Source organism: Pleurodeles waltl, chromosome 4_2 (assembly GCF_031143425.1).
Source record: "Pleurodeles waltl isolate 20211129_DDA chromosome 4_2, aPleWal1.hap1.20221129, whole genome shotgun sequence".
NCBI classification, from domain to species: Eukaryota; Metazoa; Chordata; class Amphibia; order Caudata; family Salamandridae; genus Pleurodeles; species Pleurodeles waltl.
In genome coordinates this window covers 873,538,945-873,611,033 of record NC_090443.1, presented here as the reverse complement: position 1 = coordinate 873,611,033, position 72,089 = coordinate 873,538,945, and positions in this window count along the sequence as shown.

The following is a 72,089-nucleotide window of genomic DNA, read 5'->3' as shown; positions in this document are numbered from 1 at the left end:
ATAGTAATATTAAATCCAACTTCACCATTCAGCAGGATTTTGTATTACCATTCTGGCCATACTAAATATGACCTTCCTACTCCCTTCAGATCAGCAGCTGCCACTTCAACAATGTATGAGGGCAGCCCCAATGTTAGCCTATGAAGGGAGCAGGCCTCACAGTAGTGTAAAAACGAATTTAGGAGTTTTACACTACCAGGACCTGTAACTACGCAGGTACATGTCCTGCCTTTTACCCACACCGCACTCTGCTCTAGGGGTTACCTAGGGCACACATTAGAGGTGACTTATGTGTAGAAAAAGGGGAGCTTGAGGCTTGGCAAGTACTTTTAAATGCCAAGTCGAAGTGACAGTGAAACTGCACACACAGGCCTTGCAATGGCAGGCCTGGGACAAGGTAAAGGGGCTACTTGAGTGGGTGGCACAACTAGTGCTGCAGGCCCACTAGTAGCTTTTAATCTACAGGCCCTAGGCACATACAGTGCACATTACTAGGGACTTATAAGTAGATTAAATAGTCCAATTGGGTATGATCCAAGGTTACCATGTTTAAAGGGAGAGAGCAAATGCACTTTAGCTCTGGTTAGCAGTGGTAAAGTGCGCAGAGTCTAAGAGCCAGCACAAACAGAGTCCAAAAAGTGGGGGGAGGCAGGCAAAAAGTTAGGGGTGACCACCCTAAAGCATGTCAGGTCTAACACTTGGTGTTCCACCATGGAAATAGGCCCACAGGTCCCCTAACACCTGCCCTGACCCAGGCGTTAAATAATGGCGCTAAGCAAGCTTTAGGCCTGCCTCCCTACCGTGCACCATTTTTGCATGGGAGGATAAACAAGGCGCCTGGGCCTTAGAGTCATTTTTTGCCCGGGAACGCCTACCTTGCATCTCATTGATGCAAAGTAGTTTCCCGCTAGCAAAAAATGACTTTAACTCCAAAACTTTAGCTCTAGACAGGTCTAACGCCAAAGTATACATTTGGAGTTAGGTTTTGCGTTGCATTAACATAAAAAATTATGCTAATTCAGCGCGAAGCAAGTATAAATCTGGGCCTCTATTCTTTAAGTGTGCAGTGAAACTAGTATTGGTGATAGCCCCACCCCTTGTAAGGAGCTGAAACATGTCGACCTCCATGACACTCTGGGTCTGGATCACAGGCTCCACTGTTTTTTAAACTTGTAGATGGAAAAGGAATAGAGAATACATTTGATGCCAGATCAGCAGCTCAGCCCTACACACAATTTCAGTTTTCTGAGGTTCTCCTCTACATTCACTGACATACATACCTTTACTGCTTTCCCTACAGCATCATATTTTGGAAGTCATCTTGTTAAAAAGATGCCTCATAGCGCTTGACGGGGAGCCAATTATAAGATGTGGCAATAGGAGGGTAAGAGTGAGAGATCATTTTTTATGTGAACGACTACCTATTAGGGTAACCACCCGTCAGTAAATTTCACGGACTGTCCGTAATTTCGCCCTGCTGTCCGTTGTCCGTGATGAAAGCTTTAACGGACGGCATCTGTCCGTAATTTTAGCCTTTCACCTAAAGGGCAACAGAGGCAGGGCGAAATTATGGGCAGATCAGTTTCCCCAGCTGACTGGTAGGCAGGAGTCTCCAGGGCTCTGAGGGAGGGGCAGACAGAAAAGAATCAGAACTTCTTGCCAGAGGGTCTCCTTCCCTAAAGACATGCAAATGTGCCCAACTGGTAAATCTGCAAATACAAAAGGGCTTGAAAACCTGCATTGACTTTACTAAAAGGAGTGTGTGGTTTTAATGGAGTGTTATAATTTTTTTTAGTACTAGGTATAAACTGTATATTATTCAAATCTGTATTTCAGAAGCACTTTTTTTTTATTTAACCAAAATGTATTTGCGCATTTTGTAGCAGCCTTTATTATGATGTAATTGTATTTTTCACAGTTCTTTCAGTTACTTCGGTACCTCATAGTACTAACAAACATTGGCAAAGCAATAGGTCTCATCTACGAAAGAGTTATTGGCTTTGCTAATGTGTTTTAGCCATTAGCCATGTTATACACCAGAGTAGCTGCTGTTCAGCATGGCTTAAAGTTAGTGACATAGAGGTGTGTAGTGGAGTAGCGTAGCATAGGAGCAGTGGCGTAGAGCCCAGTGGTGCAAAGTACAGTGAAGTGGGGTACAGTGCAGTTGTTTAGAGTGCGTTAGCATAGAGTGCAGTGGTTTACAGTGCAGTGGCATGGAGTGGCGTGGGACAGAGTAGAGTGGCATAGAGTGCAGTGGAGTAGAGTGGCATACATTAGAGTGGCAGAGAGAGCAGTAGTGTAGAGTGGTACAGTGGCATAGATTGCAGAGTAGACTCACGTTGCAGGGAGTGCAGTGGCGTAGTGTAGAGTGGTGCAGAGTAGAGCAAAGTGCTGTAGAGTGGAGTGATGCAGAGTAGAGTGGCATAGAGTGCAGTGGCATAGAATGCAGTAGAACATAGTACATCGGTGTATAGTACAGTGGTGGAGAGTGCAACGCTGCAGAGTAGAGTGTCAGTGCAGTGATGTAGAGTGGAGTAGAGTGGCACAGAGAGCAGTGGCGTAGAGTAGAGGGCAGTGGCATACAGGGCAGTTGTTTAGAGAGCATTGGCGCAGAGTGCAGTGGCATAGAGTGGCATGGGGTAGAGTTACATAGAGTGCAGTGGAGTAGAGTGGCATACAATAGAGTAGCAGAGTGCAGTAATGCAAAGTGATGCAGTGTCATAGACTGCAGAGTGGACTCGTGGCATAGAGCGTAGTGGTGTAGAGTGGTGCAGAGTGGAGTGGCATAGAGTGGCATGGGGTAGAGTTACATAGAGTGCAGTGGAGTAGAGTGGCATACAATAGAGTAGCAGAGTGCAGTAATGCAGAGTGGTGCAGTGTCATAGACTGCAGAGTGGACTCATGTGGCATAGAGTGCAATGGTGTAGAGTGGTGCAGAGTGGAGTATTGTAGAGTGGTGTAGAGTAGAGTATAGTGCCTAGAGTGCAGTGGCATACAGTAGAGTGGTGTAGAGTGCAGAGTAGAGTGAGAGTGTAGTGGTGTAGAGTGGTACAGAGAACAGTGGCATAGAGTACAGTGGAGCAGAGTAAAGGGCAGTGGCATACAGTGCAGTTGTTTAGAGTGCACTGGTGTAGAGTGCAGTTGCATATAGTGGCATTGGGCAGAGTAGAGTGGCATAGAATGCAGTAGAATAGAGTATATTGGTGCAGAATGCAGTAGTACAGAGCAGAGTGGTGTAGAGTATAGTGGCGGCCAGTGCAGTGTTGCAGAGTGTCAGCTTGCAGTGGTGTAGAGTGCATTGAACTAGAGTGCAGTGGTCAGAGTGGTATAGAGTACAGTGGCGTAGAATAGATTGTTTCAGAGTAGAGTGCAGTTGCATAGAGTGGAGAAGTGCAGGGAGAGTGCAGTGGAATAGAATGCAGTGGCACAGAGTGCAGTGGCATAGAGTAGATTATTTCACAGTAGAGTGAGGTGGCTTAGAGTGGAGAGGTGAAGGTTATAGTGGAGTTGCATAAAGTGGCATAGAGTGTGATGGCATAGAGTAAAGTAGTGTAGAGTGCCGTGGCACAGAGTGCAGAGGTGCAGAGTAGATTAGAGTGATGTACAGTGTATTGATGTAGAGTGCAGTGGAATAGAGTTGAGTGTTACAGAGTAAAGTGCATTAGCATAGAGTGTATTAGCTTAGAGTGCCGTGACGTACAGTGCAGTGTTGCAGAGTGGCAGAGAGTGGAGTTGTGCGGATTAGATTGGTGTTGCCTAGACTGGAGTGGTATGGCGTGCAGACGAGCAGAGCGCAGTGGTGTAGAGAGGCATAAAGTGCAGTGGCATAGAGTAGAGTGGTACAGAGAAGAGTAGAGAGGCATAGTGTGAAGTAGCATAGAGTGCAGTGGCATATTGTGGAGTGGTTCCGAATGGAGAAGAGTGCAGTGGCATGGAGTGGAGTAAAGTAGAGTGGTACAGAGTAGGGTGCAGTGGCGTGTAGTGGTGCAGAGCAGAGTGGAGTGCAGTATGGATGATATGCTAACACACTGCCATTACAGACAACACATTTTTGATTGAAATGACCATTACATTTGCACAGATATACAGTTTTTCAAATCAAACTACACTGTGCACAGACGATGATGTGTGGAAATTGCATCACCTAATGCAATGATTTCTTTTAATCATGTAAAGGTATTTGTTTCCAGCACAGTTCAGAATTAACAAAAATGTGCTTGATTTGTACTTCTAATTCTGATATATTCTGAAGTTTATTTAAATGTTGTCATGTGATAGAAAAAACTCTTTCCTAACCCCAGTATCCAGCAAGATTGTCGCATAAATCCTCTCACTTTGAAGTCAGAGAAAGGAAAGTAAACACTATGGGGGTTATTCCAACTTTGGAGGAGGTGGTAATCCGTCCCAAATGTGACGGATTTACCACCAGCCGTATTACGAGTTCCATAGGATATAATGGACTCGTAATACGGCTGGTGGTATATCCGTCACTTTACCATCACTTTTGGGACGGATTACCACTTCCTCCAAAGTTGGAATAACCCCCTAAGTTCCCACCGAAGACAGAGCCTGACATTTGACTTAGTTCTTTGAATGCACAGCAAATATGATAAGATAAGAACAAGATTTACAGGCCTGTTTACAGAAAGGGAGCACTCAGCAGGATACTGTAAATAAGGTTTTGGCAAGGGAAGGGACGAATTCAAGCTGCATTGCCTAAAACAAATAAAGCCAGCAAATTGAAAGCAACAAATTGTGAGTTACAAAACACAAGGTCAATGGCAAGCAACGGGCAGAATGCATTCACAAGGAAGCACTATGAATCTGTTCTTCTGTCTTCTGTTCTTCTGTTCTTCTGTCTTCTGCTCTTCTGTCTTCTGTTCTCCTGTCTTCGGCTCTACCTCCTCCGTCTTCTTCCCCCGAGCCTGCCCTCCTGCTCCTTCCTCATCCCCCTCCCTCACTCGCCTCCCCCTCTCTCACCCCTAGCTAACCCGTTCGCTATCTACCTCCCTCACTCCTCCTATCTTCCTATCTCTCTAGCTCCCTATCTCACTATCGAACTCCCCCACTCTCCACCTCCTCCTACCTACCTATCTGTCTATCTATCTATTTCCCTATCTATCGACTTCTCTATCTATTTTCTCTATCTATTTCTCTATCTCTCCCCCCTCCCGCCACCCCCTCTACTACCTATCTCCCTATCCTCTCACTCTACCTCTCTCCCTCACCCACCTCTACAACCCCCCCTCCCCTATCTTCACAACCCTACTCCTATCTCTCTCCCTAATCTCCAAACCTCCTAACACTCACCCTCCTCCACCCTAAACCCCCTCCCCCAGCTCCTCTCACTCTACCTGTCCCCCCCTCCCTCGCGCTTTCCCGCCGCGACCTCCTGCACGCCCCCGCCCCCCAGCTCCCATTCGCCCCCAGCTGACCCCTCCCCCCCCCTCCTACCTCTTATGGCGGCCGCTGCGCGACTGCGCAGCGGGCGCGCGCAGCGGGCACGCCGCTGGCGTGCCGGAGGCGCGCCAGAGGCAAGCCCGTCTGCGCCCGTCCGCGCCTGGCCCGCGCCCAGCGCCACGACCCCTGGTCCCCAGCTCCCCCAAGCCCCGCTGATCCGCTACGACCCCTCCACGCCCTCAACCCAGGGCGCTCCAAAACCTGCTTCCTAGCTCACCCCAAACGCACCCATGGACCCTTCGCCTGCAACTCCTGCAAACGCATCTTCCACCACGCAACTACCACGACCACAAGCCCACGCGCATCAACCACCTCAAGTGCATCCTGATCAACGCTCGTTCCGTCCACAAGCACGCCGTTGAACTTTGGGACCTCCTGGACTCCACAGCCCCGGACGTCGCCTTCATCACGGAGACATGGATGAACGCCTCCTCTGCTCCAGACATCGCTACCGCCATCCCCGAAGGCTACAAGATCTCCAGAAAAGACCGCACCAACCAAGTAGGAGGAGGTGTCGCCATCATCTTCAAAGACTCCATCAGCGTCACCACCTCCACCGAAGACCCCCCCCTCGCCGCTGAACACCTGCATTTTCAGATTCGCACCGACCCAAGGACCACCCTCAGAGGATCCCTCGTCTACCGTCCTCCCGGACCTCGCGCCTCTTTCAGCGACGCCATCGCCGACTTCATCTCCCCGCACGCCCTCGCCTCACCGGACTACATCCTCCTAGGCGACCTCAACTTCCATCTGGAACAAAACAACGACCCCAACACCACCACCCTGCTCGACAACCTCGCCAACCTCGGCCTCAAACAACTGGTGAACACCGCCACCCACATCGCCGGACACACGCTCGACCCTATCTTCTCCGCCAGCAAACACGTCTTCTTCAGCCACACCTCTGCCCTACACTGGACCGACCACAGCTGCGTCCACTTCACATTCCGACGCGAGACCTCCCACCTCCGCACTCAACCCACCCCTCGTCGACAGTGGAACAAGATCCCTGAAGAGCAACTCTTCTCCGCTCTCGCCGCCAACCAACCCACCCTCACCACCGACCCCAACGACGCAGCTCTCAACCTCACAAACTGGATCTCCAACTGCGCTGACAACCTTGCTCCCCTCAAACGCACGCATCGACAGACCAACACCAAAAAACCTCTCTGGTTCTCTGACACCCTCAAAGAATCAAAGAAAACTTGTCGTGCCCTTGAGAAGGCCTGGCGCAAGGACCACACCGCGGACAACATGACCGCCCTCAAGAACGCTACACGCGAACACCACCACCTGATCCGCACTGCCAAAAGGAACTTTTTCACCGACAGACTAGACAAAAACAGCCACAACAGCAGAGAACTCTTCAGCATCGTCAAAGAGTTCTCCAACCCCAGCGCCAGCGCCAACGCCGTCACGCCCTCACAGGATTTGTGCGAATCCCTCGCCACTTTCTTCCATCGCAAGATCAGCGACCTCCACGACAGCTTCGGACACCAGACCCAACCATACACCACTGAACCCGCTTCCCCGGACATCACCCTCAACAACTGGACCCACATCAACACGGAAGAAACCAAATCCATCATGAACTCTATCCACTCCGGCGCCCCTTCGGACCCCTGCCCGCACTTCATCTTTAACAAAGCCGACGACATCATCGCCCCGCACCTCCAGACCGTCATCAACTCTTCTTTTTCTTCTGCTACCTTCCCCGAATGCTGGAAGCACGCTGAAGTCAACGCCCTACTAAAGAAACCTACGGCTGACCCAAGCGACCTGAAAAACTTCCGCCCCATCTCTCTTCTACCTTTCCCAGCCAAGGTAATAGAAAAGACCGTCAACAAACAGCTGTCCACCTTCCTGGAAGACAACAACCTGCTCGACCCTTCACAAACCGGATTCCGAACCAACCACAGCACGGAAACCGCCCTCATCTCAGTCACAGACGACATCAGAACCCTGATGGACAACGGTGAAACAGTCGCCCTCATTCTCCTCGACCTCTCGGCTGTCTTTGACACCGTCTGTCACCGCACCCTAATCACCCGCCTACGCTCCACCGGGATCCAAGGCCAGGCCCTGGACTGGATCGCATCCTTCCTCGCTAACCGCTCCCAAAGAGTTTACCTCCCTCCGTTTCGCTCAGAACCCACCAAGATCATCTGCGGCGTACCTCAAGGCTCATCGCTCAGCCCGACACTCTTCAATGTCTACATGAGCCCCCTCGCCGACATCGTACGCAAGCACGACATCATCATCACCTCCTACGCCGACGACACCCAACTTGTACTCTCCCTCACCAAGGACCCCGCCAGCGCCAAGACCAACCTACAAGAGGGTATGAAGGACGTCGCAGTTTGGATGAGGCTCAGCCGCCTAAAGCTGAACTCTGAAAAAACGGAAGTCCTCATCCTCGGCAACACCCCGTCCGCCTGGGACGACTCCTGGTGGCCCACGGCCCTCGGCACCGCACCGACCCCCGCAGACCACGCCCGCAACCTCGGCTTCATCTTGGACCCTCTTCTCACCATGACCAAGCAAGTCAACGCTGTGTCCTCCGCCTGCTTCCTCACTCTCCGCATGCTCTGCAAGATCTTCCGCTGGATCCCCGCCGACACCAGAAAAACCGTGACCCACGCCCTTGTCACGAGTCGCCTGGACTACGGCAACACCCTCTACGCCGGGACCACCGCCAAACTCCAAAACCGCCTGCAACGCATCCAAAACGCCTCGGCCCGCCTCATCCTCGACGTACCCCGCAACAGCCACATCTCCGCACACCTGAGACACCTGCATTGGCTCCCAGTCAGCAAAAGGATCACCTTCCGTCTTCTCACCCACGCACACAAAGCCCTCCACAACAAGGGACCGGAATACCTCAACAGACGCCTCAGCTTCTACGTCCCCACCCGCCCCCTCCGCTCCGCTGGCCTCGCACTTGCTGCCGTCCCTCGCACCCGCCGCTCCACGGCGGGTGGGAGATCTTTCTCCTTCCTGGCGGCCAAGACCTGGAACTCCCTCCCCACCAGCCTCAGGACCACCCAGGACCACTCCGCTTTCCGGAGACTCCTAAAGACTTGGCTGTTCGAGCAGCGATAACCCCCCCTTTCCCCCCTAGCGCCTTGAGACCCGCACGGGTGAGTAGCGCGCTTTATAAATGTTAATGATTTGATTTTGATTTGATTCACTTAAAGTGACAGCTGTGGGGTACATATCGTGCAGAGGTTTGGCTACATCAATCACCCAGGTAGTATGACGGGAAGACCTGGAGTGGTTTCCATGTTGCAGGATAGGTCTGTACAACCATTCTATCAGTTTGCCACCATTTCCTATGGTACAGAGCTTCTGGCACACCTCTTGTAGGGTCAGTGCTAGGCGACAGACATGAAATAGGGCATTTAATGATTATTTAAGGTGGTTGTAAGTAAGGAGTTGACCGGGATGAAGATGGTAGTCTGCCACAAGGGTTTGGAAATTTAGTAGCTCACTGTTCAGAAACAAAGTCCCCAATTTTAAGACACCTGCAACATGCCACTGATGGAGTTGCTCTGAGCACAGCCATCCTGTGCGAGTGGGAAGGCTTAGCAAAGGTAGTGCAGGAGCATAGGATTTCTTCGTGTCAGTTTACAGGTTCTGGCAAGGAAAGAGAAAGCCGTGCATGATAACCCCGGATGGTGATCCGTAGAATGGTCAGTGGGAAACAATGAGCAGTGCATTAAACCTTCCTTAAAAGTCTTTACTGGTAAACCCCATCTCATGCAGGGAGGTGGGCAGAAAGCCAGTGAGCCACCCGTTGGACCTGTGCAGCTGAATAATAGCATTCTAAGTCCAGAAGACCTAATCCACCCGCAGTCACAGTTAGCTTTAGAGTGGAAAGAGGTCCCGATGGCGCGCAGTGACCAAATCAGATGTGTGGCCTATCTGAAGAAGGGATGAAGGACAAGCAGGGGAAGGTTTGCAAAATAATACTATCATTGGGTTAGTACACCATCTTCACTAGTGCCACGTGGCCTTTACAGAAAGCAGAAGAGAAGACCAAAAAGCAAACTGGGCTTGGAGGGACCGTTCGCTCTGCCGAGATTTTCATCCTGGAAATCAGTGTAAGAATGGTAGATATTAATCACTAGGTATCAAAAGGTAACTGGTTCCCAGTCCAATCTGAGATCTAATTGTATATGAAGGCAAAAACAGTGCCATATGTTAAAGAAACACTAATTACATTTTAAAATGTCTAAATTTTGTTTGTGCAATTTACATCCCAAATATTTTGAAGATTCTATGTGTACTTGACACTTAGGGATAACCCAGATCTCTAGTTTGGCTTTTGCTCAATTTCAAAACCATATAAAGACATGGACAAAGCGGGCAATTGCCTTGCACAACCTTGCAAGGGCTCTGGCCCCTGCTCACCCTTCACAAGCACTAACAGCGGACCATTGCACCAGAAGAGTTTGCCAAGGTGGATGGGTGTTGCTTGTTCAACCACTTGACAGTGCCCCTTCTGTTTCGCTCCTGTGTGCAGAGACAACTCCCCAGGTACCCAATACCTTTGAATAGTCTTGGTGGACCCATCTTGCCTGATTTTAGGAATTGTCCCACCTTGTTCTTCTCTTCTTTATTTATCCAGTTTTTAGCAACAACCCTTTGAATTACTTGCCGTGGATCTCCCATTTGATCTCAATTTCATCCTCCTCTTTTATTATCTTTGATTTGTAGTCCGGGCTCCCATTTCTGAGATAAATGTAGAGTCCCATTCATACATTCTAGTGCAGTGAGACTACAGACAAGTTATGGGTACATCACATCCTGACATCAGGTGTGAGACCCGTCGCCCACACCATCTGCCCTGCCTCTTTAAAACAAAATTAGGTTGAAAGTCCATTGGTGGTTGGGGTGAGCCAGATGTTTTTGTTCAATTTGTTTAAACTAGCATAAGGTTAATTACCTTAATGTGTCCCAAACTGTTTGCCAGGGGTTTTAAAATGTTCAGAAACATAATCAAAATGTTGCTGTTATTTTCTCTTCAGGAAAGATCGGGTAGATTTGGGTAGGGGTGATGGCCTTGCCGCAGTACTGAAGGGCATTAATTTACTACTGAACAAGGACGTTATGTGACACCTGAATGTAGCACACCAGGAGGCAATCACAAAAAGACCACAGTGAATAAATAGTGCTATGTTAAAAAAAAAAAAGAGTATATAAATGCACTGACAACATAGTGAGGCATGGCCTCTCAAGCGTGTGTCTGTAAACCTGACGTTTGTTCTTGAATTTTTGTCCTGAATTTTGACCCTTTGTCCTGAATTTTTGGCCTGAATTTTGACCCTTTGTCCTGAATTTTTAACAGTCCTGTCCAGAATTTGCCTCAATGCCAGGTGGTCACCCTACTACCTATGACCTTACAAACACTGCTTCAGATTCTACAGCCAGGAGGGTGTCCTCCTACTGGCATTTTTAAAATGCAGACTGAAGCTTTTTAAATGCTAGTGCAGAAATGCAGATGGACTGGTGAGGTGGGAGCTTCGTGCCGCCCGCATACTTTCTTTAAAACATAAAATACTGATGACAGTGCGTTTTGAGGTATCTTACATAAAGGCACTTGAAACTGGAAGAAGCGATGTTATCACCGAAATAGGAAAATATCAGTGTTGTAAATAAGCTGTTCCTGCACCAGTCAGTGACAAATAGCAAAATGCCAGTGGTAAACTTAATCGCAGAACGAATAGTTTCTATAGGCGGTGGGACACGTTTTTTATCAAAGACTGAACAAATACATTTATTGTCCTTGGCTGTGCCTTCTGTACAAACGGGTGATGATAAAACGTTACTTGGTCATGCACCAACACTATGCAGCACAGCGCTTAATTTGAGGCGGTGATTTCACATAGGGTCCACGGACACTCATTTAGACACTTATTTTTCTTCAGTAGACTTTGATTTAGGGCAAAAGAGAGAAATCACAAAATTGGGAAAGAAATAGTAAGAGATATATGAAAACAGGGAGGACGCAGAAAAAAAATACCTGCTAGAGTGAGATAAAGGGGCAAAGAGTGTCTGACTGAGGCTTAAAGCCTTGGTATTCGGCCCCCCGACATTCAATAGTGCCGGCCACAGGCATTTGAGCCAAACTTTTGTCCCCGATGCTTATCATTTACACGTTAAGCACTGATGCAGCGTGATACATCTCAGGAAAACAGGCTCTCTCTGCTATGCCGATAACTCAAAAAACTGAGGAAAAAATCAACACTCACTAAATTAGTGAGTGTCGATCACAGATGAGAATATCAATGGTAAGAAGTGTATTATGTAGCTCACATATTGTAGATACTCTTTGAGGGTGTTAGGTGAAAAGAATATTGAGTTGTCTCAAATTATTCAAGTAGGTCCCACCCAGTGAAGTAGCAAGGTTGCCATGCAAGCAAGAAAATGCCCTCTTTTGCTGCTGTTAGGGCAGTAAAATACAGCAGTTAGCAGGGTTCAGCGGGTCCCTCGGGGCTCCAGGCCCTGGTGAACTGCACCTGCTACATCAATGATGGCTTCACTCCTGGTCCCACCCCTTTTTAATCTGCTCCTATGTATGTATGTGAGTAGGCATATACATGCATGGTTCGTATAAATACCCACAAGAACAAACTTAGCTAGCGAGCGATGCAGCACTGAACAGTGAGTTTGCATCAGAGGCTAAGATTCATGATAATTTATTTAAAGCAGGTCGACCTAAGTTCTCATTTGTAATCAGGCAGTGCTGAGTTGGTGCTTCAAGTTGTTACGGAATTGCAGGAGGGTAAGAACCAACAGCTTGCGTTTTATTGTTCATGTGCATTCACTGTATTTTTTTTTACCACAATGGTGTATTTCACAGTAAATTGTTATGGCGTTGGGTATGTAATTATATGAAGTGGTGTAATGGCATAATTTCAGAACAAGTGTAATGCGAAATTCTTGACCTTACGCAAATTAAGCCATTGTAACTAACTACTAACAGCTCTTTGTTCAGAGGTCCTGAACACACCTGGCCTTAATGCAGTGGTTAATTTGAGCAGGTGGTTGACAGTGGGGGGCACAGCACTTATTTTTGGGGACAGGCACTTAGGGCCAGATGTAGCAACCCTTTTGCGAGTCGCAAACGGCGAAAATCGCCGTTTGCGACTCGCAAACGTGGGTTTGCAATGCACAAATGCATATTGCGAGTCGTTACCGACTCGCAATATGCATTTGCGACTCGCAAATAGGAAGGGGTGTTCCCTTCCTATTTGCGAGTCGGAGTGGTATGCAACTCCATTTGCGACCGCGTACGCGGTCGCAAATGGAGTCACAGTTACCATCCACTTGAAGTGGATGGTAACCCACTCGCAAACGGGAAGGGGTCCCCATGGGACCCTTTCCCCTTTGTGACTGGACCCCATATTCATTTTTCAGGGCAGGGAGTGGTCCAAGGGACCACTCCCTGCCCTGAAAAATCCGAAACTAAAGGTTTCGGATTTTTTTGAAATGCAGCTCGTTTTCCTGTGAGGAAAACGGGCTGCACTTCAACAACAAAAAAAATGCTTTATTTAAAAGGCAGGTCGCTAACATGGAGGCCTGCTGACGTCAGCAGGCCTCCATGTTAGCGAGTGCCTATACTCGCAATTGGACCGCAATTTGCGACCCACCTCATGAATATTCATGAGGTGGGTCATTGCGACCCCATTGCGAGTTGCAGTCGGTGTCTCAGACACCGTACTGCATAGCAATTTGCGACTTGCAAATTGCGAGTCGCATGGACTCGCAATTTGCAAGTCGCAAATTGCTTTTTTTGTACATCTGGCCCTTAGTTCTGCACATTAGACATTTCCCTTGACCAACAAAGGGAACAATAAAACAAAACAAAAAGACGCAGGAAAAGAAATATAGAAAATCTGTCACCAACGGGGAAAGCAGAAACCTGTAAGAGTGAGACAACAGGACAGGGAGTGCATGGCAGTGCTTTGGGCACCAGCACATATCATTTTACAAATAAAGCTCAGGGCCTTAGTGGTAGCCAGTTAGAACAGAGTCACAGACTTACAAGATTTTAGGAAACACTGGTCCTTTCTACGAGCTGATGACACCCTGAAAGGTGGGATTGCATCCAAACCAACCCTTTCACACTATAGGGGTCGCTCACTAAGGGACATTTTGTGCCACAGTTATTTCCCACCAGCCACGAATAAAACTTGGCTACCCAAACCAACGAGATTTGGCGTATTATCTTCAGCCGAATCTTAAGTCTGTAACATGTTTTTCATTAGGGCCTATTAGATACATAAATGCAAGAACCGATAATCCTCTAGTGAGTTTAAATTCAGTCTACACTTAAACCTCGGTGCCTGAATATATTCTCCTAACCATTGAGATGGTGATTTGTCAAACTCGGGATAAAACTGACAGTCCCCCCTTATGGCTCATATTACTTGTTTCTAAGACCAGTCCTATCTCTAAGGTTATGACTCTGTGAAACCTTATCTACATGTCATTCATGCACTGCTCTATTGACATGTAACAAGTCTACGTACATATTATTAATACGGCACATGGCCATTTTACTTATACCTTTTGTTGTATAGGGCATGTACTTATGCTGTCTCTTACAGAAGAGAGGATTGTCCTCACTATAATATACACATGACAAAATAGTGCCTTTTTTCCTCCGTGGGTCGTACCTTTTATCTAAGACTTAGGCCCTCATTACAACCCTGGTAGTCGGAGTAAAAGTAGCGGTAATACCGCCAACAGGCCGGTGGAAAAAAAAGGAATTACGACCATTACGGTTACCGCCATGCCAAACCGCCACTTCTACACTCCGACCACCAGGGTGGTAACGACCGCTGGGCTGGAGACTTCGGTCTCCAGCCCGGCGGCCGTCACTAGAGTGCTGGCGGTATCAGAACCCTGCATACCGCCATGGATTTCGTGGGGTTTTGTACAGCCACGCAATCCATGGTGGTAGGTACTATCAGTGCCAGGGAATACGTTCCCTGGCACTGATTGGGGTCTCCCCCTCCCCTGAGTCCTCCCCCAACACCCACGACCCCCCTAGCATCCCCCTAGCGGTGGTAGGACCCCTCCCCACACCCGCCCCCACCTGATACACACACACACACCCCCCACACCCCGCTACACGCACGCTCACACCACTCATACACATACACACACACATACATGCACACATGCACACAGACATATTCGTCACATTTCACATACACACAATACACCCACCGCATGCATACACGCACTCACACAACCCCTCTACACACTCACACGCACGCCCCCATGCATGCACACAACACACAACACTCCCCCAACCCCTTCCCCTAACGGACGATCACCTGATCCGGTGATCCTCTAGGAGGGAACGGGATCCATGGGGGCTGCTCCGCCGCCAGCACCCCGTCACCAGAACATCACCACGCCAAATCCTGAGTTGTGATTCGGTGGGCAGTGTTCTGATGACGTGGCGGTGGAGGTGGAGCAGCCTCCACTTCACCGCCGACTGCCAGTATGGCTGCTGGCAGCTCTCTGTCCGAAAAAGGGCAGAGGGCTGCTAGCAGTCATAAGACGCTTGGCGGGAGACCGTCTGCACTGGCGGTCTTCGGCCCGGAGTAACCTCGGTGGTCTTGCAAAAAGACCGCTGAGGTCCAAATGTGGGCCTTAGTCCTATTTCGATTTCGATGGGGAAGCTCTATAAACCGATACTCACAAACCAGTTCACACTGCATGACTCCCACTCTCTTTACTTTCCACCAGCACAGTTGAGCTGTTTGGTAAAATGAGTAATTGAATCGAGATGTCGGTATTTGGGAGCCTCAGTGGAGGATGAGTTTCACACACTTTGTCATTTAACGGCAATTTGTCATACTCGTTATTGAAAGGGGCTTGTATTGCTATCAGCGTTTGGTTTTTGGCCGTGCAAACTAACTCTAATTTCCATCTAGTCATCCATAGCCGAATCAGAACATACAGCACTATAATAATCTACGTATACTTTCAGAGGCTGAGTGATAGCATTTGTACGGTAAAATCTACAATCATTATGCCATAACGTTACCATCGGATAGTACTCAGTGTTTTAAATTAGCAACGGTATTTCTTGGATTGCAGTCGTATGAGGAATATGTTGGGTATATTGGGAGCTCTTCACTCATTTTCATTCTAACCTTCCCGTATCTACACATTATTACAGACATACAATGTAATTAGGAATAAATGTTGTCTACTATATTTCCTGTGACTAAACCGCTGTGCGTTGGTCCTGGACGTAGTCCAATGTGCCATAGTTGAATATTTCACAATTCAAGAAGCAAAAGGTTCTTTTGGGTAGCATAGATTTCTCATATCGTTATTTCTCTAATGGCTACTTTATTCTGTGTCCTCTACAGGCTTATCATCGCCAGATAGTTTTGAACCATTATTATATATGGAAGGTATACTACAATCCATCATAGGTATGTTGTTGTCTTTCTTTAAACTCACTTGTGTCTGCACGGTATACACCTCGGAGCACTAATGGTCTTAAACGACGGAAAATGATGTCTGTTTCTTTGTCTCTTTTAATTTTTTACAATAAATATATAGAGTTATTATTCGATTTGGCTTATGTATTGTGAAGCCATTACCATAGAATTAATCTACTTCAAATTTTAGATCAGTATATATAGATAGAACATGAGATGCTATTTTAGGTAATGTGAATTATTACCCCTCTTTGTTCAACACCCCGCAGTTTAACTAACTTAACTATATACCCTGACAATGTGACATTAATTCTGGATGATAACTATCGTAATCGTTATTGGTTGATGTAGTGGATCTCTTTCATTTTACCAAACTCATTCAGGAGAAATACTCTTAACAGATTTGATCCTTTTCTTCTGATCAGGGTACGTCTCCTTGTTGTCTTTTTAGGTCACAACACACGGATGCATAACACCTTAGTGATTACGTACTCACCACTTGGGAGTGCGGTTCTCTTCAGTTTGTGTCTTTTTCTTTCTATTTCTTTATGGGAAGCATGCTTTTTGATTAGGGAATTTTGGACACATCAGTTACATCTTGCATGCAATCCTTATTTTTTCAATTACTCACCACTTCACCATCCAGCACTGTGGACACAAATAGGGATCTTTTTATTTTAGGATTATCCACATGGATTGGGGAGTGATGGTAATAATTTTTGAAGTTTGGCATCTTAGTATATACACATTTCCCTTTTTTCGTCAGTTTATACAACTGATTTTGTATATATTATTAATTTCTGCAGCCTTGCGAAAGTTTCTACAGCGAAACACGTGTCAGCGGTAAATGATATATTAGATTCATTGTGTCTTGAGAGGAATAAAATCGAACCAACACCAATACGTGATCAGAACTTCATGTACTCGTTATGTATAGTTGTGGACTGCTGCAATGTTCCCTGGTGATTTCTGAAAACTCGCCTAGTCCCGGGTGCAATTTCTCCAGTTGGGCAAATTACACCCCTGGTGGTTGGGTGTGAGCACCAGGACGGCACCTAATGGACATTGTGCAAGTTCAGACATTATAGCTTTTCCCAACATACTGTTCTTCTGTTTGGGATGTGCAAAGCAGAGAGCATAACAACCATTATTTTGTAAATGAGTCACTATTACCGGCAGGTCATGAGATAGCTGATGGTACCTAAATGTAAATTGGAATATAAGTTTATCTTCCTAGGCAATTTACTCTGCTCTACGAACTATAAGACACTTCTTACTTCATTTACCAAGCTGCTATTGCACTATTTTTTGATTGCCACATTGGTTCTCTTTGTTCAGCCAGTGTTTAATGTTTGTGATCATCTGCTAACCAATAACAAAAAAAAACACTTTAACATGGTGATTGCCATGCAGTGCTAGCAAATGGGTAGAAATTGGAAACATTATGGCCCAGACTTAAAAGGAAATGATGGAGCACGATGCTGCACCACATTTGGCAGAGCAGTGCTCTGTCATTTTCACAATGCAGGGATGCACCGCAGTTAATAGAATACGGCGCACCCCTGTGTTGCCCCATGCACTGGCGCTAAATTTGCTGTTGAGCCCCAACGCAGCTACCCCTGCACCATGGTGCAAGATGGCTGTCCTGCGGGGGATATTGTTTTTGTGCAGGAAGGAGCACCTTCCTGCACAAAAACAACCTTCAATGAGGATTTGCTCTTTCTATGTATGCTGCAGAATGCAGCACACAGAACAAAAAACGAGGGGAAATTAAAGCATTTCTCCTCATTGCACCATGCTAATGCCACCCCTGAGGTGATGTTAGATTTTAGCGCTGCCTCAGGTTTACGAAAACTCGTAAATCTGGGCAGCGCCAAAATGCAATGAGTGTTGCTGTGGCAGGCCCATAGCAACATCCATTGCACTCTCCTTCCACGCAAAGTGCTGTGTGTGAAGGGGCCGTATTTACAAGGTGGTGGTGGTGTTAACCACAAAAAGTGGCTTAACGCTGTCTTGTAAATATGGCATAGTGCACCGCGGCACCGTAGCATCACTAAAAGTGACGTTCCGGTGGCGATAGGGCCATTTAAATCTTGCCCTATATGTTTGCGAACATTATACAAACCATCCATTTAATGAATGTTTTGTGTTTTTACTTTTAGATGTTTACAATTGCCTAGTCATCCAAGACAATATGCAGTGTTCCTATCCAGTGGTCCTGGTTTTAATCAACCTATTGTCATTGTACTATTCTGTATTGTAAATTGTGTGGTTCACTATTTGACATTATATTTTACCATACATATATTTATTAATTTTGAGATATTATGAAAGTGGTGTGTCTTCGCACAAATTAACCATCTTGTTCCGGTAGTTACAACCCACTGCACCTTATTAACCGTAAAGAGCCATTAAACAACGAAGCCTTGATTGCTTTGTACATATAATTGTATTTTGTACGTTTGCGCCGATTTTGCGTCAAAATACGACGTAAATGCGGCGCAAACAAAAGTATAAATATGGGCCTTAGTGCGTTAAAGGGCTTTGAAGGTCAACTTTCTATTTTATAGCAAGCGCCTATTGTTTTGACTAGCAAGGAGCACCAGTTCACCGACCTTTGATAGAGATTGGTTGCCCCTATTACAGCAAAAACGAAGGAAAAAGCCTGATTGACGAAATATAGAAGTTGAATTTGATTATGCCAGAAGTGTTTTCTATTTATACCAGGTGTATTCCTATACTTCAATTTCTTTCCCAAATGCCTCAGTGTAGGAACTTACATTTTAATTGAACAGGATTTAAATATGATCATCCATATCGTGTCATCTTTAACTTTGTGGGCTGTGTGGTGTCAGCCCATCCTCCATCTGTCACCACCTCCTGTTCAGTTCAAACCAGAGCACCAACGTGGAATTGCCACAGACACAAGATTGACAGCAGAATTTAGCAAATCTGTAGCCTGCTAAGTTGTGATCTGTTTAACCATCTATCTCTCTGCGTATGTGCAGGATATTGTGCTATTCCATAACATAAAAAGAACCCCATGTTCCACACATCACATTCAAAGGCATAAAATGTGTGCATATACATCTAGGGGGTCATTAAGAGTTTGACGGACGGAATAGGCCGCCCCCCAAACTCCCACTGTCAGTTTGCTGCCAGTGCGCCCGCTTTCACAAGGGCCCCACAACATTGCCGCTGACTCATAATTGAGCTAGCGGCAATGTTGCGGTGCGTAGGGTGCAACAGCACCTGTCACGCTTTTCACTGTTTGCAATGCAGACAGTGAAAAGTGCAATAGGGCTGTCCATGGGGCCCCTGCACTGCCCAAGCTAAGTGCATGGGCAGTGAAGGGCCCCCATGGTGCCCCTGCACCCCGTCTCCACCAGTTTTTACTTGGCAGTGCAACTGCCATGTAAAAGCTGGCGGAGAGGGGGGGTCGTAATCCTGAGGGTGGGGCTGCATCACCAGTCCTTCCAGTGGAGGGAAACTGGTGGTGCTGGCGGTCCGAAAGTGGCCCAACCGCCATGGTCATAATGTGACAGTCTGACAGCCGCTTTGGCAGCAGTCAGACCACCACCACGGCCTTGGAGGTCTGGAGACCGCCAGGGTTGTAATGAGGGGCTTAGTGTTTATCTACTATTTTACAATTACACATTACCATAAACTCATACTATTTGTGTAGGGATGTTTCCATACTCCGTAGATGTCGCCTGGGGTCAACACTACACCCAACCCATCACACAATAGCAGTGGGCATTCTGCAAGCAGGAATTAGGCTCTGTCACATACATTAGTGTCTCTACCATCCATTGTTTTTAGTGCCCAGAACTAAGATAAAGATCGCAGCCTACCTGTGTTCATGTATCTTTGGAAGTGGAAGAAGTCTCCTACATGCTGCTGTTCATCACAAAGCATCTCATATGGATAGCAGATGGAATGAAGTGCAGGAGAATGTTGGTGGCCTTCAAAAATATGTATGCCTGCTGAATGTCTGACTTGCACTTTTTCTTTTTGTAATCATGGACGTGGTGAATCCCCAGTAAAGGTTAAGTTTCTTTAAGTTTGTGTTTATTGTGAAACAGAAAAAGTAACATTTGAATACATAGGATAAACTGCAAATACCGATAGAGCAAGAATAATAAACACTGGATATAATAAAAATGTGCTGAAAACAGATAAATATATGAATAGAAATGTTAATGTACTTATCCGGGAGAATAGCAAAATTAGATAATGATTAATGGGAAAGGGGACAGGTACGGAAAGTGGAGTCTATCTGGTCATGTTGGTAAAGAGGTAAAATGATAATCACAAAAACTGTAAATATTAGAATGAATTAAGTACAATCTCCACAAAGGTGCAATTATAACATTTGAAGATGCCATTATAAAGGGTACTTACAGAATAAAAGGTAAGGGTGTATTCAGGGTGGTTGTTTTTCTTCACCTGGTACAGTAATAGTTTTAATAATAGGAGTGGAGATTAGAGAAAGATAGCTAGTTAGTGGAAGCCATAATACATCTTTCTTTATAGCTAGAGAAACAGGGCACACATAGTTAGTACCTAATCTATGATGAAAACAAACAGCATTCCACCAGCATTGAAAAGTGATACAATGGGTTTGTTTCCAATTTGATGTTATTAAGTGTAATGCAACAGCTAACAATAGATCTATCAATTTAGATCTCAGGGTTAAAGTAAGGCAGTGTAGAGCCAAACTACCAAGAAAAATATTTGTGAGGGAAAAGGGAATAATAACTGAATATCTTGTTAATTTAATCTGGGAAACGCCCTGAAGGCTGACTCCGGAAGAATGAAGCCGTGGGCAACGAAAGCGGAACTACGCTTTCGTTAACCACTACTTCGTTGTTTTGTGCCTTAACCACGCATGTGCTGAACAACGCACATGCGTGGTTAAGGCACAAACAAGGGAGTCAGCTGAGGAGGACAATGCGACGAGTCAGGTAAGTGGGGCTCGGTTGGGGGTTGGGTTTTAGTTTTAGGGGTGGGGGTTGGGGTATTTTTAGTTTGAGGGGCGGGGCGGGGCTGGGCGGTTGGGGTTTTAGTTTTAGGGGCGGGGTGGTGGGTCGGGGTATTTTTAGTTTTAGGGGCAGGGGTGGGGGGTCGGGGTATTTTTTGTTTTAGGGCCGGGGTGGGAGGTTGGGGTTTTAGGTTTAGGGGTGGGGGTGAGGGGTCGGTGTATTTTTAGTTTTAGTGGCAGGGTGCGGGGTGGGGGTTCGGGTTTTAGTTTTAGGGGCATGGGTGGGGGGTTGGGTCAGGTAAGTGGGGCGGGTTGGGGGGATTGGGGTTTTAGTTTTAGGGGCGGGGTGGGGGTCAGGGTATATTTAGTTTTAGGGGTGGGGGTCTTAGTTTTAGTGGGGGGCGGGGGTAGGGAGTCGGGGTATTTTTAGTTTTAGGGGTGGGGTGGGGGTGGAGGGGTTAGGGTTTTAGTTTTAGGGGCAGCGTGGGGGGGTCGGGTATTATTAGTTTTAGGGGCGGGAGGGAGGTTGGGGTTTTAGTTTTAGGGGCAGGGGTGAGGGATCGGGGTATTTTTAGTTTTGGGGGGGGGTTGGGGTTTTAGTTTTAGGGTTGGGGCGTCAGGCGGTTTAGGGGCGGGGTGGGGTATTTTGAGTTTTAGGGGCGGGGTGGGGGGTTGGGGTTGGAGTTTTAGTTTTAGGGGCGGGGTTGGGTATTTTTAGTTTTAGGGGCGGGGTGGGGGTCGGGGGTTTTAGTTTTGGGGACGGGGTGGGGGGTCGGAGTATTTTTAGTTTTACAGGCGGGGTGTTGGGGTGGTTTTAGGGGTGGGGGTTGGGGTAGGTTAGGTTTTAGGGATGGGGTGGGGGTTGGGGTTGTTTTAGTGGTGGGGGTTGGGGTGGTTTTAGGTTTTAGGGGTGGGTTGGGGGGGTCGGGCAATTTTATGGGTGGGGTGGAGGGGTTGGGGTTTAGGTTTAGGGGCAGGGTGGGGGCTGGGAGTAGTTTTAGGTTTTAGGGGTGGGGGTACTTTAGGTTTCAGGGATGGGGTGGGGGTTGGGGTTGTTTTAGGTTTTTGGGGTAGGGTGGGGGTTGTGGTAATTTTAGGGATGAGGTGGGGGGTTGGGGTAATTTTAGGGGCAAGGGTTGGGGGTTGGTTTGGTTTTAGGGGAGGGGATGGGGGGGTTGCGGTAGTTTTTAGAGGTGGGGGTGGCGGGCCAGGGGGGACGCATGCTGGAACAATGCATGCCTATCACTAATGCCTTTACCAGGAATGCCTTTACAATGAAAAATCGTTGTTAAGTTATTTGTTTTAAAGGCATTAGTGGTAACAACGCCTTTGTTGTTCCGACCTCGTTGTTCAGGCATGCGTTGTTCTGGCATGCGTTGTTCCGACATACATTCATTTAATCTCCATAATAGGGAAATGGGAGGACAATCAATTAAGATATGTTTTAGATCTTCATTTGGCTATGAACAGGACCAACATGATGGCCTGAGATCTGTAGAGAAGGAGTTAAGTAATGTGGGGGTAAATAACAGAAGGTGATAGACAAAATAAAGTTTTTGTTTAGTATTAGCAGCTTATGTGGTTTTATGGAGTTTAAGCCATAATTTAACCCCTAAAGCAGTAGGCCAGCATTCTGCTAAATCCTTTTCCCACGCCAAGTCAGTCTTTGATTTGTGTCTAACCAAATCAAAATGTGAGGATTTGTATATAGCAGATGCTGAAGGATTGCTGTGCAATAAGGAAAAAAGGGTAGTAGAGATGGAAGGAGGAGAAGATATAGAAGGTAAGGTGGAAGTGTATTGAGCAATGGAGATGTGTAAAAGTTTGTATTGTGATTTACATGTTGAGGGTAAGGAGTATGCCTTTTGAAGATCCGAAAAAGACATAGGTCCAAAGACTGCCAGGAAGGCTGTGGCTGTGGCCGTCGACGGGCCGTAGGTGAATACTGCCAAATTATGAGTTTGGTGGTTTGGCTGCAGCCAAACTGCCGCACTTCTATCTGTCCCGCTACAATACTGCACTCCACCGGGCTGGAGGTGAGCACCTTAAGCACGGCGGATGGCGTGATACCGCTAGTGGTATCACAAGGCGGGAGACCACCAGCATTTTTCTGGCGGTTGCACCGCCAGAAAAAGCTGGCGGTCTTGCACCCTAGCGACAGAAATAAGCATTCCTGTACCCAGGATACACTCGCACACATGTCCACATAACCGCACACCTGCACTCACACACCTCAACACACAAACAAACACACTCCCACTCACCCAACCAAACGCGACATACACACTCATTCACACTGACAAACACCACATACGTGCAACCATTCACTCCCCCTGAGCCCTCCTCATGCTCATACATACATTAAAACACCCCCCACACTACATACACACACACATTCACTTCCCCTCCCCCATGCGCATACCTACATTCACACCCCCCGCACCGCATTCACCCCCTTCCCCCATCCACTCACACAATCACCACCATCCACACACAATCACTCACACACGCACCCACTAACACCCCCTCTCCCCTGCATTCAAGACGTTCACACACGGACTCAAACACACACACACACACACACACCCTCCCCTATCGGACGGTCCACTTACATCGTTTGTTGAGGCGGTCGCCCGGGAGGGGACGGGTCCTGGTGCTTCCACTGCTGGGAGCGCCTCACCAATAATGGCTGCAATACGGTGTGCGGTCTCTTTTTGGTGTGGCGGTACCGCCTCTTCAACGCCGACCTCCAGCACGACTGGTCTCGGAATCCCACCCGATTTTGGGCAGAAGTCAGAGATCAGTCGTATTAGGGCAGTCTTAAGACCACTAGCACTGGCGAAATTTTGGTGCCTGTGGCTTCGGCGGTCTTTGAAAAATACCACCGAAGTCGTGTTGAGGGCCATAGTTGGATTATGAGCAAAAGGGTGCGACAACCAGCATAATCCTCTGCAATGCCATGTTTTTCAATATACAGATCGATTGCTTATTCATATTATTTGAAAAAGAAACAGGGACCAGGGCACTCAAAGTCTCTATAATAAATATACAGTCCAAAGTGAGTAGAGTTGCAAAAAGTATTTTAATCCAAGATCAGAAAACAGCCAACACGTGTTTCGTCCTTGCGGACTTTTTCAAGGCTGAAACATAAACAAATGGCAATTCTTATACATGAGGTTGCTAGCATACAAATGAAATAGGATAAACAAGGATGGTAGGTGATACAATGTGTGAAGGTCTAACATATGGATGCACATTTTAGCACGAGGGATATAACCCTTTAATGTACATGGATACTCAGACAAAACGCAATACCCCATTATTGGACCAATAGAGAAATTAAAGCATGCTATTTTGTATAAGATACAGTGCACCGTGAGAGAAAATTAAAAAATCTACTATGTACTCCTTTTAGGTGTTGGTGGAAAAGGTTTCCATTATAAAGTAGAAAAGCATGCAAAGTAACCCTTTTACTTTTAACTGATGGCAAAGACAGAGTTAGTGCATGCATGATAGACGGCGTGTATGAAAAAATCGTGTTCTCGAGAAAGGATTGAAAAAAGGTAACACTTATGAAGGTAGCTGTTACCTCATAGATTCAAGTCTGGATGAAGCCTAGCTCCAATAGGGCTGCTATAGCCCCTAAAGTATATCTTTGAATCTGGGGGAGAAAACCATAGGAAACGTGTTTATGGTATTGGAACATTATGAGCTGAGGGGAGCAGAGCTAGATAGTGAGGTAGGGGAAAGAAAAAAACATGGTAACCTACCCACTAGTTATGATCAGTCTTGCCGTAAATTAAGGCTATCACTCCTGTCGTTACACTATGTGGCTTGCCATATTCATGGAAATAAGTCATATGGTGTATCCGTAGTGTCAGATAATGCTAACATGGGGTCCTGATGGGCCCAATCTGAAAAGAATAAAAAAATGAGTGCACCAAAGAAAAATTAAAAATAACAACTAAAAAGTATAAACCAGAGATAGGAACATCAAATAAGTAAACTGCAGCACACGCTATTGTTATTAATGGAATAACTAGATAGTTACATGACTTCGTAACAGAGAATGTACCCGTAGCCAAACTAGGCAATTGGTCACACTCCTTAAGCTTGTTTATTTATTTAATAAACGAAAAAAGGGAAAAGAAATTGTAACATAATAACCAGCCATCGCATGGGAGGCTCCCCCCCGGACGCGGTGCCACTATGTGGTGTAGAGGCTAGCCTGAATGAAAAGCGCGTTAAGGACAAAGTGGGCGATTAACTAGATCAGAAAGACAAAGTGTCCGTCTTTCTATTGTGGCTCATGCAAACGCTTACATGAAATACCCGGCTATATTCAGAATAGCGGAGAGTCCAAAGTTGTTCTAAGTAGGAATCCCTGTTTGGGAAAGATACAACAAACTACGCGAAGTGAGTCTGCCCCCATCGGGGTTACCGTTATTAAACTCAAAAGAGAAATAAATAAATGCCTGTGTAATCTGGCGGCTCCTAGGATTATATTTCACATACCTTGATTCCTCAAATCGCCGTACGTCTAGTAGGACGAAAACGGTGTGGAGAGTAAACGGACAGCGCGTGATAACGCTGCCGTGCGGTCCATGGATTCAACGTCTTCCAGAGTGTCGGCGTCTATAAGCGCGCACTCTAGGCATAAAAAGAGGACTACGGCCTGACAAAATGGAACACTTTAGGAGCCCTGATACAAACGGGCGTTAGCGGGCGCCATGTTTATGGTATTCTTAACAAACTCAAAACTATCCGTGGATCAAGAGAAATACCTTTTTTTATCAAGATTTAAAGGAAAATGCCACAGGGTAAAGGCTGAAACAGTGTTTTAGAAGTTTTAGAAAATACAGAGAGATGGGAAAAAAATATGATGAATACGTGACTTATAGGTGTTTTAAAGGGTGGGCAAAAAGTAGAGAGAGGGAAACCACTCCCAGAGGCAACCATGTTTACATAGTGGTACCGTTGTCATGCTGGTGTCAAGACGCTAAGCCCCATAGGAGTGGGTGATTAATCTTATACTAAAAAATAAACCATAGGTCTCAATGTGGTGTAGAAAAGATTTCATGTTTGTCAAAACGAGGATGAGTGGAAGACCTCGAACATGATCTTATTAACATAGCAGTTGTGATGCATGAAATAAACCATAGAAACAAAATATTCTTTCTTTTAACATTATAGGAATAAGCCTATGGATAGGGTGATAACAATCGGCATGTTTACAATACCAATATACAGTACATATACAATGAAATCAAGAAATGTCGTTATGTACATACAGAAAGAAAGATTGTGGTTAAATATATGTCGTGTTATGACTAAAATCGATATAAACCATATATACAAAAGAAGACAATACGTAAAAAAATCATCAAAGCCATTGAAATAGATTACAGATGTTGTCAAGAATAGGCTTGATCCAGTATTCAAAGGTACTGGTGTATTATTTATTGTGAACAAGGTAGGGACATACTGTATTATTCAAAGTAAATCACAGAGGACATCCATGATTCAAAAGAACATGCAGATCGGTCTTAAATGCAGAGGCAATGTAGAGAAAAAGAACATATATAGAATGGAGAAAATCTAAGCACTAAGAGTTGAACCTGCAGTGGTTTATAAAAATATATGAAGGTCCTTGTGAATATTAAGGCCCTGTTCAACAGCCCGTAATTTTATAATCCATCTGCTCTCTAAGCGTCTCAAAGCCAGGGTGCGGTTGCCTCCACGGGGCAGTTTGCTTAGAGAGTCTATCCCATGTATGGTGATGTCCAAGACTTCTCTCTGTCCGTGTTGCTCATTGTAATGAGACGCAAATGGATAGTTGGTATTATGTGTTTGGATGGCTCTCAAATGTTCTTGGATTCTCTCCTTTAGAGGGCGGATGGTACTGCCTACATAAATGAGTCCACATACGCACACAATGCAGTACACAACGTAGCTCGTGTTGCAATTTATGAAGTGTTTGCTTTTATGTTCGACCTGGGTATTATACCGAAATTTCTGTGTTTTGTCTTTAATGTAGCCACATATACTACAATGGCCACATTTATAGGTGCCTGATGGCAGTTTGGGTAGCCAAGTACCTTTGTTGACAGGGGGCAAAAAGCTGTGACATAGCTGGTCCCGTAGGGTAGTGCCCCTCTTGTAGATTATGCTAGGTTTTGCGGTGAGGCCTTTTTTAAGCACATCATCCGTTAAGAGCAGTGACCAGTGTCTACGTACAGTTTTGAAAATTTGGGAGCTAAGTGCACTGTGTCTGATGACAAGGGAAATACGTTCATGTGGGTCATTCTTTTTTGAGTTCGTAAGTAAGTCAGGACGTTTGATTTTCAAGATCTTATTGCATGCCTTTTTAATGATCTGTGGGTGGTAACCTCTGTCTCTGAACCGTGCTTCCATGTTATGTAATTCTTCTTTGAACACTTGGTCCTCACTGCAATTACGGCGTATTCTAGTACTTTCTCCATATGGAATGGCATCTATTTGGGGTTTAGGATGAGAGCTCGTAGCATGAAGTACTGCATTGCAAGCTGTCGGTTTTCTAAAAAGTTTGGTACATATTTTACCCTGTTTGATATAGATGGTGAGATCCAGGAAGTTTATTGAAGAAAGGCTAACTTCATGGGTATATTTAATTTTGTAACTGTTGTTGTTTAGATGTTCTGTAAAGTGTGCAAACGCGGCTACATCACCTGACCAAAAGACTAGAATGTCGTCGATGTACCTGCCCCAATACAAAATGTGTTGCGTCAAAGATGGGGGACAGGCACGCCATACATGTGTTTTCTCTAGGTACCCCATGTAGAGATTTGCGTATGATGGAGCAAACTTGGCCCCCATCGCCACTCCTTGTATATGGCGATACCACATGCCATTGTGCATAAAGATATTGTTGTCAAGGACCGTTTGAATCAGGTCCATCAGCATATTAGAGTGGTCTAGTAGGGAGGCATCCCTTGTATCTAGAAAATTTTGTATGGCAATGAGGCCTTCTGTTCTAGGGATGCTTGTGTACAGAGAAGTAACATCCAGTGTGGCTAAATAGTGTCCTTCCGTCCAATCATAATCCGCAATTTTGCAGAGTAGATCCTTGGTGTCTCTGATGTAAGAGGGTAGGTTTTGGACGAAAGGCTGTAGTAATGTTTATTCATATTAGTTTCTTATGCCAAATAGGTTGTTGTAAAGAATTAGCAGTGGAGGGACAAGTTGAGGGTAAAAGAAGCAACAAGAGTTTGTGACTATGGGAAATAACTGGTGTACAGCATTGAGAAATATTTGCAGTAAAGGTAAGAGATTGTATAAATTCAAGAGGGGAAATGTGAGATTTCTCTAACTGTAGCCATAACGGAGGGTGTTAAGGTAAGTCAGAGGAGAACCATCTAGCACAGTGGTTCCCAACCTTTTGACTTCTGTGGACCCCCACTTTATCATTACTGGAGCCGGGGACCCCCACTGAAACTTTATTGGAATCCAGGGGACCCCCCACTGAGTGTTTACTGATAGCAGGGGACCTATTCTCTTAATATTATTTAACTTTCTAAGAAGTCACGGACCCCCTGAGGAGGCTTTGCGGACCCCTTGGGGTCCCCGGACCACAGGTTGGGAACTACTGATCTAGCAGCTTGTTTTAAAGAAAAGGCATAATTATATTTTTTTAAGTCTGGAAATGTAATGCCTCCATTAGATGTATCAGTTTTTGAAAGTGACTAAGCAATTCGGGGGGATATGCCTTTACAAAGAAATTGGGAAAGTAAAGAGTCTATTTTTTTAAAGAAGTGGAAAGGGCTGTGAACAGGAATCATTGCAATTAAATGTAAAACCATGGGAAATAGCATCATTTTGATAGAGTCAAGTCTACCCCACCAAGAAAGAAAAAGTTGATGCCAACAAGTGATATTATCATTTAACGTTTTGATGATGTTTTCAAAATTTCATTTTAGAGTATCTTTAATAGGCTGCAAGAACCATAGTCCTAAGTATTTTATTTTAGAGATTGCCAATTAAAAACCTTTGGAAGCAAAAAGTTGTTTATTACACAGGACATTTAAATGTAATAGTTCACATTTGTCACTATTTAGCCAGTAACCGGAAATATGGGAAAAATTATTGACTTGATGGAAAAATGGAGGTAGAAAGGCAATGGGATTAGAACAATTTAAAAGGATATTGTCAGCATAAACCAACATTTTAATTTGCTGAGATCCAATTTTAAAACCTTCAAAGTGTGTATCCTCTCAAATTTTAGTGAGAAAAGGTTCAAGTGCAATGATAAACAATAGAGGTGATAATGTACAGCCTTGATGTACCACTCTGAATAAGGGAAAAAAGTCTGAGAGCAACCATTAACAAAAACTGTAGCTTTAGGGCCTGTAAATAGTAAAGATATTAATTCAATTAGCTTGGGTGGAAAACCAATCCATTTTAATGCCTGGAACATGAAATTCCATTCCATCCTATCAAATGCTTTCTCCGTGTCTAAGGCGATAGCAGCAATAGGATGATTTAGAGTTAAATAACTGTAAAAGTTTAGGTAGGAGAGACTTCGCAAAATGGCTATAAAATTCAATAGTAAAACCATCAGGTCCAGGGGCTTTTCTTCTGCGAAGTAAAGAAACTGCGTGAGATATTTCTGATAGTGTGATATCTACTCCAAGTGAGTTTAAATCAATATGATGTGAGGGGGAGAAGCAGTGGATTGAAAAAATGCAGATACATCTGATTGTAGTGGATGAGTGTCTGGAGAATATACATTTTTGTAAAAATGAACACTTTTCTGCAGTATATCTTTACCCTTATTCAGGTAACTTTTGAAGTGTTCATCTATTCTGCACCATGTCGTTATAAAAATTATTTAAGTGCGGCTGGATGAAGTAGTCCAAATCTAGCATTCATGGCTCTCTAATGGGGACGCATGTCCAAAAATTGTTTCCAGCAATCGGTTGTAGCTTTAGCAACATCTTGAGAAAAATATAGGCCCGTATTTATACTTTTTTAGCGCCGCTTTTTGACGCAAAAGTGGCGCAATCTTACAAAATACAATTGTATTTTGTAAGTTTGCACCACTTTTGCGCCCAAAAATTATGCAAATGCGGCACCGGAGACAAGACTTGAAGTAAGTCTGTATATTGCAGAAAAAATAGCATGACTCCTCATGTTTTAGTAGAGAGCTTGGGACCCAATCTGTGTGCTCTCTTTATATTGAGGGAGGTGGTTGATGACAAATCCAGTAGTTTTGGGAAAAAAGATTGGAAATAGGAGCCAGATTAGAGTCTTCTGTTTTCAGGGAGACCGTATAAGCGTAGATTATTCCTATGGTTTCTACTTTCAAGATCTTTAGTATGTTTTTTGAGGAGAGATATTTCAGATTCCAGGTAGTGAAATACGTGAAGCTGCAAGCTGAAGATTATCTGTTTTTTGTTCCATCAGTAAAACCCATGATTCCAGGTAAGAACATTTATCATCCAAATGTTGCAATGTTTTTGTGGTCTCTTCCATAAAAGGCTTTAATGCACGGATTTCCTCTAAAGTCAAGTCCACGGAGGTTGATGCAGATTTCACTGGTGATGGGGGATCTTTTTTAGGCATTTTGTGTATCCTGTTTGCAGTTTGTTTAATGAAGCAGCTTTTGGAATGGTTCCTGAGTAGGACTCAGATTTCATAACTACAGCATCTCCCATGTTGTTGCAATTAGAATCTGAATCTGACTGAGTAGATTGAGGAGTATTAAAAAGCTTAAGATTTCTTATTTTTCCCACAAGCACAAAAAGAGAAAATTGTTAGGGATTGTTGAATATCATTGGGTGTGCAAGGATATACAAAAGAAAAGGAGCACACTTGGAGTCAATGTTGCGTCAAAGTGGCTTTAAAGTAGTCATTGAAGTAGAAAATCCTAGGTGGCCATGTTATAAGAAATAATAATTAAAAGTGACTTTGAAAGATAAAACAGAGCAATAAAAATACAAATATTTGGTAGAATCCAGTATTGAGAGCTGGCAGGTAAAAAGAGATGAGGTGAGATGTTGGTGGCATTAAGAATAAATGTTGCAAGGTAAAGGTAATGTGCAAAAGAAAACTAGTAAGGTAAAACCAGTTATAACATCACAGGTACTGAGGAAACATTAGTAAACATTACTTCCAAAAGAAAGAAAAAGATGTTCCCCTTTTATTTTCACATTATATAAGTGAAAACAGTTAACCAAGTAAATGGGGCATAGTTAGAGAGCACGACCGCTCCAAATATAACATTTGCTGAGGAGAAAACATGCCCGTCGCCTTTCTAAAATGGCAAGTGTGTCTCCAATCATAAAGAAAAATCCCCCGGAGCCAGCTGCACAAGCATTCATAAATAGTGAAAGTCACTCCTGAGACTCACTGAGACATCCGGAGGAGATGCATGCTTGTCTCTGTCAAAAAGCAAGTCTGGAGCTGCTCCCAAGCCTTCCGAGGTCTCCTACGTCCACAGAGCTTTAACGTGGCACTGCCATCTCTAATGCTGCTGTGACCACGTCCTGCAAAGGCTAAGTTTAACCATATAACTGTCCAATCCATCATCGTGGTCTCTCTATTGACATTTATTCGAAAGCCCCAATCCAAGATGTGGCAGAGTCTATTCCCATTAGGTGAGTTCCTGTTTAGGTATCTAAAAGGCAGCATTTGAAAAGGCAAAATGCATTGCACTACGTAAATTCCTTGATTTCCTATCGTGCTCCAGCCCCCCAACGCTGTACATTTTTGTTCCTGATTTTTCTCAGCAAATTCAATTTTTACTTTGGAGTTATCCTCTTGCATATATTGCCGTCCTTTGATATTGTTAACTTTTTTCTTCAAGCAGTTTGACTAAATTTCCTTGTGGATCTTCTGACTATGGACATGCGTCTTGTTTGACTCTTTTCTCCATCCTGGTATCAGAGGACTTTGGGGGTCATTCTAACCCTGGCGGTCCAAGACCGCCAGGGCTAAAATGACGGAAGCACCGCCAACAGGCTGGCGGTGCTTCCCTGCCCATTCTGACCACGGCGGTAAAGCCGCGGTCAGAAAAACGGGTCTGGCGGTTTCCCGCCGGATTTCCCCCGGCTGGGCAAATCCGCCAGGGCAGCGCTGCAAGCAGCGCTGCCCAGGGGATTCTGACCCCCTTCCCGCCAGCCTGTTTCTGGCGGTTTACACTGCCAGGAAGAGGCTGGCGGGAACGGGTGTCCTGGGGCCCCTGGGGGCCCATGCACTGCCCATGTCACTGGCATGGGCAGTGCAGGGGCCCCCCTAACAGGGCCCCAGCCTGCTTTTCACTGTCTGCCTAGCAGACACTGAAAAGCGCGACGGGTGCAACTGCACCTGTCGCACACCTGCAACACCGCCGGCTCCATTCGGAGCCGGCTTCAATGTTGCAGGCCCCCTTCCCGCTGGCCCAGCGGGAAGGTCGGAATGCCGCCAGCGGTCTTTTGACCGCATGGCGGCAGATTGGAGGTTCCCGCATGGCGGGCGGCAACCGCCGCCCGCCAATGTAGGAATGAGGGCCTTTGTGCTTTGCTCATTTTAACAACTCCAGTCAAGAACTACATACACTACCAAATTAGGTGTTTCCCTTTGTGGGATTTTTCTTCTAACTGTGACCCTCTACAGGGGCTGGTGCAGGGTGATTCCATGGCTACTGGAAGGACTCTCAAAGGGTACTTGACAGATTTAATTTGTGTGCACTCCTTAACATTAGGGCAGTAACAGAATGACCAGATTATTTGTAGTAGTATCTAGAGCCATCTCCAATTTATTTTCCCCTTTGTCATTTATGTAAAATATTGGTCCATTGAGCCATATCTGTACGTTAAAGCAATATTGCATTTTTCAGCACAGGTGCCACATGTGTCACCTATTATAGTTCTTGTCAAATGGACTGTCACAAATCTGAGGTTTATCTCTACTCTTTTCTATAGCTGCTAGATCAAGTGGCACATGTCCATTACCTTCTTCAAGAAAAGAGGTTCAGCAGCTAACATCTATGGGTTCACTGAAAAAAGGAAGCATCCATGACAATAGCAACTAAAACATCTTTAATGGGCATCTATTAACCAACAACTTCTAATGTTCAGTAATCTAATGTATCATCTATGTATGCTCTAGGAAGGACAATGATGCCACGCCATCCATGAGCAGAAGATGGCATGCAATCCTGGAAGAAAACCCTATCCTCTGTCATTTCTGCAACTTTAATAGGTAAAGATTAAGAGGATGTTGTTGGTCAATCCCAGGGGGATATCTGAAAAAAAACACACCTCACAGCCAACCACAGTCTCACATACATATTGCAAGTCCCTATAAAAAAAGACAACTTATGCTCGCCCTTAAAAATGTGGAAAAAATAAATATATCGTCCAAATCAAAGATTAAAGTCCCAAATTAAAGTTCTAATCCAAACTGAAGTCGAACAGAAATTTAAAGCCTTTTCCTCAATTGATATGTTGTTTCTGACAGGCTTTTCTGGGTTGAGAATGAAAGTTTGTGGCCATCATCAAGGACAGATATCAGGGTCAGCTGGTGCACCTTTTCCAGCACAGGTATTCGTAGTTGGGACACGGAACTGGATACCTCCTTACTCCTAAATTTCATGTCAGACAAGGGTAGGATTAGGGATGGAGGGTGAAGACATACTACGAGGCACAGCACTAGGAAGCAGGGAGAGATGGTTTCTCTGGTGAAGAAATAGTTGCAGTCAGGAGAACAGGAGGGACCGGAGGCAGAAGAGCCCTTAATCTGGTCAAGCTGCCACTGGGAAGCTGACTCACCCAGGACACACAACGTGAAGCCATGCGTCCTAAAACCAGAAAGATGCCACATGGCAGTTCACTGCCAAAAACAAAGCAATTGCACCTTCAATAGCAGTAGAAGCATGACACTCTGACACCAGGTAACCAAAAGCTAAGATTTACTTGAAATTAGCAATAGCAAGTTACTCATTTTCATAAATAAGGGCATCTAAGAATAGTGACCTACCTTAACATTTTAGAAAAACACAAAAACAAGTTTCTGTGTTGCAACATTTTGTGCAACAGCAATGCATAATGATAATGTAGTATAAATGAATACATATTTATATAACTAAGATTTATTCTACTATGTATTTTAGAGTTCTCCACACATAAGGCAAATAACATGCACTGGAGGAGATCTCCACCAATATGTTTGTAAACAGCATTTGTAAGTATGTATAGCAGTTCCACTGCAATACTACTATACATACTCCAAATGCTTTGGTGAATAGACTCCCATAGAGTATAATAATATGGGAACAAGCATCATCTTAACAGATTTGAGACGTTCCCACCTGAAAATGTGTAAATGAGACAGATTCTTAATTTGGGATTCAATCCTCCTCTTAAAATTTGGTATATAGAATCTAATGGTCTCTGTGTCCATTAATGATACTATTGGAAGCTATACTCACAACTACTGCCCCATTACCTCATCTATAAACACATTTCCATGAGAATCAGAAACTAAGGGGCATATTTATGAAAAGTGGTGCCGAACCTAGTGCAGCGCCAATTTTCTTGCGCCCCCTAGCGCCCCCCTAATGCCACCATGTGTGCGCCGTATTAAATACGCTGTGCACCATGGAGGTAGCTAGGGAACTAGCATCAGAATTTTTTACACTAATCCTGCAAAGCACCCAGTGGCCCATTGTAACCAATGAGAGTCACCTTTTAATGCCTGCTCTGAGCTTGCGTTAAAAGTACAGAAAAAGAATTACGCAAACAAAGGGCCTGATTCTAACTTTGGAGGACGGTGTTAAACCGTCCCAAAAGTGGCGGATATACCACCTACCGTATTACGAGTTCCATAGGATATAATGGACTCGTAATACGGTAGGTGGTATATCCGCCACTTTTGGGACGGTTTAACACCGTCCTCCAAAGTTAGAATCAGGCCCAAAATCTCTTAGATTTCTTTGTGCCATATTTTGGCCCCCCTAACAGGGGAACGCCCCCTTTGTATACATTATGCCTGGAACAGGCATAATGTAGCTCAAAGGGTCACAAAGTGGTGCAATGCTTGCATTGCGCCACTTTGTAAATATGGCGTGGCATTTTTGGCCATCTTACACCACATTAATGTAAAAAAAATTACGCTAAGGTGTTGTTAGAATGGCGCTAGGCCTTCATAAACCTGGGCCTAAGTTTAACTGATTTTCTTGTGTAGTTGGACTGGCTGGTTCACTCAATTGAACTTGGAGCAGTTCAAGTCCTCTCTCTAGACAGCATGAAAAATTTCCATTTCTGCTCTTTTTAATGAAAGCCATAAAATCATTAGATGCAAATCAACCCTATGTTCTCCAGTGGAAATCTTGTTCATGGGAACCCAGATGTTGTTAAACTTCTGAAGTCAATTTGATTAGCTAATTTACCAATTCCAGTGTATATGTTGTTAGAAGCGCATTTCAAATGAAAGGCTTCACATGACTTACAGCTGAGATTTTTCTCAGAGAAAATAGCTCTTCCATTGGCATTATTAGATTTAAGAAGAGCATTTAAATTACAAGCCTTGGTGGTCTCAGGAGCAGGGTACATTTCCAAGTGGTTGGGAGGAACAAGACATTGCTATCCTTAATATTGTTGTCTCCACTTGTGCCAGTCTTTTGTGTGAGTAACACACTTCGGACCTATGTGGAAAATGTCTACAGATATCAGGAACGTATCTTTGTTTCAATAAATTTCATACTTGCCAAAGTCAAAGTACTGAACCCTGCAATGCAAAATCTAAACTGAAGAATTTTAGATGCTTTTCCAGTTACACTTGAAGTACTTCTCCTTCACTGTTCTTCATCCTTGACGGAATATTTACTTATGCACCTGTGACCGGGTGCCCGAGACCACGGCACACGATCGAGCAGCCGGTGACGTATCTGGGAGCCCCGACACGTTACTTCTGCGTTCAGCCATTCCTATGGGAACGGCCGCGGCATCATGGGGGTGTTTCCCTGTCACCCGGGAAACGCACAACACCTTCCGGGCCGAGCCGGGCAGAAAAGGGGAGCGAACACGGGAGAAGGACGACGGCGTACCGGAGCGGAGAGAAGAGACACCAGGACTCCAGGCAAGGAAGGCGAGTGACGGCGGCCAGGAGAAAACCCCTCAGAGTCCAGAGAGCGGATCAGAGGGACACAGAGTGGAGAAAGAGGATTTCCCTTGCGCAGCTGCAGAGACGAGGAGCCCACAGTCCAGCCACGGCCCCGGAGGGTCGTGGCTTGCCAAGGTACGGTTCCTTTTTGGAGGAACAGAGGGGAAAAGGGAAAACATACAGGGGAAGGGAGCTGGGAGGAACGAGAGGGAGGAGGAGGGAGAGGGAGGAGAAGGGAAGGTCTCTATTTAAGAAGGGAGCCTGACTGTCCCCTCAAAGCCTGGGAGCACTGTTTATTTCAACTACAACACCTCGTTTTGGGTTTTTGTTTTGTTGCATGGTGCACGGGTGTCATACACTCTCTTCCTCTACATCCCACTTACCTTCCCCTTTCCTACTTAACGATAAACCCCAGGAAACAACCTAAATACTTACCGTAGGGTATTTCTTCTGTTTTCTTGCCGGTATTCTTTCGGGAGCCACTCACATTTTCAGAAGACGACCTGAGGAAGGAACAGAAGAAGAACGACAAGATTATAAAAGAAAGAAGGATTCCAAACAATAGACTTTGTAGATACTTACCATATGTGAATACCTGAAGAAAGGAACATTTGAGTGAAGAAAAGACCTAATTATAATAAAACCCTATTTACTTATTATAACACGCCGTTTCCGGTCTGGTTTATACCGTCTAGCCTGTCACAGTGGTGTCAGAAGTGGGATTTATTTCCCCTAAACAGGCTAAAAACGGTATAGACAATGAGCGAATCTCCCTCTTTGGAAGACATGATCAAACAGTTGGCCGAAGGCCAACGCCACTTACAGTTGGTGTGGGAAGCCCATCAACGTGAAGCCAAAGAGGATAGGGAAGCCCTGCAGTCCGCTTTGAAAAGCCAAGCCACCATCCTGGCAAACAATCAACTTGTACATGAGACCGCAATGAAAAAGTTAACCGAGACAATAGCTTCCAGTAAGGTACACCCGAATGTCCCCAGTTCGGTTCTCCAAAAATATCAGGAGGGTGATGACCCGGACTCATTCTTCACTAATTTTGAAAGGGTAGCGTCCTCTGCTCAATGGCCGGAAGATAGATGGGGCCAATATATTGCTCCTCTCCTCACAGGATTTATGCAGGCGGCCTATCAAGCGGCTAATCCCAGTGGTACCACCACCTACCAGGACATTAAAAGGAGCATTTTAGAACGGGTGGGCCACGATACGGAATACTACAGAGTAAAATTTAGGAAAGTAAAATGGGGACACAATGAGGACCCCCGCACCTTTTATTTTAGGGTCCAAGATCTGGCATTAAAGTGGCTGGGACCGATAGGGACTAGCAGAGAGGACGTAATAAAAACCGTCATCCTCGAACAATACTTGGAGTCACTCCCTTCCAGTACGAAAAACTGGATAAGGCAGCATCCTAAGGTAGACACCGATCTAGCCATTGACTTAGGGTGCGCATATCACAGGTCCACGGATGGGAGAACATTACAGCCACGACTGAACGTGAAGTCACTTCCTCCACCTGGTAAACCCATTCCACGGTTTCCTTTAGAGGAATCTTTTCCACGCAGACAGGGAGAGGCACCTCCTATGCAAGGACCTCAATGTTTCAACTGCGGAGAATGGGGACATATAGCCCGGGCTTGCCCGAGGAAAACCGAGGGAGTTGAGCCGATGGAGATAGGAGTGACCCGACGCCGAGTCTTGTGTACAGGAGGGGGAGACACCAAATTTAAATACTATATCAACATCAATGGGCGTCCTCTCTCTGCCCTTATAGACTCAGGGTGTAGTCAGTCCGTCATACGACAAGACCTAGTGGAGCCGATTGACACGAATACCAACAGATGGGTAACCATCTGCTGTATGCACGGTGACAAGGAACAATACCCTCTTAGCACCGTAGAGATAGAGTGGGATAAACACCGAGACTTACTTCCTATGGGTATAATGGGACAACTGATCGAAGACTGTATTATAGGTACTGACTACATACATTTCCAACAACTTCTACAGGAGGTCCAGACCAAGAAGGGAAAACCCGAATGGCTGAACGAGGCTCCCTTCTGTGATAGTAGTATTGAGTGTCCCCCATACCGCAGGAAACTGTCCCGTCGCGAAAAAAGAGATGAGAAAGTCAAGTTTTGGTCAGGAAACGTTACTAATCCACCCATAAGGGTTATAGCAGAAACTTGTAGCGCTCCTATCAGTTTCCGTCAACGTCAGAGAGAAGATCCCACTTTAATTCATGCCTGGAGAGATGCTAAGAATGAAGAAACCAATGAGGTGGGTCCCTATTTTTTGGTACAAAGAAACCTTCTCTATAGAGTAAGCACTACAAGAGCAGGAGAACGCAAGCGTCAATTAGTAGTCCCTGAGTTCTATAGGGACCAAGTACTTTTCCTAGCCCACAATCAGCCAGGGGGGGACATTTTGGCAGGGAGAAAACAGAGGAATACCTCCTCAGGAAATTCTATTGGCCCGGTGTTTTTGCCCACATTAGAAAATATTGCCTGCAATGCTCCAGATGTCAGCTTACCGACCCAGGTCGACCCCGGAAGGCTCCTCTCATGCCCCTTCCCATCATTGATGTTCCATTTAGCAGGGTGGGGATGGACTTAATTGGGCCCCTACTTCCCTCCTCCAAAGGCCATACCTACATCTTGGTTATCGTAGACTATGCTACCCGCTACCCCGAGGCTCTCCCTCTATCCAGTATAACTACTAAAACAGTAGCACAAGCTATGGTAACGGTATTCACACGAACCGGGTTTCCCCGTGAGATACTTACTGACCAGGGTACGCCCTTTATGTCCAACTTAATGAAACAAATTTGTACAGTTTTAGGAATCACACAAATCAAAACAGCAGTCTATCATCCCCAGACAGACGGACTAGTAGAGCGCTATAACAGAACCATTAAATCACTCTTAAAAAAAATTGTTGATGAAACAGGGAGGGATTGGGATCTAAAGCTGCCCCTAGCTCTTTACGCCATTAGAACCCACGAACAGGCTTCAACGGGACACAGCCCATTCGAACTGGTGTTTGGTAGACAACCTCGGTCTCTATTAGATATGGCCGTTGAGACATGGGAAGAAGATGCGGAAGAAGAAGGACGACCCCTGTTAGAATATGTACAAAAACTGAAAGCGCACTTGCAAGATCTTTGGGAGGATGTACGACAACATCTGGAAAAAGCTCAGGAGACTCAAAAGCATTATTATGATCAGGGGAGTAAGTTGCGTACCTTTCTCCCAAACGATCAGGTTTTGATTATGAGGCCTACATCTGAACAAAAACTATTGGCCAGATGGCAGGGGCCCTATAAGGTGATTAAAGCCGTCTCCCCGGTCACATACCTCATAGAACTTAGTACCAACCCAAGGAAAACCCAAATCTATCATGTAAATCTCCTAAAAAAATGGGAACCCGGAGATGAGGGTACTGAAACCGTTGAGATGGGTCGTTTTATATCTCCCTGCAAAGAATTAGATATCGAATTATTCCCCGGCGAAGGATCACAACAGGAATCCAGACCCTGTATCAATCCTTCCTTGTCTCAAACAGAGAAGCAGCACTTGGATAGCCTGGTATGTCAATATACCCAAGTCTTCTCCGACATACCGGGAAGAACATCCTTAATATATCACCAAATTAGATCACCGCCAGGACAAACGGTCCGCCTACGGCTCTACCGGGTCCCAGAGGCAAGGAAGCACCTCATAGAGGAGGAAATAAGCAAAATGTTAAACCTAGGGGTAATCGAACCCTCCGTTAGCCCCTGGTGCTCTCCTGTGGTACTGGTTCCCAAACCCGACGGTTCAGTCCGATTTTGTATAGACTTTCGAAAACTCAACTCGATATCCTTGTTTAACACTTACCCTATTCCCCGGGTGGATGAGGTCTTAGAGAAGATAGGGAGAGCTAGGTATATGTCCACGTTAGACCTCACAAAGGGGTATTGGCAGATTCCCCTGTTCCCCGAAGACAAAGAGAAAACAGCCTTTTCTACGCAATCTGGCCTGTATCAATTTAAAGTATTGCCTTTTGGTCTCCATGGAGCCCCGGCCACGTTTCAAAGATTAATGGATCAGATACTGAAACCCTTCCATAAATTCTCAGCTGCCTATCTGGACGATGTCGTTGTTTTTAGCGACACCTGGCTAGAGCATCTAGAACATCTACGCCAAATCTTGGAAACTCTGACGGCGGCAGGACTGACCGCTAATCCTAAGAAGTGTGTCTTAGGGAAAACGGATATTTCCTACTTGGGATATACAATCGGCAACGGCACCCTACAACCTCAAATTTCAAAAGTTGAAGCCATTAGTAATGCTCCCACCCCAAAAACAAAAAAAGATTTACGTTCTTTTTTGGGTTTAGTAGGTTACTACCGCAGGTTCATACCGGCCTACTCCACTATCGCGGCCCCTCTTACAGATCTGTTGTCTAAACACCATCCTAATAAGTTGGCACCTTTTTCTGGGGTTCAGAGGGCTAGTTTTGATCATTTGCGATCCATTCTTACAACGGAACCTGTTTTGCAATGCCCTGATTTTTCTCAACCCTTTCATCTGTATACTGATGCCTCCGATGTGGGACTTGGGGGGGTGCTTGCCCAACCGGATCCGGACGGGAGGGATCACCCGATCATTTTTATTAGTAGAAAACTGCTTCCCCGGGAAAGCCATTACCCCATCATCGAGAGGGAGTGTTTGGCCATTAAGTGGGCAATAGAGAATCTGCAATATTACCTTTTAGGCAGGCCTTTTGTGCTCTATACGGATCATGCTCCTCTTACTTGGCTAGCCTCGCACAAAGATTCCAATTCTAGGATCCTACGCTGGTTCCTTGAACTCCAGCCTTTTTCCTTCCAGGTCCGCCATATTCCGGGTTCCAACCAAGGTCCTGCAGATTACTTATCACGATTTCCCACATCTTCCCCAATCCTCGAACAGGATCGTTCTTGGGAAGGGGTGTGTGACCGGGTGCCCGAGACCACGGCACACAATCGAGCAGCCGGTGACGTATCGGGGAGCCCCGACACGTCACTTCCGCGTTCAGCCATTCCTATGGGAACGGCCGCGCCATCATGGGGGCGTTTCCCTGTCACCCGGGAAACGCACAACACCTTCCGGGCCGAGCCGGGCAGAAAAGGGGAGCGAACACGGGAGAAGGACGACGGCGTACCGGAGCGGAGAGAAGAGACACCAGGACTCCAGGCAAGGAAGGCGAGTGACGGCGGCCAGGAGAAAACCCCTCAGAGTCCAGAGAGCGGATCCGAGGGACACAGAGTGGAGAAAGAGGATTTCCCTTGCGCAGCTGCAGAGACGAGGAGCCCACAGTCCAGCCACGGCCCCGGAGGGTCGTGGCTTGCCAAGGTACGGTTCCTTTTTGGAGGAACAGAGGGGAAAAGGGAAAACATACAGGGGAAGGGAGCTGGGAGGAACGAGAGGGAGGAGGAGGGAGAGGGAGGAGAAGGGAAGGTCTATATTTAAGAAGGGAGCCTGACTGTCCCCTCAAAGCCTGGGAGCACTGTTTATTTCAACTACAACACCTCGTTTTGGGTTTTTGTTTTGTTGCATGGTGCACGGGTGTCGTACACTCTCTTCCTCTACATCCCACTTACCTTCCCCTTTCCTACTTAACGATAAACCCCAGGAAACAACCTAAATACTTACCGTAGGGTATTTCTTCTGTTTTCTTGCCAGTATTCTTTCGGGAGCCACTCGCATTTTCAGAAGACGACCTGAGGAAGGAACAGAAGAAGAACGACAAGATTATAAAAGAAAGAAGGATTCCAAACAATAGACTTTGTAGATACTTACCATATGTGAATACCTGAAGAAAGGAACATATGAGTGAAGAAAAGACCTAATTATAATAAAACCCTATTTACTTATTATAACACGCCGTTTCCGGTCTGGTTTATACCGTCTAGCCTGTCACAGCACCCTTAGGTAGAGGGGGAATTCTCCATATCCTCCCAATTTCTCCCACAACTCTGTACTAAGATGTCCTCTCTATTAATGCTGCTTTTCTTCTCATTCATCCTCTTCGGTAGGGTGTATTAAACTTATGTTTGTGATTAGAGTCAATGAACAGGCAAAAATGGGAATGACCTCAGAGAATGAAGTCTGTTTTCGTGTGACTTTGTCGGACATTGACAATCTAGAAATTCATGGAAAATGCAGACTTGGATCTGTAAGCTTTGAATTTCAAATTGTTTTTTTACTATGTAGAGCTTTCAGAATGAAAGTGAATATAGTTCATTGATGTGAGAATTGGGGTTATTTGTTGAAGTGGGTGAGAACCCACTTAAATTAATAATCATAGCTCTTTTCAGGATGAACCAGGGTGAACCACATAAAATCACTCGATAAACCTGTGCTTAGCCCTCTGGCAGCTTAGCACAAAAGCAGTCAGGCTTAACGTAGAGGTTATGAATATAAGTTTTTGTTCAGTACTTAAACTATAATAAAGTGAAAACACAAGAAAAATCCCAAACCAATTTTGAAAAATAGAGATTCTAATAAAAAAAATATGACACCAAAAAAACAGAAAATCCTATCAGTAGAACCGGACTTATGAATCTTTACAGTCTGAATAGCATCAAAAGGCACAAAGCAACAAAGGTGGTTACCTGGTCACACTGAACCAGGTCAAAGTAAAAAAGTTAAGGTCAACTACAATGGAGTGTGACTCAGATACAGGGACCAGGTTCATCCCGGTCAAAAGTTTACCTTCAGATGTAGACATTTTATAGAGAAAAGTGGTTGTGAAGTTCAACCTGACCTGTGATTCTACGTTGATGGCTTCAGCTTGATGGTGGTCTCGGTCTCCCACTGGTTCTGTGGAGGAAAAGTTGCAAACATTTTCTAAGTTCCAGCTTTTGCAGTTTAGACAGGAAGAGTACACTCTAACACTAGTGGTACCAATTGAGGATTAGGACTCACTCCAACAGAGGCCAACAGCAGGGTCCACAGCAGGTCCAGTTGGAACTGGTCAGCTGGACAGTTGCAAGAAAAGCCACTGAAATCTTGTTGTATGCCTGTAGCTCAAACAACAGGTCAGTCAACTGACCCTTAGATCACTTCTGGGGTCATGGGCTCCAGGCAAGCAGGTCCAGTCTTCCTTCAGGATTCAGACAGCAGGGAAGTCCTTCTTCTGATCTTCACAAGCCCAGGAGTGTTCTGAGAGGGGTGTTTGGGGTGCCACTTTTAGGTCCAGTGTCAGGCGTGGATGGGGGAACTCCTGGTCACTCCCTAACCAATGTGGTAAAAGTTCCATGGGTGACCCTATCCACTTTAGCAGCACTTCCTGTGTGTTTTACTGTAAAGAACCCTTCCTCCTCTGGTCAGAGCTTCCTGCGCACACCCAGAGGTGTGGTTATGATAGTGGGCAAACCTGCTCTTGTTATCACTAAAACCAGTTTTGGGGCTGCTTCCTCTTTACTAGATTTGGAGCCAAGCTGGCTAGGAAGACAAAGGAAGGCAGGATTAGGAATGAGTTACCTCTGTCAGTGATAGGATAGGCTCCTTTTGAAGCTCAAAAAGGGGATGGGCATGACCCCCATGCCATTCTGCTTTAGGAAGGAAAACACGTCTCCACACACATACCTTTTGTTCACTGTCTGGGAACAATCCACATCTCACCACGGCAGAGCCATTCACCTGTCAAGTGACACTAGGCACTAGAAGAAAGGCACATATGGCTTGGCGTGAAAATGACAACTTTTTAAAAATGACATTTCCTAAATAGTAACATAAAATCTGACTTTACCATTAAGTTGAACTTGAAATTGCCATTAAAATGAGTCCTTCCTATAGGACAGCAAGTCCTGTTATAGCTAAAAATTACGTTAGAGGTTTTTCAGTGCCAGGGCATGTAACACCCCAAAATATATGCCCTACTTTTTGAATTCATTAGAGCCTGCCCTATGGACATTTAGGGCCTACGTTAGGGGTGACTTATCAGTATTAAAAAGGAAGTTTTGGGAAATACTTTTTTTGCCAGGTTGAAATGGCAGTTTAAAACTGCTCACCCAGGCTGCAATGACAGCTCTGTAGACATGTTTTCAGTGCTAAGTTAGTGAGGGTCACAGTGAGGTCTACAGTCCACTAATAACATTTCGTTTACAGACCATGGGTATATATTTTACCATGTACTGGGGACTTCTAAGAAAATTAAATGTGCCAGTTTGGAATGTGCCAATTTTATCATGTTTAAAAAGAAGAGTACAAGTTCTATGCCACTAGTTAGCAGGATCAAGGTGTCCATAGTACTGTGGCCAACAAAAATCCATTTAGATACAGAAAGCAAAAATCTGAGTGAATACTACGCAAAAGATGGTAATTTCCAATAATTATGTATCTGAGGTTGTGTAAAAAAGGAAAAATAACTTTCCTTAATGCATGTCTCAAAAATCTTATTTGTACAACAAAGCTTGATGTTGAACTACAATTGACAGCAGTATTTCTCATATCAACAGTTCCTGTTCATAGGACACATTTAAATTGCCTTTGCGACCATAATGCTCAGTGTTGACATTGTCTGTCCAGATAATAAATTAAAGGCCAGTGGTGCAGCACATAGTAATGAGATTGAAGTGCCTCCCTCAAATGGTATTAGGGTTAAATGGAGAAGCATTATCTCTGAAGATTTTATTTTAGACCTCTTGAGGGAGAGGTGCGCTCTACTGAATACCTGCCTTGATGACAGTGCTGAACATGAGGACATTAAGAATGTTGTTTTAGGGATTGCCAAGCATGTCAAGGCCAGCCTGACTCATACTCATTTCCAGACTACCACGAATCATAAAGGTTGGTTTGACTCTAGATCTACGAAGATCTTAAAATTATTGAAGATGGCTTTAACTATATCACTTAGAATATATACAGAAGTGACAGAATGTAGGTGGGCATACAAAACTGCACTGGGAAGCAGGAAGCAGGAAATTACATCAGAGGCATGGGCAGCATTAATTAATTCTATTAGGTGCAAGGATACTTGTGCATTCTGGTAAATTGTTAATAAACCCTATTTTAGAAAACTTTCTGCTCCATGAGTTGAAGTCCCTAAATCATTAGATGACTGGGTAACACATTTCACTAACATTACTTCACCCCGGGACACCATCGCTATTCAGAAGCAGAATTGCTGGAACTATCGGGCAGAGGAAGTCCTTAATATCATTACTGGGACCTGATGTGGCGGTCATTATTAACTAATGTTATGAGAGTGGTTTGTAGAATTGTTCCTTTTGAATCCTGGTCCACTTCCTAGATTGTCCCAATTTTCAAGAAGGGAGATAGGAAAGATCGAACCTGCTACCAGCCAATCTCCCTGCTGGACACACATTTGGAGGTGGTAGGAAGAATAATACTCTCAAGATTGGAGAATTGGGTAGAGGAAAACACAGTTATGGCAATGACTTAATATGGTTTTAGAAAAGGGGTGGGAACTTAGAACAGTTTCGTAACTCAGGTTCACTCATTTGCAATTACACTGTAGAAAGGAAAGGCACTGTTTATCTGGCATTCATGGACCACTCCAGTGCTTTTTATTGTGTGAATCATGATAATTTATGGAATCTAATGATTTATATGAGTATTGATTTCACATTAGTGAATTTTATTAAGAATATTTATTCGGATGCCAAGACCAGAGTTCAGTTTGGAATAAATGGGAATGTACAGAGTAATTTCATATTAGACAGGGGGTGGTACGGTAGGATTGTGTTTAGGCCTCTATTTTATTTACTCTTTATATTGATCACCTTCGTAGGTTTCCAGAAGGGAAAAGTTATGATGTTCCCCAGGATAGACACAGAGCTTTGCCGATATTACGGTAGGCAGATGATGCAGTACTAATGGCCTGTACCCCAAAAGGCCTATAATCCATGATTATTCACTTTGTGGACTATATGACGGAGTTAGATTTAAGAGTTAATTTGTCCAAAACATTTATTATGAAATGTGGATTAACATAGATTAAGTTTATCAATTTAGGATAAGTGATATTAAGCTTTCAACATCTTTCATCTTCTTCTACCTCAGACTGTTGTTTGATGCTCATGATTCATGGAAGCAGTTGGTTACAACCAGAACCCTAGTGATGAATGAATCGATTGCTGGACTTATTCGATTTGTGGCCATACTGCAGAGAAGGCCACTAAGAGTGCTCAGCACTATTTACAAAGCAAAAAGTCTCTTGCTGACCCAATATAGGACTGGTGTATGGGGGTACGCTATATTAGAGAAATTACAGCTTGCAGAAAATACGCGTCTAAGACATAGGTGGATACACAGTGTATCCACCTTTGTCTGCCATAAAGAGTAGGGCCGTCCTTTTTTAGACAATCTTATCAAGATATGGCCTTTCATATTGTGGCATAGAACTTGGTCACAACCTGAGGCAGTCTTTAACAGGCTAATAATTACAGGTTTCCTGTCCCAGGACTTTGCTTTTAGAATTCAATGATTAAAATATGTCAAGGGCTTTTTTGATAGACTGGGAAGATCAGATTGTTTTAAACGGTCCTGCCTCCTCACTGGGCGTTTCTAAGGCTGAAATAGAGGATAGAATTATTTCATAATGTAGAAAGCCTATTGTTGCAAATTTTAACTTGCTTCTTACAAATAACGATATACTGTTTTATCTGTAGCATGCGCACAACCCTCAGCATAGATTTCTGTTAGCACGCTTTAGATGCAATATTATGAACAGTGTAGTTTCTTTTCCCTGAGTAAATGATTGCATTGCGAAACTAGTCAGCTGCCCCTGTGATGGATTTGGGAACAATGCACATTTACAGTGTTTTCTAAATTCCTAGATTGCAAATTTTAAAGCTGCTATTGCAATACTCAGTTTTAGACACTAAACCTGCGCCGCTTTTTCTGCAACAACTGTATTCTAAAGATGGTTTTTGCTGTATCCAAGTTTTTTGTGGAGACATGACAGCTGTTACACCTGTTTACAGTTTCTGTGTTTCCAAGTCTGTACTTTAAAGGTGGCAAGTCAGGGACTACCTGGAGCTGAAATACAAATGAAGACTCTATAACGCACGAAAGGAAATATCTGAGCTACAGCACATTTGAATAATGCTTACTACTTCCTGTGCATTGTAAATTACATCTGTGCTTGGAGTGATTCTTAACAAGTCAATCAGTTGTAACATAATGAATACACATTAGTATTGTTCCATATACCTTGGCAACAACCAATCACTTCCTCACCACCGTTGATACCTTAAAACCATACTTGAGTCGAAATAGGATATAAACAGCTTTGTGCAGACTGAGAAATCTTCGCTTCTCGTAGAACAGCAGGTGTAATGAGAATTGATAATCCTTGAAAGGATGACTCTGTCAACTTCAAAAACCTAAAACCTTAATCTAAAGTACTATCCAGAGTACATCTGTGTATCCAGCAAGCCTTTGACTTCTCCAGTTGTAGCACTCTGAATTATCAATACAGGGATCCAGCTGCAGTAATGATGTATCTGTATTGCCTGTCAAGGAACTATCTGAAACTTGAAGAACTGATATTCGTAAATCTCAGATGACTGCCGTCATTGCATGACTAGCGAGAGTCCCGTGGCACCCTGGGCTGTCTGTCTTGACTCCTTCTGTACGTCACACATCGTAAACACAAAGCCTCACACCAAGCTTTGCCCACTCTCTGAGCATGCGGCTGACCTCTTATGCTATGAAAGACCTGTGCACCCGAGAAGTTCGGAGGTCCCCATGTCCCTGCATGACTAGTGTATGCAGGTGAGCTTTCGCCGTGGATCATTACATCACTACAGTCATTGAAGTTACAGTGAGAAAGTGAATAGTTTCTATTCTACTCAAAGAGCATGACAGAGTGTTCTTAATCACTTTTTGTTACAGAGACATATTCAACACGTATGTCCAGTCAAACAGATCCCGAGCGCTTCACCTCTCCTGTTCTGGGCCGTGTGTTTAGAGTCCTTTGATAGAGAAACTGGTAGGCAGAGCAAACTAAGGTGAGAATGAGGTGTAATCATATGTTTAAGTGTCTGTGCCCTTTGAAATGCTCTTCAACTGAGCTCAGGTAGAACTGGTTTCAGGTCCTGGAACTGGTCTATGGATAGCAGGGAATGAAAATATAACTTCACGACTGGTCTGTCCAGATCACTACTGTGCTGTGTGTTTGATTTTGATGGCGCCTTCCTACTATAAGGTACAACTTTATCATTAGAATAGCTTTTGTAATAGGCGTATGTCCTGTATCACAAGGTGATAGCACAAATCAAGTAACCTAAAATGCTATGCTTTAGGAGTAGGTGTCCTAAATCTATCACTCCTTCCTACTCCTCATATCAGTAATATGTCTAACTGCTGTTGTACTGAGCAGAAACAGTTGGTTTATTAGAGTGACATTTAAGGCAATTTGGAAGATTCTATCCTTTTAAACAGAGTCCATACGGCTTAGCCTGTTTTGTAGGCAACAGCCACTTCAGAGATCCGTATAGCGGTACCCAGATTTACAAATAAATCTTGTGAACCAGTAGGGCAGATGAAGGTGCTGCTCTGCATTGTGGGAAGGTAAAGAGCCGAACAGACCATAACTACTAAGATGTGATGCTGTTCTGCTCTCTCCCTACATCAGTGCACCTTATGCAGCCATGCGCTAACACAACCACCCTTTACCATAGTGCAAGGGTTTCTGAGTTTTGGTCAGCATGCAAAGAAGAAAGAACGAGGAGAAATTAACATATTTCTGCTCCTCTATTAGCCCCAGGGAGACATAGGATTTTGGCACCAATCACAAGTCTTTCTAGACATGGATTTGTGTCAAAATTTATGGATGGATGTATGGAAATGCCATGCATCACCTATAGAATGCCTCCTTAACTCTAATTAACCAGAGGCAGCGCAGTGCACTGCGTTCCATTACTTTGGGTCACATTCTAACGCAAATTGTGATTTGGATTGGATTGGTAATGACACTGTGTTGGGTCTGCCTAGGAAAAAGTAATGTAAACCCAATGTAATTGTTTGTAAATCTAGGCCTAGGTGTCCGCAGGAGAAGATGTGAGCATAACAAGATGAATTTCATAATAGTAAGCATGGTATGTTCTGGCTAGTGGTGGTAACTTTTCTTATAGAAGGGGGTGTGACAGCGAATCCCAATTTACAATATTTAGGAGCAGTAAGGTTCTAGCAATGAGGTATGAAAAACTGAGAAAACGTGATTACCCTGCACCATAAAATGACGTGAGTGCATATATATATATATATATATATATATATATATATATATATATATATATATATATATATATATATAATAATGTCTACTCCACATCCTCACATTTTTTAAAAAGAATCATTTTTGTGTGCTTACACCATGCTGAATAGGTTGTGGATTGCTGGCTTGTCTCTAAGAGCACGATTGGCAATCCTACGTTGTTTAGTCAATCTAGTTTTTATATCAAACCAAATATCAGTATTCAGCCTTATACTAAGCTTTTACAATGTTTGGAGCCAACTGAGGCACAAGAATATGTAATTTGATTAGGATCACATAATGAAATTAAGTGGGGAAATCCACAATGAATAACTCAAGCCCAGATTTTACAAAGACTTCGTGTAGGGTTGCTGTTACATTTTTAACGCAGACCATAAGCAAAGTGTTTGATTGGTATTTACAATCAAAGGCAAATCACAATTTCCATTGTATTATAATGTAAAATAGTACAATGCATAACGATGCATTGCCTTGCAAACCTCAATGCAGATGCTCTTGGCACATGGCAGCCAAATGTGTAGCAACGTAGGGAGGGAGCAAAACAGTGCCACATCTTAGTGGATATAGCACTATTCTGCTCTCTCCCATTCACACAACACAGTGCAGCAACTTGCTGCATTTTTTTTACTTCTTTGCAAATCTGGCCTTCAGTGTCTTGTTGCCTCATATGAAAACACAGTCTATCAGAGCACACCTCTACATAGTAAGATGTAATAGTTTGAAATGCCTGCATTATCTGATAGAGCCTCTGGCCCTTGGTATATCCTCTTTCTAACTTCATACAAATGAGAAGTTTTTAGTAGTTATGAGCACTAAGACACAAGAATATGCCATTGCATAAAAGAACCCTAGGAGCTCAAGTAGGGGAACTACAATGAATTTCCTGGTTACTCAGCTGATAACTCAGGCGAATCTCCAGTAATAAAGATGTAATCTTGGAAATCTCTTTTTGTTTACAGAGTACTAGTCCACTGTTTTGCCATATCCTCTTCTTAATCTCATCCTGTCATTAGGTATGGCAGAAGGGGTACACTAAACCTCAAACTCACTTGCCCCAAGTTGATTAAGAGGAGGAAAGGCTAGCGATGTTCACAGAGTCTTGAGGTCTCCTAGTGAGTCTGAAAAACGTACTATGGGATAGTCACCAGACAACTATATTTCATAGCAAACGTTGAACTCTCACTGTGTTTGGAGACTCAACTTTTAGTACATAGAATGGATCCACTGTGACTGTCTTTCCTTTCACTGTACACAGATGACAGGTGCGCCAGTGGTCATCTTTAATGTGACGGATGGTAGTCCATCAAGACGGCAGACAAGGCCCTCATTACAACCCTGACGGTCGGGGATAAAGCGGCGGTAATACCACCAACAGGCTGGCGGTAAAAAAAAGGAATTATGACCACGGCGGAAACCGCTCAGACAGACAGCCACTTTAACACACCGACTGCCACAGCAGTAGCAACAAGCACCATGGCGGTAACCGCCAACAGCCAGGCGGAAGAAAATGTACCACCCACTGTACTATGAAAGGCGTATTTTCCGGGGCGGTACCAACGACATCAAAAGCACGGCGGAAACAGAACACAGAAGTCAAAGGACTCACCTCTGGAGACTCAGGGTACAACCACAACGCCATGGAGCCTGAGTTGCACATTTTCCCGATGCTCGTCTATCTTTTCCTGCATTATCAGCAGCAACGCCGGCGAAGATGACCACGGTGAGTACTGCCGCCTAGGACACAAGGGAAGGGGGAGGATAAAGGGAGTGGCACACACACGAAACACGCAACACCCCCACCCCAACACCATACACACAAACAGAAGAACAAACATTACATATTCACCCCATACCCCTCAGAAATAATGCAAGGACAAAATGATTTGAAGAAAGTGAGTGTAATACGATAAAAAACCATGAATAAGTGCATCAAAATACAAACGGATATACATATTTACAAATGGAAGGACACTGCCCAGTCCTCAATACACGTGGGCCACAGGGCCACATCACATAGGCCAAGGCCCCACCTCACTCCTGCAACAACACTGGGAGAACACTGCAGGGGCATCAGGTCGAAAATACACAGGCACCTCAGTGGGACAGGGAATGGGGGGACACCTCAGCTGGAAGATGGTACAGGGCCACTGGTCCTGGAGGGGGCTACATGCCCTGTGCGATGTCCTGGGGAGTGCAAGGCCACAGTCTCTCAAGACGGTGATTTGGCCACTGCTTGGTCCTGGGGAGTGCAAGGCCACAGTCTCTCTAGTGGGTGGTTTGCCCACTGCTTGGTCCTGGGGAGTGCAAGGCCACAGTCTCTCAAGTAGGTGGTTTGCCCACATGCTATGGAGGGGGCAACATGCCCTGTGCTCGGTCCTGGGGAGTGCAAGTCAACAATCTCTCAAGTGGGTGGTTTGCCCACTGCTTGGTCCTGGGGAGTGCAAGGCCACAGTCTTTCAAGTGGGTGGTTTGCCCACTGCTTGGTCCTGGGGAGTGCAAGGCCACAGTCTCTCAAGTTCGTGGTTTGCCCACTGCTTGGTCCTGGGGAGTGCAAGGCCACAGTCTCTCAAGTAGGTGGTTTGCCCACATGCTATGGAGGGGGCAACATGCCCTGTGCTTGGTCCTGGGGAGTGCAAGGCCACAGTCTCTTAAGTGGGTGGTTTGCCCACTGCCTGGTCCTGGGGAGTGCAAGGCCACAGTCTCTCAAGTCGGTGGTCTGCCCACATGCTATGGAGGGGGCAACATGCCCTGTGCTTGGTCCTGGGGAGTGCAAGGCCACAGTCTCTCAAGTGGGTGGTTTGCCCACTGCTTGGTCCTGGGGAGTGCAAGGCCACAGTCTATCTAGTGGATGGCTTCTTCCACTGGTTCTGGAGGGGGTATTGTGCCCAGTGTGCTTCATCCTGGGAAGGATGCGGTGAGTGGATGGCTTCTTCCACTGGTTCTGGAGGGGGCCTTGTGCCAAGTGTGCTTCATCCTGGGAAGGATGTGGTGAGTGGATGGCTTTTCCACTGATTCTGGAGGGGGCCTTGTGCCCAGTGTGTTTCATCCTGGGAAGGATGCAGTGAGTGGATGGCTTCTTCCACTGGTTCTGGAAGGGCATTGTGTCCTGTGATGCAGATCTTGGGGAGTGCAAGGTCACAGTCTCTCACCTGGGTTTCACACCTACAGGATCTGCAGGGTCCAGGACGCACTACAGCCCATGGAGACAGAACTACACACTGCCCGCCGGTGGTGACGGCTGCTCAGTGGTGGCAGCGGTGGGGCTGGTTTCGGGGCTGGCAGTGGTGGTGGTAGGCTACAGCCGTTTCCCCCTGCAGCCTCGGACAGCTGCCCCCTGGGGCTGCTGTTGCTGGCAGTGGTGCTGGTGGCAGTGCTGGCAGTGGTGAGGGTAGGCACCAGCCCTTCCCCTGCAGCCTTGGATGGCTGCCCACTGGGGCTGCTGCTGCTGGCAGTGGTGCTTGTGGCGGTGCTGGCAGTAGTGGGGGTAGGCTCCAGCCCTTCCCTGGCAGCCTCGGACGGCTGCCCACTGGGGCTGCTGCTGCTGGCAGTGGTTCTGGTGGCGGTGCTGGCACTGGTGGGGGTAGGCTCCAGCCCTTCCCTTGCAGTCTCAGACGGCTGCCCACTGGGGCTGCTTCTGCTGGCAGTGGTGCTGGTGGCGGTGCTGGTGGCAGTGCTGGCAGTGGTGGGGGTAGGCTCCAGCCCTTCACCTGCAGCCTCGGACGCCTGCCCACTGGGGCTGCTGCTGCTGGCAAAGGTGCTGGTGGCGGTGGCCGTGCTGGTGGCCGTGCTGGCAGTGGTGCCCACTGGGGCTGCTGCTCCAGCCCTTCCCCTGCAGCCTCGGACGGCTAAACGCCATGGTCGGTGGTGGGGGCTCTGAATAAGTCCCAGCACCAGGCCTCCTATCCTTCCTGCCTGCAGGTGCAGGCCCCTTGCCCTTCCCTTTCGCAGCTGGTGGTGCCTCCTTGCCTTTCCCTTTCGCAGCTGGTGGTGCCTCCTTGCCCTTCCCTTTCGCAGCCTGTGGTGCATCCATGCCCTTCCCTTTCGTAGCTGGTGGTGCCTCCTTGCCCTTCCCTTTCGTAGCTGGTGGTGCCTCCTTGCCCTTCCTTGATGCACCTGGTGCAGGCACAATTTCAGTGCTACTGGCTGGTTTCCGGGATCCTCTCCCACCTGCAGTATTTGTCGACACTACTGTGGCCATGGACTGCGTGGCTGAGGTGCTCGTCTGGGTTCTGACCACCCTGGCCCGACAAGAAGGACAGGGGTTCAGGGGGAGGGGTAGGGAAGATGTCAATGGTGGAGAGGAAAAGCTTCTTATGGACATTGGGGTGGGAAGAGGATGAAGGTTTGGGAGTGAAGGAAGAGGAAGTGGTTGTAGGAGGTGTCTGCTGTGTTTGGATGCAGATGCATAGGCTGGATGCTGTTGTGAGGTGGATGGCTGTTAGGTGTCTGAGTGCTTGCATTTGTGTACTTTGGGAGGAAGAAGCACAGACACAGTCGGACAGGACACAGGGGATGTGTGCATGGATGTGGGGGTGGTGACTGCCAGTGATGGGTGTGCAGTGATAGGCGTGCTGGTGATGGAGGTAGTGGATGAGGATGTAGTGCATGCAGGTGTGAGTGTAGACGCGACTGGGAGGGAGGTGGACGAGGAGGAGGAGGGGGACACAGTGGAGGCAGTGGATGTTGGTATGTCTGCATCTGGATGGTGTTTGTGTGAGTGCCTTTGGGATGATGTGTGGTGATTGTGTTTGCTTAAACCACTCCTGTGTGTTCTCCTGTGTGCATGCTGGTCTGCCTGTGTGGTTGACATAGGTTGGGATTGAGGGGAATGGGATTAGGTAGAGGAAGTTGGAGGGGGGAGGCTAGAACACGGACAATGGCTGCCATCAGAGAGGAGGCCAGAGCCTGGATTGATCTCTGTTGGGCCGCCATGTCGGAATGAATGCCCTCCAGGAATGCATTTGTTTGTTGCAAATGGCCTGCCAGCCCCTGGATGGCATTCACAATGGTTGACTGCCCAACAGAGATGGATCGCAGGAGGTCAATACCCTCCTCACTCAGGGCAGCAGAGCTAACTGGGGCAGGGCCTGAGGTGCCTGGGGCGAAGGTGATGCCCACCTTCCTGGGTGAGCAGGCACGGGAAACACACTGAGGGGCTGCTAGGAGGGTGGTGCTGGTGCGGGGTGGAGGCTGTACCTCTAGTTGGGGTGGCCACAGAAGTGTCCGCCACCACCAGGGAGCTTCCATCGGAGGAGGTATTGTCACGTGGGCTCTCATTATCCTAAATGAGACTACTGGATTTCTAGATAGCAGGATCGTTCACGGTGTGGGGGACTGAGTCGGACCCACTTGGAAGGACCTCTGTCACTCTAAATCAGGTTTTGCTCCAGCTAACTAGCAGTGCCTCATTTCTCCAAACGGGAAGAGATGATTAGGCAGCCGAGCGCATGACATCTTTGGAACTTCTCAGGGAAGTCATGGTCACTCAGATCCAACCCAACTCTCTCATTTACAGTATGATCTCATATATAAATGACAAAGGCAGTGTAAGTTTTATATAATGTTTTAATAAAACGACTGCATTTTAGATATTAAGGCGTGAGCCGCAATAACCAGAACCATACAACACAGTAGGATTGAAATAGTCACGAGGAGAGTGAAACAGAAGAACAATGCTATCATGGTGTTTAACAATTTCTACTCTCCCTTAGCTAGTTCTATTTCGAGCACAGCATGTTAAGCTTATAACTTGCCTTTCTGAATCCCTGGGGAGACATCAGCCCTCATACCTGAGCAAAGGCCTGTGATCTGTTTCAGCATCTGCAACGAGGCAGTCAGCGTCTAGTTGTGGTTCCCTGGTCGGAATCTCCCTCTTGCGTGTATTGGGACAAGGAAGTGTTTTTATAACTAACATGTCAGCGTGATCACAAAATGTCCCTACGCAGAAATGCCAAAGACTAAACTCCTACCACGTCTATCGGCAATGTACCAGACTGTATCCTTGACTGAAGCACAGAGTGAACAGGAATGTGTTATGGAGGACTTCAGTGCTGAAGTAGGCTAAACAGTGTGATATGAAATATAAAACAAGACCATAGAACTGGCTATTTGAAAAATAACAGTACAAAGCCGAATAAAAAGTATTTAGAGCAAAGTGCACAGAGGCTCTAAGCTGCGAGCAAAGGAATAAAATACATCCAGGGCAAAATGCACAAAGGCCTAAAGCCTGAAGCTAATGCGCAAAGGATACGTAAAACTGACCACACTACACCCTCCCCTTGTCGATAGCAAGTGGTTTCAACAATATAAAAGTATGCCCCAGATATAAACAAGACATAAAATATACATTTCGACAAGGTCAGAGGACAACAAAGTCATAAATTTGGGAAGCATGTGACGATAAAGCCAAATTCAATATAATGTCAATTTTTCTTAATTTGTTAAAAAAAAAAATCCAATTGTCAGACAGAAGCAACAGAAAGCAGGAGTTCCTCCACTTCAATATATGTCAATACCGGAAGATCCACGCCAAAAAGTACCATGGAGCAGGTGTGTTCCAAAGCCCCAAAAACATTCAGGGCGGCGCCCCGTGTAGGGCCTATGAATGGGACAATACCATCTTCCTCCAGGAAGGGAATCTCATAAACTGCCTCACGAAGCAAACGCAACCGCAGTGCACAAGTCTGGGAATGAGCCCTAATCGGGAACATCAACAGATCAGCATCGACCACTGGGGGGCGCTGCAGTGAGAGACAAAGAGCCAGTGCATGTTCAAACGAGCACCAGAGGCACCGAAACACGGGTTACACACAATCCAAAACCGGCCGGAATGTCAGAGACCAGTCACACTCCAATTGTCCCAGGAGTGTCGCTCCAAAATGCTGCATCATGCGTTCACGACACAGCTGCGCTGACGGGAGCGCCAATATATGATCTTGTCGACAGCCATTGCGGAAGAACAGCAGCAACAGCAAAACCCCAGCCAATAAAGCCAAAGTAATCGGGAAACCCCCAAAAATGCTTCCGAAAATAGAGTGAATAGCCAAAGGTATTAAACCGAATATGGAAGAGAAGGTGTGAGCAAAACCAACACCAACGGCTTTGAAAAAAATGTGCAATTCCAGCAGTGCTGGACGCATTAAATATACGTCCCACGAGTTCACCAAAGTGACTCGGAAAGTTAGTATTCAAAAGGGACTGTATTTCCGCCGATGACCTTGCCACTTGAAGGGCGTAGGTCTCGCTAGCAGATGTAAGGGCAACATGCTTTTGAAACAATAGAGCCTTTAGTCGACTCAACTTGTCGAAATTTACCTTGGAAGTAGCAATATGAGGCCAGATGTCTGCTACCTCCCTAATTTGAGTGGGGGGAAACAACATATTCCCGCAGCACGTAACGGCCTTGGTGACAACGACCACGTAAACTATTCCGGCACGCAGGCCACAACAGGGTTCACTGTTAAGAAGGATGTAACTGCCGTTTGAAAGCACCTGGAAAGTGTTTTTAATTACTGGGACCGGAACTCCCTTCACATAACAAGCTAAGTTAGCAATCGAGGCATTACATGCCCCGTGCAAGGACAGCTGTTTACAAACCATGGAATGGCTGACAGAAGTTTTGCATTCGCTACCGCTAAGAAAAACCTCCCTCAAACCATTAATACATCTGTATATAAAGGGAAGTTCCCACACCTCGTGTATGTAACTGTCTCCTAACCGTTCATATCTACCCACCGGAATGTGCTTTAAACAAGAAGTAAATTGCAGAGTGGAGATGGGCAGATTAATAACCCCATGAATCAACCACTCAGCTGACGGAACCTCAGCAACCGTAAAAGGCAGTTTCTCCAATTTTTCAATATTTAACATCACATATGTCGCTTCCTTTTTAGCCATCAGTTGTTGTTGACGAGTCAAATTAAAGGAAATAAAAATCTCCCTGGCACGAATGTGCTGCCACGGAACGCGACCTGCCTTCAAGGTCTGTAGAGTCCAACCCAGCTGCATGATGGACCGCGTCTGACTCTGCCCATGATATAAAGAAGACATATCCGATTTAATAATGTCTATAGCAGAGGAAACGATGTTGTCAATTGTGTAAACACGGTCTGAAAGGGTATGCATCCCATTATCCACAACAGACCAAGCCTGTATCAAATTTTCCTGATCAATTTGTCTCAACCTGGCCGCTGCCTCTTGTTGTGAAAGTTTCCAAATGTCATTATATACTTCATATAGAAAACGCTTCTTCTGCGGCATTCGTGGTCCTGACAAAAAATCTTGTAAGTCAGTATCATTAGACAGTAACGTGAGATGTGACTTCAACTGCATCCAGCGTGGATGATTTCAACCATTGCTGACAAAGCTTCCCCACGCTGTATGTAGTAATGATATCAGCATGTTCTGGTGATATGTAGCCAGGGTCTGCCCTACTAGTCCTGAACCCCCCTGAAGAGGTCACAAAACGCTGATGACACCCATTAGTGTCTATGGCCCATAATAACCACCCGTCCGGATGTATCAATGAAGTGTTAAGCGTACCATTCTGGATCCAGTGTGTAAGCTCACTAAATGTGGCATTAACATATCGCTGCCAATTGTTCAATTTGGAAGGGACAGGAATACCAGGCAAATTCAAATCTCCAATCGTTGCTAAGCCCAAACAACTAGTCTGTTGCACAGTGTCATTGAGGAAAATCATTTGGACAGGAATAATACATGCCCTAAATAAAGTGTCCCTGCCTCGCATTTGCCAATTTTTCATTCCCCAGACACTTTTCAAGTCAACAGTCTTGGACCAATATTCATACCCCTCAACCGAAAGTTTAGATACAAACAAATTTGAATACAGTAATTTAGTATCCGTCAATAACATTTGCTTATTAGCATACGGAGTAACTTTAAAATAGTAAGACTTAGCATTCTGTTGATTATGCCCAGAAAAATATGCAAATTTATCATAATACGTTTTAGAACTCCCCTGTGGAGGAGTCGGGCAATGTTCCTATTGCACATATTCAAATATCGACTTAGGGCTACTCGCTTTATGAATAAAGTGGTGTCCATAATAATTGTAGCAAAACATGTCACCATGATTATCTCTAAATAGGTAAGCATCTTCATCGTTGTAGACAGTATAATATCGCAATTCTGTCAGCATAGAATCTACTGTCTTCACATCCCAATCATCAGAAACAATGCCTGGTATAACGATATCATTCACTGATAACTTGAGAACATACGGTATTTGAATCAATTCAGTGGGACCATATATATCAAGCATCACTTTATCCCACACAATCCCATCCGGAATCGGTACTGCAGAAATGTTCACATTGGACAAGTCTCTTCGAACCATATGAGATGAAAAATGTGGTTTTAACACCGTCTCCACGTGCTCAATGTCAGATCGTTCAGGAAGAAAATGACCATGTATTACCAAAAAAAAAGTAACCACAAATCCCAACCACAAAAAAACAGTCATTACAGCCATAAAAAGCCACAAATAGTTCCAAGGAAAAACAAAATATGTGTTTTTAAGCCAACACAGCAGCTTACGTGGACCTCAGATTGAAGATAGTGAGGACGGGGAGTCTGACACGGCATCCTCAGTGTCGTTGAAGCAGCCAGAGGCAGTTCTTGCAAAAGGTGCAACCGTGAACAAAGAAGCAGATGGTGGTTCTCGCCTTGGCACGCTATAAACCACATGTTCAGAAATATCAGTTGAACGTACAGCAACTTGATCAAAAGATTCCAAATTAATCGTCGTCTGTGGAACAATCGCAAGATCAGCTTCCACCCTCCCCAAGCTCGGAGAGGAAACAGCATCGGTGCAAATCACCTGCACCGGGACTTCTTCCCCAGTAGTGAGAGGGATTCCGGAACTACTGGGTGTCCCTCTTGGTCTGCTGTGCAGAATCGGCCACATGTTGTAACTTGACATTATCAATGGAAACAAAGCGATTCCCTTTGGCCCCGTGCAGCGGCGGTAAAATTACAGTTCTCGTGCTGCTAACCCCTAATACAGGGACTGGTGCTCCATAAGAAGGACCAAATTCTTTCTTAACTGCGACCTTTTCACGCACAAGATCCCCAATCTTGGGTATCCAACCAATAGGCGTTACTGGCTCATCCTTAATTCCTGTGGAGGCAGCACTCGCAGAAGAGTTATATTCACGGAATTGTTGTAAATCCTGCAAAACAGTGACACGATCATTTATGTCAAAGGGCGTATCTGCCGTCTCCACACCAGGACCATCCAGATCAGGAACATACATTTGTGTACCAAACAGGCACTCATATGAAGTACGACCCCCCCAAGGACCTTCTAGGCAAGTTATTAAGTGCTCTCTGTACTCCATACAGGTGGGCTAGCCAACTACGACCCATACCTATAACTCTGGCCGTCAAGGATTGCTTTAAATCACGATTTAAACGCTCCACAACAGAATTTCCCTCGGGATGAAATGGAGACGAGAATTGTAGTTGGACCCCCAACGAAGCCATGGTGTCTCTGAATGCATTAGAGGCAAAAGCAGGGCCCTGGTCCGAATGAAAAGCCACAACTGCAAATGTATCGACAAAGATGCGCAAATCTTTAATAACAGTCTGAGCGTCAGCCGAGCGCTGTGGCCAGACCCACACAAATCTGGAGCACGAATCTACAGCAACCAATATATATTTGTATGCACTATCTGGCGTCAGTGGACCACAGTGATCCAAGTACACACACTGTAAAGGTTTATATGAAATCAGAAGGGGCGTCTGCTGCGGGCATCTAGCCGTTGAAACTTTAATTTGTTGACAGACGTCACAACAAAGGACATACTGCTTTGTCTCTTTATAGAGACCAGGCCACCAGTAACGAGCCTGTAAGAGCAAAATCGTGGCAGCCACACCAGCATGTGCAGATGCCGCCCCCTCATGTGCTGCAGATATTAATCAAGATCTCTCAACTTTATTGGGCACTTCACGTACACCAACGCCTGGGATTTTAACTACAGCGTTTAGCATATCACCCATGCAGTAACTATATTTAGAAGGGAATCCTTTAGGAAATGGCGTGCCATCAACCGTAGCCTTTATGGCAGCCGAAATCTCTGTGTCTGGTTTGGAACTCGAACGAGTCACTACGGCCACAGTGGCAACCACCACTGCCGATTTCGCGGCTTCATCAGCCAAAGTATTTCCAGCAACGTGTATTCCACCGCGCTGGTGTCCAAGTGTATGTACAACATGGACTTTAGGAAGCGTTTCTTTCAGATTCGCAACCTTCCTCCACAGCAATTTGTGTTTAATGGTGTTGCCTTTAGAATCTCTGAACCCATTCAACCTCCAGTAGTGTAAATATTCATTGAAAGACTGAACATAGTAGTAGGAGTCACAGACCAGCAAGGTTAGCATCGCCGGATCCGCGTGTTCCAAGGCTAACAATAGAGCTTTGAGCTCAGCCAACTGCGCTGTACAATCACCCAAGGTCTGCGTATAAGTATGTCGGGAGCAGAACACTTCCCCCTCCATAGTGCCGCTCACCACCGCACATGCAGCAGAATACCGTTGTTTAGTCCCAACCGCTGGTTGCGCAGAGCCATCGGTGTACATGACCACCTGATATTGATCAATAGGCAATGTGCCAGCGGGAACTGGGTACTCCATTTCATATTGAAGAAATTCTTGAGTCTGCAGTTTAGGGTCAAAGATGTAATCTACATCAGTGGCTGTCAAAGACGTAGCCCATTGTATCCATCGCGGGTGTAAAGCTTTCGAATTAGGAACACTCGCTTTAGTAACAGCCTCTAAGGCCGGAATCGGGGAGACGACAATGATGCGTTGGCCCTGGGCCAGAGGTCTTTCTTTAATCACAGCCATCTGTACAGCAGTTAGTATTTTCTCAGTTTGTGCAAATCGTTGTTCTGCAGCAGAATACAAGTGGGACTTATATGCTATCGGGACTGTCTCACCCTCATTAAAGGTGACATATGTAAACCCAACGGCACCAGGTATCACCCTGATGACCAGATGCGTTTTATTGTCCCTAGTGTGTAAATGTTTAACAGCTAAGAGATCAGCTTGTAGATCTCGAAGAATATGTGTATGCTCAATCGTCCAAAACCTACTAGAAAAATTTGGGCGAATCAACTCGTATAAGGGTTTTATACGCGTAGCATAATCAGGAATGTAAGTTCTGCCAAAATTCAGAAACCCCAACAATGACTGGAGCTTCCGAACCGTATTAGGAGGCTGCAATTGAGCACATTTCTCCAAAAAATGTGGTTCTAAGCTCTTGCCCTCATTCGACAACTCATATCCCAGGAAAAGGACGCTGAGGAAGGCAATCTTCGATTTCTTAAAATTAAACTTATAGCCAATTTCAGCAAACCCCACAACAATGCGTGCTACCCGCCTTAGATGTTGCATCGTCTGTCAAATATATGTCATCAACATATGATAACGCTTCAGGGTCCAACTCGTGCAGAATTTCAGTTACACGAGCCGAAAATAGTCCTGGGCTATTCTTATACCCCTGAGGCAAACGACAAAACTTTTTCTGAGAGCCAAACGCACTGAAACTGGTATAGTCCCTACTTTCGGGTGCTATATTTTGGCAGAAAAATCCATTCGATATATCTAATGTTGTTTTCTATTTTTTACGCACAATATTATTCATAAGCGCTGCGCTGTGTGAATTCTGTATTGCATATGTGCATGTATGTCCATTTAAGTGTCTGTAATCCACCACTATCCTATATGAATGGTCCGGTTTAGCAACTGGAAATAAGGGATTATTCATCGGCAAGACACACGGTTCAATTATACCCTGGTACTCCAATTGTGTAAGAATTTTCCTAACCGATGCCCTTGCCTCAAATTTGATAGGATACTGCGGCTGCGGCTGAGGTTTGCCCTTTATCGGAATTACATGATAAGGTGATTGTCTATCCCACCCCACATTATTTCTATATAGGGCGGGGGCCTGTGCTAGAGCCCATGATTTACTATAGGACTCCGCGAGTTCTCTCGGAACAAGTGGTGAGAACGAAGGTGTAATAACCTCCTCCCCAACCGGGCAGTCGCGAACAAAGTCAGGTGGCCAATCTTGTTCGGCCAGCAGAACGTCATACAATTGTACCATATGGTCCCAAAAGATGGCCTGTACAATGCGGTCAATGTCCCCTTCTAATTGCAAAGTTACTTTATATACTCTATCGGGATCAGAGACACGCATATCTGCCGTTTCGACTTGTATGAAGTCATCAGTTGCTTTCACCTCCAGATGCTCTAGAAGACTCCGGCGAACTATTGTGACCTCTGCCGCGCTGTCTAACAGTGCTAACGCCCATGTCTTGTTCGTCAAGAGAACTCTCTTCTTGAGCGGCATGTCTAACTGAGACTGCTGCCACTTTCTTCTTTTTAAATTGTTGCTTTTGTTGGAGCGGTTTCTCTTCCTGTTTAACAGAAACCTCAGTTGAGCGTTGTGACTCCTGTCTCGGTTTCACATACTCAGTTCTCCGCTCTGACCGCCCACCTCTCCCACCTCTTTTGTCCGAGGAGTCCTGAAAGGAACGAGATTGGCGTATATCAGTATTTTGATATCTATCAGGCGTTTTCAAATTATCCCTATTCCTGAGATTATACCTATTCTGCGGGGTCTCCGGCTGCGGAGACTGCCCCCCATCTTTCTTAGGTGTCTGTTGCTTTTTCTCCCAGCGCTTCTTAGTACCCTCAGGCTGCTGATTTTTAGCATTATCTTTAATATTTTTACCCTGTAATTGGGGTTTTTGTGGTCTAGCCCCTAGGCTATCACGACCAATACTGGAATATGTTTCTGCTATTATTCTCTGGAGTTCCCGCTCTTGATTAAGTTGCGGAACGTCTTGAAGACGCATACGCACGGCTAACGCCACTACTTCTCCCTTGAGATTACTCAAAATAATAGAAGAAACTGCAGCAAAATTGCCCATCAGCTGCATGCCTAAATCTAAGGCTGGGGCAGCCCCATATTCATCTTGAATTTGTTTAAGCACTTCCGGTAGATTAGCCAATGTTGGGGTACCGTGTGCTGTAGTGTAGAGCGCGGCAAATACCGTGCCCCAGGTATTACAATGGTCCACTGTGGGAACCATGCCATACGGCAAACACATCGTCAATATTCTATGTTTATCCTGAGGTCCCGTATGGGGAAACACTGCTTCCAGCGTATTAATTTTTTGCGCCAGCCAAAATGGAGTTTCCTCACGCTTAGCCGGTACCTTACCCATAACTGAGTGTACAGTGGCCGGATTGATACCCGGAACCACTGCCTGTGGGTGTGCCGGAGCAGCACGCACTGCATTAGTATTTAAAGTCTGCATTACAAACTGAACCAGTCTTCTGTATGTAGTTGCTAAGTCTATATATAAACGACAAACGTCAGCCACTGCCAAGTTAGCAACCGCAGGATATGGTGTATATGTAGCCAATAAAGGCCAGGTAGGACCATCATTACTCAGTGGACCTAACCTAACTTGTGCTACTGTGTGTGGGAGGGTGCCATCAAGCCAATTATGGTGTTCTTGATAAGATAAAGGTATCTCTAAGTATGCATAAGCCCTGTACTGTCCAGGGACATTCGCAATTGTGTAATCGTGAAAAGTGTTAGTACCCCCATCAACTGCTGGAAATACGACCCAAGAATAAAAAAGTTCTGTCCTATAGGCTGCATGGGCGTCCACCACAAATGTGGCTGGACCCCCCCTGGACCATGTGCTATCAGATGTCCCGTGAGCGTTTGGCGCATATTAAGCGCTATGTTTACTACTTGAGGATTCGCCATTACAAAATAGCACTAGGGCAGAGAAGGCACACCAGTAACGGGGTTTTCCTTTCAAAGTTCAAGCTTGAACAACCAACCGCTATTAATAGAATCTACCTATATCGCGGTGGCGGAAGTCCTCAGTGCCACGGACGTCTCCATATACGGAACCGAGGAGTTAATATATATATGAGACCGAGAGAGTCAGCCAGACCCGAAAATTAGAGCCTGACCAAACGTTGGCGGCACAGGTCACAGTAGCAATTGCAGTGTAGGTCCTCTCCTGTTGAAGGTCAGGTAGCAAGTGGGTGAACAGATCGAAAATCACGGTCACTTCCGCGGCAGTGCGTACCGTCACCCCCGGCGTACATCACCATTGGCCACTGTAACCCATAGGGCCCAATGGGATCCAATGAGGAGTTGTCAGTATTGGGGCGATTGATGGTACACATATTGCATTTTCCCTCCCTCCCCCGGAGAAATGAACAGGTGTTCAGAAATCGAAAGAGCTTTCACTCCATGAATGTGCAGATAGTGTGGCTGGCGGACCAGTACATCTCCCATGTCAATGCAAAGTATCCTGGGTCTGTGCATGATGCCTTTATCCTGAGGAATAGCAGCATCCCATATGTGATGGCTCAACTCCAGAGGCACCGGGTGTGGCTAATAGGTGAGCCCTGGTTCCCACACAGTAGGTGTTGGTGTATGGCTATGGTGTGGGCCCTAAGGGTTAGTGTGTGTCTAACAGTTGTCCCTCGATATATGCAGGTGGCTGTGGTTACCCCAACCTCTCTAGCTACTAACCCCTGTGAGGAATCCCAGGACAAGGGCAGAGGAATGTTACAATGAGGCACATGGGCGAACATGAAGAATGATAGAAAGGACCTTCAGCATCCTGAAGGCCATTCTTTGTTGCCTCCTTCTAACAGGTGGATCCCTGTACTGCTCACCCAAGAAGGTGTGCCAGATCATCATGGCATGCTGTATGTTGCACAACCTTGCCTTATGTTGCCAGGTGCCTTTTCTGAAGGAGGATGAGGCTGGAGATGGGCGTGTGGCAGCAGTGGACCCTGTGGACAGTGAAGATGAGGAGGCAGAGGATGAGGATGAGGAAAACAGAAGTGCTATTATAAGACACTCTACATTGACAGTTTTGTATTTGACATTGTATTTGACATTGTCACTGGCAGGCTGATTTTCCAAGTTCTATGGCTGCTTACTGTTTCCTTTGGCATCTCTATTTTCAGATATTTGTGTCCCACTATCACTCCTGGTGTGTTGACTGCAGCCAACTACAGGTCATTCCTATGTATACAATACTGTACTGTTATATTGCAGTGTTTGAAGCTTGTTAAACGAATACATGGTTAAATGATTTGATTTATTCAAATGGTGTTTATTTAAGTGCTAATGAATAGAAGGGGTTGTGCAATAGGCTGGGGTGATGATGGAGGAAAGTCCAGGATAGAGACCAGTCTATTTGTATCACAGGTGAATTGTCCAAGGAGGCATAGGAAGTGGAGCAATGGCAGTTCAAGGTGGACAGGGTGACAGAGTGGGACACAAGGGTGACATTCAGGAGAGTCTTATTTCCTGGCGGGGGTCTTAGCAATGTTCTTTGGCTTCTGCCTGGATCGCAAGGACCGTTTGTGGGGTGATTTTCCTTCTGAAGGGGGTGAGGTGCTGTGGCCTGTTGTTCCTAGGGCGGACCTCCTGTCCACTAGTGGCAGCGGAGGTGGAAGGCTGTTCATCGTTGTGGCCAGTGTCAGGGGCCCAGTGGTGTGCCACTGCCTCCCTCCTGGTGTTGGCCATGTCTGCCAGCACCCCTGCAATAGTGACCAAGGTGGTGTGGATGTCCTTCAAAGTCCTCCCTGATCCCCAGGCACTGTCCCTCCTGCAGCCACTGGGTCTCCTGAAACTTGTCCAGTATCTGTCCCATCAACTCCTGGGAATGGTGGTATGCTCCCAGGATGTTGGTGACTGCCTCCTGGAGAGTCAGTTCCCTGGGCCTGTCCTCCCCCTGTCGCACAGCAGTCCTCCCAGCTTCCTGTGCCTCTGTCCCCTGAACCGTGTCCTCACTGCCACTGATCCCAGGTCCCTGATCGTTCTGTGTTTGTGGGATGGTCTGGGGTCCTTATAATGGTGGACACACTGCTGATTGACGTGTCCTGGGGACAGAGGTATGGGCCAGCTGGGTGGGTACTGTGGTGGTGTTTCCTGAGGGGAGAGGCTCTGTGGTGGTATGGGACTGTGCCTCGGTTACCGACTGTTCAGAGATCCCTGATGGACCAGGTTGGTCATCCAGATCCAGGCATCCAGAGCTGATGTCATCACTGTGGGCCTCTTCGAGGGGTGGACTGGAAGTTGCTGGCACCTCCTCTCCGGTGACGTTGGGTGGGGGACCTGTTGGGATGTAAATGCAGTGTTATTGTTTCCATGTGTGTCATCTTGTGCATGGGTGTGTTTCCCTGTGTGGTTGTTATTGCCCTAGCAGCTTTGCCTTGTATGAGTAGGGATTTTGTGGGCTTGGTGATTCTCTCTAATGTGCATGCTTTAGTGATGGGTGTCCATGCAGGTCTGTGATAGGGGTACGTGCATTGGTGTTACATGCAGGGCTTGGTATTGGGAGGGGTGGGTTGTGATGGTGGGGTGTGTGGGAGATGGTAGAGTGGTGGGAGTGAGGGTAAGGGTAGGGGTATGTGATGGCATGCAGGTGGGGGGTGATAGTAATAGAGATTTGACTTAGCAGAGGCCAGTCCTCCTACTACTTCTGCCAGGCCCTCAGGATGCCTGATTGCCAAGACTTGCTCCTCCCATGTTGTTAGTTGTGGGGAAGGAGGAGGGGGTCCACCGCCAGTCCTCTGTACAGCTATTAGGTGTCTTGCTGTTGTGGAACGCACCTTCCCCCGTAGGTCGTTTCACCTCTTCCTGATATCATCCCTTGTTCTGGGGTGCTGTCCCACGGCATTGACCCTGTCCACGATTCTCCACCATTGCTCCATCTTCCTTGCAATGGACGTCTGCTGCACCTGTGATCCGAATAGCTGTGGCTCCACCCAGATGATTTCCTCCACCATGACCCTTAGCTCCTCCTCAGAGAACCTTGGGTGTTGTTGCGGTGACATGGGTGTATTTTGGATGGTGTGGGTGTGTGGGGTGCTGTGTTGGGGTGTGTGATGTAAGGTGCATGGATGGTGTATAGGTGATGGTGGTGTGTGTCTGTGGTCTTGTCTGTGGTTTTGCTATCTCTCTTGTCGCACTTGTTTGTAATGGTAAAGGGTTGTGGGTATTCTGTGTGTGTGTTTTATAGTGGTGTGTGGGTGTGGTGTGTGTATATGTGTCAGATGTGTGTTATTCAAATTGTCCAATGTGGTGTTGTTTTGTTAGTGTGTGTGTATTTTGAGCACGGCGGTATGTAGCACCAATGGTTTAGTGCCATTGAATGTCCACTGCGGTGATTCGTGGGTCATGAGGCTGTGGGCGTAGTTCTGTTGGCGTAACGGTGTGGGTTTTGGTACTGCCAGTTTATCACTGACGTTTGGGCTAGCGGACTTGTGTGTGTGGCTGTATAGTGACAGATTGCTATGTGTGGGTCATAACATGGGTGGCAGTAATCCGCTGCGGCGGCGGTATGTTGGCGGCAGTCAGCATGGCGGTAAGTGGGATTTACCACCAATCCTGACCGATTAAGACCACTGGCCCAGCCAAGCCGTCGGACAGCCTCATAGAGGTGGTTCGACTGTGGACCTTTCTCCAATGTCGTAATGTGGAGGTCGGACCACCACTTTGGTGGTGGTCTGACAGCCACCGCGAGTGTAGCAGTCGTAAGACCGCCACACTCGTAATGAGGGCCTCAATATTAAACTTAAAAATACTAACTAATAGAACCAAGGGAGCTGTTCGAGCAGCGATAACCCCCCCTTTCCCCCCTAGCGCCTTGAGACCCGCACGGGTGAGTAGCGCGCTTTATAAATGTTAATGATTTGATTTGATTTGATGTCATAATGAGGGCCATAATGTTTTCCACCAACCTGACAGACAAAACGCAGTCTGTCAAATTCACGATCAAGCCCAATATTCCCAACATTTCTAAGAAAGTAATGGGACATCTACACTCAGGGCCTCATAATGAGTTTGGTGGGCGGCGGAGGGCCCCCGCCAAATTCTTTAGGCCGGAAGACTGCCAATCCGGTTTTTCGTCTACTGGCCCTAGTACGAGATTCCCTCTGGCCCAGCGGGAAACTCACCACAACACTGACGCCAGTCCCTAATCAACTGGCAGCAATGTTGCACTGCGTCGGGTGCAACAGCACTGGTCTCACTTTTCACTGCCTGTAATTCAGGCAGTGAAAAGCATGACAGGGCTGTACTTGGGCGCACCTGCACTGGCCATGCCAAGTGTATGAGCAGCATGGGGGGCCCCCATGGGGTCCCCGGCACCCCATCTCTGTCAGCCTTTGCATGGCGGTGGACCAAGCTGGTGGACACGGGGATTGTAATCCTGACCGATTAAGACCACTGGCCCAGCCAAGCCGTCGGACAGCCTAATAGAGGTGGTTCGACTGTGGACCTTTCTCCAATGTCGTAATGTGGAGGTCGGACCACCACTTTGGTGGTGGTCTGACAGCCACCGCGAGTGTAGCAGTCGTAAGACCGCCACACTCGTAATGAGGGCCTCAATATTAAACTTAAAAATACTAACTAATAGAACCAAGGGAGCTGGAAGGCAAGCTACAACAGCCCCAAGAATATCTAAGGAGACAGGTATACCTGACCACCTAAAAATATCTCACACAAAGAAGGATTTCATTTGCAATGATAATCAAACTAATGATAAAAACATTATAGTCTCCTGCACATAATATACTAACACTAACACAATTCACAAATGGAAGGCATTTTACATCTTGTCCACTACCCTTTACCAAGATATACACAATCCATGGGCAGCACCTAACACAAATATTCTACAAATATGTGTTTTATTAACACGTCATATTGCAAGGGTTACAAAGGAGGAAAAAATTATTCAACCAGTCCTCAAAATATATCACACAGCAGTACAAGGATGGTATTGCCATATAAACCAATCATTATTACATCATTTACAATGGTCTACATTAGGTATACACACTATTCTAATACTCAATTTGCCTATAAAATGAAAAAGTTAATTATTATAGTATTTGTACCACCAAAAGAGGTTACAAAACATTAATAGTTACTACCAGAATCACCATTCTATCAAACAAATGAGGAAAAACTAACACCCTTTTTAAACTACTTTGAAGAGGCTTGAGTGTGAACATGGGTTAACCCACGTTCCACATGCAATGATGGAATGTGTACAGTAGTACACTGTCCCAGGATACCAAAACTATTGGTACAGTGGATGATTAGTGCATTTCCTTCCATGGCAGTCCTGGAAGGAGCCACCCTACCCTGTAACAATTCATAGAAAGGTTTAATAAAAAGAACGTAGCTTACACAATCTATGAGAAAGGTAGTCCAACTAGCCAAATGTCAAAACATGCTAACTATCAAAATCCTAACCTCACCAAGCAATAAAGGACTGCAGTACCTAGAAATAATCACTAAAACACTACTCTAATCTACTCCACCTTATGTGCACATAAAACACTATATTAGACAAATTAACAAACCAGTCCATGAAAAACTCCTATATAATTAACACTTTAAAACTCCTAAAATAACAATATTTATGATTCCAAAATATTTTATTACTAAAACAGAACTTCAAAATAAAAACCAGCACAAATAATATGTCTAAAAAAAAAAATATTGCAATATTATACAATCCAAATCAATATATAATATATTCAGCATTTTGCAAACTAACATTAGTAACAACTCTTTATATGAAACCATAAAAAATATAAAAAAATAAAATAATATACCAATATTACTACAAAACACAGCATGCAAACATGCAAAACAATAAGTAAAAGTAATATTCTATAGAAGCATAGAAAAAAGTATAACTCCAGCTATAAATTTCATTACAAAATATAAATCTAACCCACCCAACATTTTGAATGTAATAAAATATTTTGAAAGTATTTAGAGTGTAGTTGCTGAGGACACTTCAAGCAGACATTCTATTCCCCAAGTAGACTTCTAAAGTAAAAAAATCCCTGCCCCCCCCAAACAATTGCAAGCATACACTCCATCATGAAAAATAATCCATCAAAAGTATTCATGGAAAATCCTTAGAAAATCCTTACAATCCACCCAAAAACTGAAAAAAACAAACAGAAATCAAAGAAAATGAATCTTAACCGTCAAATATAAAACAATCCAGTCCATTTTCTTTGTAAAAGAAAAGAAGCAACGTTGATCGAAAAATCTTCTTTTAAGTAACCAAAGTTTCCTTTAAACACACACACACAACAATTCCCAAAGTCTAAAACATAACATAGCATACACAGAATAACATAAGTGCAATTAGGCGAACTGGAAAAAAATAACTTTAAAAAAACAATGCATGAAACACTAGGGGCCACTTGTACAAAGGTAATTGTGATTATTAAATAACAATTGTTTGCGATTCGCAATTTGGTAATCACAAACATCAATGTTCAAATGTGTCTTTGACACATTTTGCGATTTCCAGTGGGTCACAAATATACCTACCTCATGAATATTAATTAGGTTATCCTCCGTTTGTGACCCATTGGGAATCTCTAAAATCACAGGGATGGTAGCCTACGTGGGTCAGCAGACCACCATATCTCTGATTGCTTTTAAATAGAGCAATCTTTTTTTTTTTAAATGCAGCTTATTTTCCATAAAGGAAAATGGGTTCTGTTTTTAAAAAAAATAATAGTTTTCTTTTCATTTTTTAAGAGTAGACAAAGGCCCACTGGACCACTTTATGCTCTTAAAAGATGTTTTGAAAACATTCACAAAGGAGAATACTTATTTACTAGTCTACATCCAAACCCAGAACCATTAGAGAAAGTTTTTGATGTTGGGGAATTTAGATTAACTATTGTAACTCTAGCCCATTTACTAGTGGGATAAGTGTTTCTTTTTTGCAAATGTATATTTATTTACAAGTCTAACTTCATACCCTGAGCCATTAGGGATAGCCTTCAATTATGGAGAGTTTATATTTAGGATTTTAACAGCAACCATATTGAAGGACCAACATACCGAATTGTTTGATAAAAACAAGCCAATTCAGGTCCTTTCTTTTCCAGGACAAAAAGTTGGGCTGCTCTTTGATGCCGGCTCTTTCATGGAAAGAATACCCCCCCCATCAAAAGCCTTAAGTCAGAGTTTTCAAACATCCAGTGGGGGACAGTCAATCTACTTTTTCCAGGGAAACAAGGGTGTCAAATATGTTTGATATGGGGAGAGACATGCCTCATGTGGACACAGACCCCCCGGAACCCCCTGCTGTCTCTGAAGTTGGGTTTTAAAGAACCTGGTTGGTAAAAAAAAAACAAGTGGTCAGATCCCAATGCGCTCTGGGGTAACCTTATTTTGACAAGAAGCAAGAATTCTAACTGCGACCCAGCTATTCCCAAAATTGACCATGAAACAATCACCTTGAAAGGTTTTTGGGCCCTGTCCCAACCACAAATTCTCTGGTCCATTATGATTTGCTCATGGATGTTTGCCACAGACCCACCCTTAAACTTCAGCCAATGTGACACTTTACTTAAGTAGTCAAATTTTCTTTACGAGGACTCTTCAATGGGAGCACATCAACCAAAATAACAACATATGGCGTGCAGTCAGGAGGGAGATCCAAAAAGTTTTATTACACAGGGGTATATTACAAGGCTCCAGTTGAACACTGACCACAGGGTTTGGAGGAGAACTACTCTCTAAGTTAGATTGAGGACTCGCTACATTACCCTCTTGGACAGTCATTCCCTCCCTGTTTCCCTGCGTTCTCAATACATTTCCTCCTGGAACCCTACAACCCCATCCCTATGGATGA